This window comes from Macrosteles quadrilineatus, unplaced genomic scaffold (genome assembly GCF_028750875.1).
Source record: "Macrosteles quadrilineatus isolate MER2022 unplaced genomic scaffold, UCM_ALF_1.0 Scaffold_2__2_contigs__length_208266976, whole genome shotgun sequence".
NCBI classification, from domain to species: Eukaryota; Metazoa; Arthropoda; class Insecta; order Hemiptera; family Cicadellidae; genus Macrosteles; species Macrosteles quadrilineatus.
The window spans coordinates 180,652,097-180,705,185 of NW_026542595.1; the positions used below are offsets into that span (position 1 = coordinate 180,652,097).

At 34.2% G+C, this 53,089-nt stretch overlaps 2 protein-coding genes across 5 annotated transcripts; one reads left to right on the forward strand and one right to left on the reverse strand.

Annotated features, from left to right (window-relative positions):
* Window positions 1-1,001: 1,001 nt before the first annotated feature.
* On the forward strand, window positions 1,002-25,113 carry LOC128987533 (embryonic polarity protein dorsal-like). 4 transcript variants are annotated; one of them, XM_054408427.1, is made up of 12 exons: window positions 1,002-1,302; window positions 3,785-3,848; window positions 5,576-5,760; window positions 7,145-7,270; window positions 8,971-9,088; window positions 10,120-10,266; window positions 10,982-11,080; window positions 11,929-12,062; window positions 13,016-13,112; window positions 15,856-15,942; window positions 21,237-21,287; window positions 22,141-25,113. In XM_054408427.1, exons 2-12 carry the CDS (start codon window positions 3,788-3,790, stop codon window positions 22,659-22,661), a joined length of 1,626 nt encoding a protein of 541 aa, XP_054264402.1. In that variant the 5' UTR covers window positions 1,002-1,302; window positions 3,785-3,787; the 3' UTR covers window positions 22,662-25,113. The 4 variants fall into 4 exon arrangements, 3 of the variants coding, with proteins under 3 accessions (XP_054264402.1, XP_054264400.1, XP_054264401.1); XR_008490248.1 differs by lacking the exon at window positions 22,141-25,113 and having other exon boundaries at window positions 13,016-14,402; window positions 21,237-21,253; XM_054408425.1 differs by lacking the exons at window positions 15,856-15,942; window positions 21,237-21,287; window positions 22,141-25,113 and having other exon boundaries at window positions 13,016-15,749.
* Window positions 25,114-25,964: 851 nt separating this feature from the next.
* On the reverse strand, window positions 25,965-52,316 carry LOC128985180 (ATP-binding cassette subfamily G member 4-like). The gene is made up of 13 exons (XM_054404563.1): window positions 52,168-52,316; window positions 51,046-51,254; window positions 37,465-37,582; window positions 36,535-36,721; window positions 35,788-35,933; window positions 35,218-35,456; window positions 34,841-34,948; window positions 34,460-34,581; window positions 34,174-34,342; window positions 33,818-33,918; window positions 32,504-32,659; window positions 31,753-31,907; window positions 25,965-30,742 (listed from the first exon to the last, which is right to left on the reverse strand). The coding sequence occupies exons 1-13, from the start codon at window positions 52,314-52,316 to the stop codon at window positions 30,550-30,552; spliced, it is 2,052 nt and encodes a 683-aa protein (XP_054260538.1). The 3' UTR covers window positions 25,965-30,549.
* Window positions 52,317-53,089: the final 773 nt, after the last annotated feature.

The window sequence follows — 53,089 nt, forward strand, 5'->3', positions numbered from 1 at the left end:
TCACGGGGAAGAGTAACAAACAGCCAACACTGCAGGAAACAAGCGAAGTTGGAGTTGGTCGGTGGAATGGAATGGCGGATCTAGATTACTGTATTTTTTTTTAGTAGCCCTGTGCCCTGTGTCAATGTCGAATGTTTGTTTTCGTTTTGATTTTGTTTGCCGGTGATTTCTGTGATGTCTGTGATGTTCTTTGGTTAGTAAGTAACTTGGTGTAACCTTTTCACCAAGGCATGATGGCCATGTTTGAAAAATACTATTGAGTTTGAAAATTGGACACTTAAATAATATTTTTGAAACGATTGTATACCAATATTAATCTTGTTTTGTACCACATAGACAGTTTTTAATCACGACTACCTTTAATTCCAGGCCGGAGGCCGCGGCCTTCGAAGTGGAAACGTTGCAAGTTGCAAGTATATTGTTGTAAAGGTGTTTGTTTGGAGAACGCTAAGCTATAATGATATTTATGTATTTTTTTAAGAATACGAAAGCTTGGTTACTGAGCTATGAAAATATTGACTCCACATTGAATGTACAGAAATAGATTTTCAATTTATATTGTTTTGGTTTTCGATTCTATATTATGTTTTATTTCCATGTTAACTTATGGGACGTCTTGCGCTAAACAATACCTACTACAGTACTTGCAACGTTGCCAATTCTACCAGGCCGCGGCCTGCCTGGAGTTAAAGATGGCCGTGGTTTTAATGCTACAAAAATGTTTTTTATATAGTACCTATTACTTTATAAATAATATGGGTTATTGAAGAATAATATCACCAGTTACCATATTTTAGGTGGCTATACATGATATCCATTGGTATTGCTGCAAAAATAATAAATTATCTAGATTTGATATAGAGGGATAATTGGAGGGATTATTAGAACACGGACTAGGGATAACTAGGGATTTTTTGACGTTGGCCCAGGGATATTTTTTTCTTGCGGATGGAAACACTGCCGCAGATGTATTTCAGTTCTTTGAAAGTGTGGTCATCTGTTCTCAAAATATCTTTCAAGCACATTAGCCTGCTGAAATGCAAAACATCGTGTCGGAATTACTGTGAAAGTCTTCTTGTTAGTTGGTGAATGTTTTTTTCTAAAATACTGTTTTTATTCGTAAAGTGACTGTGTGTTTACGAACGAAAGTTATCATAACTATCATTGTTAAGTTTTCTTCAAAGTTTGTTAAGTTGTGTTAAAGTGCCAAGGAGTAAAAGAAAGACCTTGACAATTGATAGTTTATTTCTGAAATGAAGTTTTTCTCTAAACACCTAGTGTCGATGCTGTGATTTTTAGTTTGTGAGTAATTTCCTTATACCATATTTAGTTTTTCAAGTTGTGTATCTCAACTTTGTTGTTACAGTATTTAATGCCTAGTTTAATAAAGGTGTAGAACCTATTTTCTATAAGTTAGGCCTACCCTAGCTCTTGTATAACTTAGGACTAGGCCTAGGTTATACCTTTGACTATTAATACAACAACTTCTGTATCCAATAGTCAATGGTTATACCTACAGTAGGCCTACCTTAAATCGATAAGCACACAAAATCCGAAACTAACTTAAGTTAAGTGCTAACTCAAAGAGAAGTAGGCCGACCTGATTTATTTTTAGTTTAGGCTAGGCCTATTTATTATCTTTGTAGCCTATTTAGGCCTATTGGTTTTTGGTTTTGTAGGCTATCCTCATAAGCTTTGATTAATGACCTCTGGCCTATCCCTAAATTTGAGAAGGACCAAGTTAAAAAAAAAACGAGAGAATTAAAAAATATGTTCTAAGTTTTTCTAAATTACCGTGTTGGGTAAGACTTAGCCTACCCTTTATAAACTAGGCTATCTGGGTACTGTTCCGCAGAGAACATAATAATATATATTAACTTAATATATTATTGGATTAACAACGGATAATCAGAATAATGAATAATGTAAGTTAATAGGCCTATTGGATGTTTAACTTATTCAACAACTATTACAACTATTACATTATTAACTTATACAACCAATTCAATACATTACAAATATCGATTACAAAATATACAAAGTAAACATTGAATTGATTTTATGATTTAACTAGAGGACCCATGCTGCTCCGCAGCGTTGAAATAAATATTATATTTCAGAAATAATCAAATTTATAATTTTTGATTGAGTAATACAGTAGCCTAGGTATCTTGAACCTAACTGATAACATGATCAATGGCTAAAATGAAAGCCTATAATTTACTGATTATTTTGAGTCTAAAACATATTAAAAACACATAAACAATACCAACAACAATAAGGTACGGTACCGTACCATATTGATTTTTAATCATAGAAAAACCTTATAAAAATGTCTTTTTTTGATTGTTTACCTTGCGTTTGCTTTCAAACTCATCCGATTTGAATAACTAATAGGCTAGCTTAAATTAAAGCTAGTATTTTACTGAAGTCATAAGTCTTTAGGTACGTATTTGCCATTAAATACAATAAGTAAGCTACAATAGGTTCGTCATTTAAAATAAGTACATCCAAAATCAAGTCAATTTCGTTTCCCTTTCCCTTTAGTAGTTTGGTTTGTAAAAATACCATTTCATTACCGGTACCTACTGTTCACGATCAGAACTTCCGTAGATTCAACCTACTTACTTGTGAATGGTTAGGCCTATAAATTACCTACCAACAATATGGTTGTTTCCTTCCAACTTGTTGGTTTATTGATTATGCAACGTACCGGTAATTCAATCGAACTCCCAATATATTAAGTCCGTGTACAGAAATATGCATTTGTCATTTTTATTTCCATGTATTAGCCTAAAGCTTTGACTATTCCTAAAGCCACATTTACCATTTTAAGTCTGAAGAAACCAATCATATGTTGTGAAGAAACATTGATAGATTCTTACTAATTCCAGTTTTTATTCACGACAATAATGTTTCAAAACATCACCTACTTAGGGGCTCAGCCAGTTTGTTGATAATAGAGGGGTTTTCAATAAGGTGTATAAGCTTATTGACTTTAAGTAAGCTTAGTGACTAGGCCTCTTTTATGCACGACGTTTTCTGTTGTGCGTTCTGTCAGGGAGTTTCTATACATGGGATCATATAGGACCCTTTTATGCTTGACAAATTCTCTGTCGCGTTTCGGCGTTCAGTCTGGGGCATTTTTTACATAGGATCAAATGGAACCCTTTTATGCCACGGCTTTTTCCGTCGGGCGTAATGCAGCGCTCCCAACCTACCCCGTGCTCTGTCATTCACAGTATCAAAACTTGCCTAGTCATTATAAATAGGCCTAGGTGATCATCATAATATATCAAGGAAGAAATGCAACTTAAAAAAAAATCTTGCATGGTGAGCATAATTAAGTTTAGGCCTACATTTTTGTTAAAATTCTCGGTATAATACAATCATTTCACAGCCCACCATATATCATTTTGCAGAAGCCCCATCCAGCCTATGACTTTGATTCACCGGGTGTACAGCCCACCTCCTTCCTCGTCGTATATTTTTCTTCATATACAAATAAGTCAAAACCAATATACAAGGGTCCATCTTAGGTGACTGATAATGGTGAAATGAAGAAAGTTGGTAGCACCCCCTGCCGTGGGTATCATAAAAATCCAGCGGATTCCGCTTGGTGAAAAACCTGCATAAAAGGGGCCTAAATTCCGCCCGCAGATTTTGCCCGTCCGAATACGTCGTGCATAAAAGAGGCATTAAACATATGTGATGCACTACAATACATTCCATCTTGTTTGTGCTTGTTGGGAGCTTTGTGTGTGAGGTTGTGGGATGTTTCCAGGCAATGGCTGCATCCATTATGGAGTTGCCAGACAACTCATCGGGTATCAATATTAGTGATGTCAGTAAGTATCACATCCACTGACTACTTGCTTATTTTTCACAGCTTTTAAAATGGAAATCTTAGTGGTCAGTGAAAAAATACAATTTCCATTTGTTGCGGTGGATAAGAATTAGATTGGCTCCTTACATTGGATTACAATTACAACTTTTTTAATTAATGGTTTTCCTATGGTTTGCAAAGCTATTTGGTACCGTACTTGATTTTGAAGTGTTTACTTTTGGTGAGGGTTTTGGTTTTGGCCTTTTTCTATCCTACTTTCTAGATTCCTTAATGTTCTTTGCATGTTTACATTTGCACTATTCACTCATTGATATTGTGTACATAGTTCCGAATTATCAATTCTATACTTTTAAAGCTTAAATGTCATTAAATTCTACAACTAAGTTAGATTGGCTTGGCGGAAATAAATTACGTAAAAAACTATGAATTGACAGGACAGATTCAAATAGTTTTTCCTCAAATAAAACTTCCCTAATGTGTTGTCCAATAAGGCTTTAAGTCTTTTGTCTTACTAAGTAAACATAGCTGCGGTTGAATTAGTTGCAAGGTACTTATGTAAATATTAGGCTACGAAGGTGGCAAGCCTGCCTCTAGTGCTTGCCTAGAAATCAAATGGTTTGACCCTGAAAACGTTTGGCTAAAGGTAAAACGTAATAGTGATGGGCGATACGATACGTATCCGAAAAAAATATCGTATCGCCGTATTGAATCGGGCCTCTGTATCGCGATACGCGAATCGTATCGTCAAAAATATCGAAAAACAAATCATTAGTTTACTCTGAAAACAGTCTTAGTATTACAGATACATTAATCCATTCCCACACTACTCCACACTGCTTGCCTTTACTACTTCCTTCACAACTCCCTACGTCTTGGACCTGTATCCCTTTCCTTCCCATAGCATTTTAAAATTGCAGATACATTAATGTAATGTAATTGCCACAGACAGTTGACAGTTCTCACACTCTGCACTGCACTGCTAGGCTTGATAGAACGCTAGTGGAAATGGACTGGAGACTGGACTGGGAGGGGACTGGTATATTATCAAGTAAAAACCAAAAATATAGACGTCACAAAGTCCCATTTCAAACTACACATCCACAGACAGACTTTGCAGTTTGCTCAGCCTACGCAAAAAAAATCTTAAAAATATCGTTTTGACATGAATCGTATCGCTCTATGTTCCGATATAAATACAAATATCGTTTTAGGCGATACGATACGTATCGTTTTTTTAATATCGTATCGTCCCTCGCGTATCGCGATATTCCGATACGATACGATACGTATCGCACATCACTAAAACGTAAATGATCCTGGCTAAATGTAAACAATCAGCTGATTTTAAGAGTAACAAATAGATCATTGTGAGAAGCTAAACAATGCAACTCACCTATCCCACACTGTTTATTCTGCATTCACATTTGAGTTCAAACACAACCGTTGTTTGGTATTTCATTGGTGACATAAAAGATGTGTTATTTGTCACTTTTTTGCAAACATCTTTGTCAAAATGGTTGAGAGTGTCCCTTTTACGCTGTCAAACAATTTATACACGGTGGTGAAGGTTGCCATGTAAGAAAGTGTCAGCTCATTTTTCAGGTTATTGCCTTTTGGCGATCTTTTCCAAAAGATACTGTTGTTGTTCCGGTTTTTGTATCTTATCCTTGCATTTAAAATCATTAATAATTTTTTTTTTTTATTGTTATGTCTATATTTCTGTTTTAGTTGAAGTTATAGAGACTGATTGCAACAGCATGGATTCGACCAGACGAGAGGGTCCTTACATCAAGATTGTTGAACAACCTGCGTCCAAAGCACTTAGATTTCGTTACGAGTGTGAAGGAAGATCGGCTGGAAGTATTCCAGGTGTAAATAGCTCTACAGAGAACAAGACTTATCCTACAATACAGGTAACATCGGTTACCTACGATATACTTTGTGTAGCACCTGTTAGCATAAATAGCTCATGCAATTATGAGTACACATTGCAGTAAAGATTTTGTTATCTGTCACATTTACTGAAAATTCTTTCATTGATGATATTATTAGTCCCTTTATAATGGTTCTGACCAGTGTGATGTAAAGAGCTGGTTTGTACTCACAATGGTACAAAAACTGTTCTCCAATCTCCTAAATGGGCTTTTATGCCCTAACTTCTCCCTGGGTTCTAGTCTCAATCCATTTTCACTTTACTTCAGGTTAGACCCCAGAGGGTCTCAGAATTTTATCACTTAGATAAAATCCATTGGCGATTGACGGCATTTGAACCTGGGTCCTTAGGTACCAAAGTACCACCCTCGACCTCTAGACCAGCTCGTTCCTCATCCTAAATAGAGGAAGCCATGCACTCCTGTTAAAAAATGCAAGATTTTTGCAAAAGCAAATATCTCAGAAGTTTTATTGTAACCACTCATACAATTCGTTTATAGTCTTGTCCAACTCAAAATTTAGGGAAGTAAAACTAAAGTACAGTAAATTGAATGTCAGCTGTCTTGTAAAATTAGTATAATAATGTCTCCAAGAAGACATTCACTGTTTCCCTTGCACAAACACCTAAAAAAGGTGGTCTAGGTGGGTATTTATCTTATTTTCTCAGGTCATAAATCCCATTGGGTTTGATGTTGGTGTGGATTTCATTATCTAGTTGCTTCCTGAGTTGTAGATTTTGCTCTTCCAATAGCGATTGTTTATCCAATAATTTTTTTTTATGATAGTCAATTGACTTTCTTTAGTGCATTTATTCTTTTTCACTGCGTGGAATGATTAAAAGCAAAAGTGAAACTAGGTTGTTTTTACTTTAGATATAGTTAAGGGATGGTTAAACGCTGGTGTCTATGAAATCGTGTCTATGACATCGTGTCTGTGACTTCTTTCTTGTCTCAGATATGTCGCACATGAAACCAACCCATGTTAACAAAAATCAGAGCTTACACTCTGCTTGCGCCACATGTCCGGATCATCATCTGTGTATCGGACATGTGTCGTGCGAGAGTGTTGGGTGAGACATGTCGTACAACATCACGCTTGAAGTCACTGGAACACATCCCCTGAGCAAAGAGTTTATTCAGCCATTTACAAAGCCTATGGATGAATCAAAATGTCTTTTGCACTTGTACAATCTTACTACAATTGTTGCCACTGTAAATAAATCAATAAAAGCACATTTTGTGTAGTTTAATCGACCATAGTGTTAAGTTTAATTGTGAAATATTCTTGAAACATGTGTCATCTATTCATAATTTGGTTTTAAACCACATTATCAGCACTGTGATAACTCAATGTTTTCTTTCACAGATTAAAAATTACAAAGGGAAAGTAGTGGTTGTGGTTTCGTGTGTGACCAAAGATGCACCCTATAAACCCCACCCCCACAACCTTGTTGGCCGAGAAGGTTGCAAAAGGGGAGTCTGTACACTTGAGGTAAGAAGTAAAACTTTATTTTTTTTCTCATTCCAGTTTTGTTTTTTTGTTTTTATTTTTTGTGGATCGTTTTTTAGTTTGGTTATTACTAGGTACGATAAAATTGTAGTACCCTAACAGAATGTATTAAGTCTGCATTTCTAATGTGGGATTTAGTTTTTAACTGAGACTCTGGTTACTTATTTGGTTTCAAATTTAAGTTTGGTGCTTCAAATTTTAGTTGGTTTTTAATTAAGTTTTTCAAGTGGTATTTTGTTATTAAGTCTATTAGAATATGTTTTAAGGCAGGATTATACAGTTTATTATAACTGTGTTTACATAGAGTACTTTACTTTTACTTTTTGCTTTCTTATGAAATGGCGACCATACAATGTAGGTATTTTAAGCCAAGTATGAATGGAGATGAGTGTAGGATGAGTGGCGCGATCTTGTAGTCTTGTTAGTGACTAAGGTCGACATTCCTTAGACACAGCTGTTAATTAATAGCCCAAACAGCTAATGGCAACTAAGGGACCTACAGTTTATAGTGGAATCCGAACCACATTTTTTCCTTGGTATATACGAATTGGTCTAATTATCAGGATAGTACTGCGGATAGTCGTAATACTCACTAGTGCGGACGTTAATCCACACCAGGGAGTATCCCATCCACAGTGCATACCTATAAATATCCACAATCCGTGACCTCCTAGTAGCTGGATTACAGGACGACGCCACCCGTCCCCCCAATGCAAAAATCTTGAAACTATTTTTTAAACCATAAACTTGGATTGTGTTGTGAATTTTGCAGCGAAAACTTGTAAATAACAAAGGGTCTATTCTGGTTTGATTCCCAACTTTCCTGAATCATCAAGTTCACGTTAAAATCTTGGTGATTTCCCACTATAGTGGTAGTACTTTTTAGAATTTTTGTGTCAACATGCTTACTCTTTACATTCGGTAAAATGTTAAATATATATGCCTAATTTACATAACTATTTATTTCACTTCTAAAATTTGTTGTTTAATAGTCCAATAAACCATCCTTGTAAATGTAAAAATCCTTTTGTTGTAATGCATTGTGTATGTTTAAAATCAGAGTCTAATCAGATTGGGCTATGAGGTGTCAACAGGATGCATTGCCATCGTCTGTTACGTTACAACACTTTGTGATGCCACCATGATCCCCCTTGTGCTATGGATTGTACCCTTTAAACAATTTGTTTCTATTATAAAACAATGGCTTAAGGAAAATGTTTTTTATTCCATAGACGATTATCTGGCCTGTGATATTAGTTCCCTATGTTTTTAGAACATCAATGTTAATATTAATATATTTAAATATTTAATTGTTATTATATTTAAAGATTTTATTGTTATTATATTTACAGATTTTATTTTTGATCATTGACATGTAAATTGTTAATTTATTTATTTTAGAGTTAATTATGTTTAACTGTTATTTTTTAAAGAGTGATTGCTACTCACTTGGTGCATTCTTGCTGTTAGGCCTACTCTAACAGGAAATTAACTGTATGTATTATTAGAAAAAAAAAGAAAAAACTTTGACGATGTCTATTGTAATACTTGTATTGCTTAATGACAAATAAAGATCTTGAATCTTGAATCTTGAATCTTGCTTGGGCCTCATGGCTGTATTTTTTTTTTTTTTTTTTTAGTTTGGGAACCTTGTTACAAATTTATAAAAAAAATATTTTCAGATTCACAATGACACAATGACCCAAAGTTTCGACCATCTTGGAATCCAATGTGTGAAAAAGAAAGATATTGAAGACGCCCTCAGGATAAGAGAAGAGATAAGAGTTGACCCTTTTAAAAGTAAGTTACTTCCAACTATTATTGTCTTGTCTTACTGTTTGCAATACAACTGCTGCTACTGTTTGCAGCTGTACAACTACTGTTTGCTGCTGAATACAATGATTGCCCCTTAGCTATAGATCAATTGTAGCAATTTAAAAAACTTTAAGATTTATAAATAACTAAAGCTTGTTACCATTGATATATTTGCTAGATTTAAAAGTACCTACAGTAAGTTGGTAATACCAGTAAGATGTTAATTGTGCTTTACTAGACTTCTAGGAACTATGCATCTTTATCATGGGTCAGCCTCAAAAGTCGCCACAACTACTGATTAATTAATCATAACTGTTTTTTTGTGTACTGCACTGGCTCTATGTTTTCTCACTCAATTTGGACATTTTGAGTTTTGACGGTCAAAATAAGAAACCCTATATTCACCCCACAAACCCCGGTTCCCATGGTCCAATCATGTTGGTTCGCAAACTCATTCAAGCTTATCCTGGCTTACACCTTCAAACCAAATTTTATCAAAAGCGGAGAAAAATTACTCAAGTTATCGCGTTCACTGATGTGTTTATATATGGTACTTGTATAAAAAATTTGGAAGATTAGTGTTTTTGGCCTGTAAGGACATCAAAATGAAAAAGTATATTGATCCCGGCTCCAGGTCTTATAGTGCCACCTACGGTAATAACTACTTCCCTAAAGGGAAATTTGCTAAAAGTGTATCTTTCTCATAATTGCAAATCTTAAGTATACCTATAATTTTATTTCCTAATAATTAAGGTATGTACCTACCGGTTAACTTGGCGAAGATTTGTTGGTGCGGCCAAAAATCACCTCCAATATAAATGGCCCTGGGAGTAAGTAAATAATTAAAGTATGTACACTTAAGGTTGTAGGACTGAAATAAGGCCTCCAAGAGTTGACAAAGAAATCGTGTTTTACTATTTGTACTAGAATTATGGATTGTAATATTAATGAGAATTACAATGCTGAGCTGAATTATCAGTGTTTTGCTTGTTTCAAATGTTGTGTTTTTTTTGCAGCTGGTTTCTCACACAGGACACAGGCGGGCTCGATAGACTTGAATGCTGTCAGATTATGTTTTCAGGCCTTCTTAGAGGACAGACCAAATTCTGGAACATTTACAATTCCATTGGTGCCTGTTGTTTCAGAAATCATCTATGACAAAAGTTAGTGTTGATCTGCAATTGTTTAAAACATATGATACTATGTAATCCATATGTATATTTTAATTGAACGTTCCCGTAAGCTATAAAAGGTATAAAATTACCTGAGTACTGCCAGAGTGATCCAGAGACAAAACAACTCAAAATATGAAGTTCCCGTAAGATGTTTTTAAATTAGAGTTAGTCTTAGCTATACGGGTTGGATGTATTCTAGCAAAGTCCTGTGCAAACTGCAAAGCAAATAAAGGAAGGACTATTTGTAGACTGCCATCACGGAAGAACAATATATTTCACTAGTACCCTTCTAAAAGATATAAAGCTTTTTACTTTGTTATTGATTCTTTTTGTGGATAAAAAATTATGCAAAATTCTTAGATTTATTTACTAATACACTTTTTCTATACATTTTGTTGTGGCATTTTTAAGCCCTATAATCCAGGATATCCATTACATTCTGTTTTGTAGCTTCATCACTACAAAATGGTCAAGTCTGTATCTTCCTCTTTTGTCATGTGGTTGCTACAAACAGGTTACTTCTTGACCAAATTCAGCCAGTGTGTGAATGTTTTAAGTAGGATTTCTAAAAATTTAAAGACGCTGCTTGTAACTTGTCAAAAGTAACTTTAGATGTAGTAAGGTACTAATATACTGGTTTGGTATTGATCAAAGTTTGCCAGTTTTATATTAGAATGGTCTGATGGTGTACTTGTGTTTTCAGAAGCACTTTGTGATCTAGCCATCTGCAGGCTGAGCCATAGCTCTGCCACAGTGGCGGGGGGTCTGGAGATGATATTGCTCTGCGAAAAAGTTCTCAAAGGTAAAATTATTATTTTATGTCTACTATTATAGGTCCTCTTACCCCTGGAGGTTTTACCTTGGAGGCAAAACACGTTTTTACCAAAGTTGGGTTGTATTTGTAATTTCTTTTTATTATTCTTTTTCTTTTTCAGTTTGCTTTTATTGCTGTAACAGAGCTGTTACTGATCTAAAAGAAAGATAGAAATACTTGTAGTTCTTTATTTCACCCATCTGATTATAAAGTGTAATTTCAGTTTAGCATAAACATACAGTGTTTTTGGAATATTTGAATCAGTAATACTACTCAGTACCAATTACTAACAAAATGTCTTTGAGAGTATGATAATTGGAAGATCTTGTACAGAATTCAAAAAGCCTCACTATATGGGAAGAGATCGGTTCAATCAGGTTTAGTGTCTTCCAAGTGAAAAATCCTTTGTCGATTGTGTTTTACTCCATCCAAAAGTTTTGTTAAAGCTGTGATGGCTCAAGATATGTCTTTAATTTGCTTTATTTTTTAGATTGACACAAATGAGCTTTGATTGCCAAATGATTCATGTTTGCTAAATGCTAGGAAAATTTCAAAAATATATGCTGCTTGACAACTTTTTAAATATTTAAATTTTTCCAGAAGTCTTTTCATGTCTGTCCAGGACATGGAATTGGAAAATGAACAGGACATTACTATTCTTGGGACACTTAAGAGCTAAGATTGTGGAATTATTTAAAATTTAATTTTTTTATGATATAAAAAAATTGGGTCTGACTAGTTAATAAATCCTTGACACAAATAATCAACACAGCCAATTAAAATAAGAAAATTGCAGATGCAAATTAATTTAACTGATTATGGGGTTGTGTTTTCAGAGGACATTGCAGTGAGGTTGTACGAGGAGAAGAACGGAGAAATAGTGTGGGCGGCCAACTGTGAGTTCACCCCGGCCCAGGTACATAAACAGGTGGCCATCACGTTCAAGACCCCACGCTACCACACTATGCAGGTCCGTCTAAACAGATTCTATTAATTTTAGTCTAGCTTATAGCTGTAAATTTTAGCCTACCTTTTCTTGGGGTTTACTTTTCAAACTACGAGTATTTGCTGGGAGCAAGAGGATGGAGTGCACAATAAGGTTTCAAGTTCAAGTATGATAAAATAATACTACTACTAATAACTTATACAGGGTGGCGCAGATGGATCGGGTGATTTTAAAATACTTGTCAAACTGTCAACTTTAAAGGTATTGGATTGAAATAAAGTGCAAAACGTGTAGTTACAATGGAAGTTTATTGACAAAAAAATGTTAAGTTAGTTTTTAAAAATTACACCCATCAAATCCTTCCTTCTCGAGTGACGCATTCTTGGAGTTGGTCCTTGAGGTTCCGCATTGCTCGCTCAAGCACATCATCAGGAATTGATGTGATTTCGTTGTGAATTGCAGCCTTCAACTCCTGAAGCAAGGGTCTACATGAACAAACCCCGGACCATTCAGGAGATGAAGGCTGCAATTCACAACGAAATCACATCAATTCCTGGTGATGTGCATGAGCGAGCAATGCGGAACCTCAAGGACCGACTCCAAGAATGCGTCGCTCGAGAAGGAAGGCATTTGATGGGTGTAATTATTAAAAACTAACTTAACAAATTTTTTTCAATAAACTTCCATTGTAACTACACGTTTTGCACTTAATTTCAATCCAATAACTTTAAAATTAACAGTTTGACAAGTATTTTAAAACCACCCGATCCATCTGCGCCACCCTGTACTTTCCTTGAATTTGTAAAAAAAAAACCAATAAAATAAATTGAGTCTTACATTTTTTAGTTTCTCTTCTCATTTTTATTGATTATCAAACCCTGCTCTTGTTAGTAAACATCCACCTCTGTTACACAGTTTCATAATCAATGTGATTTTAAAAATAAAAATGAGTATTAAAACAGTGTTGTTATTTGCAGGTGGACAAGCCAGTTCAGGTGTTTATCCAACTACAGCGACCTTCCGACCACGAGACCAGCGAACCCTTGCCCTTCCAGCTGACTCCACTAGACTCAGGTAGGCCTGCGTTCTGGTCCCTCCGTCGCTACCGCGCCGACTATCGCACCTTCTCTCACATCCTGTCTGCTGATACTAAGTTGCTGACAAAGGTTGACAATGTTGACAACCTCATCCCTGACACTGAAGAGGCACAAGACACCAACAACAACAGTCATCCAACTGTACTCGACCAAACCAAACCTCAGCCTTCATTAACAATTGTTGACCAATCATCTCCTAAGCCGATGGAGGTCCAACCCCAACCTCCATATACGGAAGTAGACACTGTTGTCGATAGTTGTCCGATCGAGCTAAACAACGAGGTTAAAAGATTTGAGGATGTCGCAAGCTTAGTGGACAATGTTGAGCAGAGTTTTGACGACCTGATCAACGAAGTTGACGACTTTGACGAAATAATGAGTTCAGAACTGAACCAAGAAATTCCAACCGTAAATGATGGAATTTACAGCAGTTTCCAAATGGCAATGAAGAATCCATTTGAGTTTGTCGACATGAATACATCAGGATACGAGGATGTACTTCCTCCTCCCCCCAGGCCTTTAGAGCCGAAACCTCTCATTAGGGATCAGATATTCACGGAAATGCAAAACGACGATATTCTCCCTCCTCTTCCCCCGAAGAGAATCAGGAAATCTCCTCCGAACAAAAACCTACCTCCTGTTCCAGAAGGGAAAAAGTTGAATATATTTCAAAAACTATTCTCTTCCAAAAGGAAAGATAAATCACGGAAAAATAGTGTTAGCTCGATGGGCAGCAGAAGGTCGTTGGTGGATGACAAGTCTGTTATTGAGCCTGATGAAGTTACGTTGACTGAAGCTGAACATTACGCTTTGTACACAGCATTAGCTCCTCATGCTACTGCCTCTGAGTTTGACGAAGCCTCGTTCTACTACAGCCCTGTCGAAGGCTTGTCCCAAACTGTCAAATGAAGCCTATACAAATGTTTTGTACGGATAGCAATATAATCAGGAATATGAAATATTTTCCTAAATGCTATACATTTACGAGTATATCAAAAGCTTAGCTGATAAGTTTTTGTATTTAATATTTTAAGAAACGAGTATTTTCGTAGTCTAGTCAAAGATGCTTAACTATTTACTCTTTTATATCGATGTGACTAATCTATAAATTATGTTGGAATTGTACACTTGTTGGATATGCCAGTGAAGGATATTTGGCACTAAAGATAAATATTTCAAATGCAGAATGCATTGCTATGACTGTTGTTAAGTTTGCGTAGAGTTTATGCGAGTTTGAGAGAAAGTCCTGCTGTGATAACCTCTTTCAGTGAGTACAGATTGTGGTTTGACGTTGTGTTGTAGAAAGCTAACAATAACTAATGACTTTTGAGTTTTTTTACCTTATCAATAAGCTATTAAAAAGCTTCTTATGTGTATGTGGTACTATTTTAACTAACATTTTGGAAATAACCTTTTTTTATGCTATGTGATTTATTTAAAGCATGTATGCATTCTTTTTTTGGACACCAGACACAATCTCATTCTCAAAACGTGCAATAAATGGCCTGCTTTTATTTGTGTTCGGAGCTTTAAGATATAAAAACTACTTTGATCATTACCACCCACCATTATATCCCTATTGCTGACCAAATATTTGGCTTAATCAATAAAGAAATCTAGGCAAACGGGCGATTAAAAAGATTTATAGTTTTAATCTATTCGGCAGCAACGTTTTACTCAACACTTTGTACTACACACTTGCCCCCCCTGCACCTAACAGCTAAATACAATAGCATCAGACTATATTTGCTATGTTTGCTGTGGTTATTTTGATTTCAGTTACATTTTTATATTTAGTTTTGTTAATGTGATTAATTTAACCCTACACCCCACTCCCTTCCACTTCTAGTTTTCCAATTGCTGGATAAAGTATTTTTATTCATTTTCAAGCAATTTGGGGGTTTTCTCACAAAATACAAACGGTAAACGTAATACTGGGCTTGTCAATTTTTGGGAGCAAAGTTTTAATTTTCTATTCTTCAATTTTCTGGCCTAAATTAAGTTTTTTACCTTGGTAGATCCACCGACATTCTTTGCGGACTCAATATTTGAAAGCAGTTTCTTGTCAACTTCATATCAGGATTTTAAAAACATATTTTTCTCTCTTTGCACAACAGGTGTTCAGATTTTAAGGCCATGTAGCTGACTGAAAAATATTATTTGAGAAGGGAGAATTCAGCAAGCTTACCAAATAAAATATAATTCAGGATGAATAAATACCCAAGATTACACTTACATAACCTAGTAAGCAAAAGGGTGTTGGTTAGATCCTCAGAAAAGTTAGTAGATTTTTGATGGCTAAAAACCGGACAAAACTGTCCTTAATCTTCCGGCTTTCAAAAACTTTTCCTGTATAATAAAGCAGATGGTCTTGGCCACTATAAGAGCTTTTATTTTTCAATTATCTGTCACATGTAGCCGAAATATCCGACCTGGTGAGTTACTGAGGGCCTGATTTGTGAGATATTTTCAAAGTAGGTATTTATTTTCTTATTTAAGGTAGCTGAACTATCTCTTTTTCAAAACGGATAAGGTTTAACATCTTATATAATATTTCTCTTGTGTCTTGACTGGAAACCCAAATGACAATCCTTAGTTAAATAAATAAACTTGAAAAATGTATACTTTATCATCAAACAGCAATTTTCCCCTTCAATCCCTCTTCTCCCGAGTTTGTTTTGATTTGCGCTCACACCTGATTGCATGGCTTGTGTTGTTAGGTTCTGTGTCAGGGGAGCAGCTAAACCGCAAGAAGCCACGGTTGAACGATGTCGATCGTTTGCTGATTGCAGACAAGGACCCATTACGTGAGTACCGACCATTCTGGGTGCCTGGGGGTTGGGCCGCTTGGTAACGCTTGGTTAACCTGACAAGCAAAAATGTTAACGCCTTTTAAATAAGTGCAGAGTTTGTCATTGACGTTTTGTCATCAAAGTTTTCCCTCTATGTACACCATAATCAGAGAAACTGGGGGTTGTATAATAAGCCCTTGGTATGATAATAAGTGAAAACATTTTCTGTGAAGTTATTTACATAAAAAAAATTCAATGGCAAGGAAAGTATTGAAAGGTAATTTAGATGACGGTAACAAAGACTGATTTTGCTCCTCTAAAATTTATTTCATTTTTTGTTCAGCCAGAATTTTTGTTAGTGCAATAATAATGTACTGTATAAGAATGTGAAAGAAGCTCACATCTTTAATCAGAGTTCTTAAAAGATCAAACTCAATTTATATTGAACTCCTTAATAAGACTGTTTATTAAAATTTTACTATTTCGTCCAAGTAGGGTTCTATTTTGGAACTTTTTCGATAACACCACATTGAATGATATGATTTAACTGCCTAAAAACTTTCCTAATAAGAAAACTGTATGTGCCGTATATGTATTATTTATACATGTTGTTATTATAAATCTAAATGCATTGGTAACTTTAGATTTTATTATTGCTTACGTGGTTATCAAATTTAATACAGCTATGTAGGGCTATCTCATTTTTAATTGGTAAACGTAAGATATTCGTTTAAGCAATGCCCAAGATTCGGTGTTCAACCAGCATTAACCAAGTATTTAAAATAGTCTTTATGAGTGTTAAAACCAAAGTCATGTTCAAAGAATGCTTACCGATTTGAAATATTGACAAAGTTGCAAAGCCTCAGTCTAATTACTTATTAGCCTAAAATATTTGTGATATAAAATTACCGTAAAAATTTCACCTATATCATTAATTCGGTTTTTTAAAGATAACAATTCATTCACTGGCTAACTTTGAGCATAACCGAGGTTTAAAGAGGCTGCAAACGCCTGTACTTAGTTGTATAGAATACAGTGTTAAAGTTAATTAAGTAACTTAACACAAAATCTAGCTGTACTGTCAAGAGTTAATTAACACTGTTTAGTACTTTTTAAGTTTAAAAGATTGTATAAAAAATTTATAGATGGATTAGTTTGAAAGTCCTGTGTGAAAAGTCGTTATGCACATATGGGAAGTAAAAAAAATCGTCGTTATGCATCCCACCATGCTAAAAAGTTTGTAAACAGGCGATGGCCTGGCACTTGCATTCAATGGGAAGAGGTCCCTTACAACACTACTAACTGTGTCTCTTTTCCACACTAAATCCTTACTAAAAGGCATCATGCACGGTAACTAATTCATCTGTATTTATGATTATCTAATGTTTATTTAGTCTGAACATTTCATAACCATGTCTTACCTTCATGTTTGAGACTTGCTTAAGAAGTAAGAAGCTACAATTGTATGGAAAAACACTATGTAAGAAAATGTGTGGCATTTATTAGCAAACATTTAAAAAAAAGTTTAAGCACAAAGAGGTGATATTTTGAAATCTACAAATTTGTAGCGAGCGTATCAGTTTGAATTTTGTATCACTATCAAGTTTGTTAAAAGTAGATATGTAATTAAATTGGTAGATATCAAAATTCTTTTAGGGACAAGTCAGAGAGAAGTTTTGATTTGATATTTTTAACTTGGGATCTCAATTCTGTAGCTTATAACAAGATAGTACAATGTATCATGGATCGGTTATTATTGGATTGTGGTATAATAAAAGCGTCAGGGCTGGTCGTGATTCGATTGCCGAAGTTTGTAACGGTTAAAGATTTCAGTTTCCGTACTTAGTGCAATAAAAGAAGAGGCTAGAAGTTGTTGTTGATTTTGTTAAGGAGTAACTTTTGTTTGGATTGTTTACTTACGATAGTTAACTGTTTTCAATAGTTTACAGTTTTGTTTGAGACAAGATTTATGTTTTCTAGTCAGGTAATGTCAATGTTCCTGTGGTTAAAGGTCATTATGTTTTGTATATTTTATATGTTAGTTATAGTCAAAACAATTGTACTTTTATAATGATCAATATGAGAGCTGTACAATTTGGTTGAAGCTATTTGATTAAACTTTATGAATCAATTGCAGTTGTTTTATTAGTCACAGGTTGAGTAAATACGGTAAATATCTTAAAAGATAGGTTTTAAGACTTAGGTCACTTTCTTTTACCATAGATTATATAAGGGAAGTTTAATTGAAGACATGATAAAAATGAAATCCATAGCGTTACACTCATTAAAATGAAATATTTAACCCACCTCCTGGGTGGTTAATTTTGATACTAATATTTTCGTAAAAATATACGGTACTTTGGTTTTATCCAGAGGCCACTTATTTTAGAGGGATATTTTTTACCGGGGAACAAAAACAAATACATAATTGGAAAAAACATACTTTAATTGACTTACTGCCAAAATTTGACATGATTACGATCAGCAGCCTTTCGATCGGCGAGGATTGAGTTGAATGCGTCGCCACCGCTACCTGCCACATGTACTCCGCCAAGTAGGTATACAGTGCGCTGCGGCGGTTATGTTAGGTTGGGTTATCATAAATATGTTTGTAGGACTTTCCTCGTTTCGTTATGAATCGAACGATACTAGATGAGTCATGATTCAGAACACTGACACATACAGGCGGTGATGCGCGTGCTCTGGTCAACGTTCTTACTTTGGCTTACTTGGAGGGGATTTGGTGGGCGAAAGTATGACTAATTTTGTATCTTTCAATTCATAATGAAACAAGGAAAGTCCTACAAACATATTAATGATAACCCAACCTAAAATAATCGCCGCAGCGCACTGTATAAGGGTGGCCTTCGGATAATACCAAAGTACCAAATATACTTGAGTTTTTAAGTTGTATATTTTTTACACTCAAACAGGTAAAACAACATAAAAGAAGAAAACATTTGTATATGCAACAGATATGTTTGCTAGCCAATTAGATTTCGAGCAAACTTAGCTGGAAATGTGTCTACTTAATTGAGTATACAAGTTATGGTTCAATATCAAATTTGACTAAGAAATGATTAGGCCCTAGTCATTCCGATGTTGAAGTTTTTGTTTTATAGAACTATACATTCCATCACCGTGTAACTTTTAAAGGTCTTGCTAGCCTCAGAGTCGAAATGAACATAGTTCAATTCAGCAACATATAGAATGTGCTGAACGTAAATTACTGATTCCTGTAGAATTCTCCAACTTTTGTTGACAAACAAAACTGAAATGTTAACTTATTGTTGACCATAGCAACTTTTATGCCACATAAACTATCTATGAGTAGGCCATACTTCAGTGTAAAATTATCCTCTAGTCAAAGATGTCAGACTAACAACACTTTTGCAACTATCTTCAGTAATTTTGAATATTGTCTGCAACGTTCTCATTCCAACAGCACATGTACACTACTTCATGTAACAGTAGTGGCTAAAAATGTTAACTGATTAAATCACTTTGACTGATGAAAATGTTATTGTAAAGGAGGTATAATTTTGAGAGTTTGAAGATTTTCCCCCTGAAAATAATTATTTGTAAGACAACCCGTAATTTAATGGTCTGTCAGAATATTTAATGATTATAAAATGTTAATGATATTTTTCCAAAGCTCTTCCTTCATTGGAAATATTTTATGAGAAGATGACTGGATTGCTACAGTGTTCTTTTAGGTATGTTTAATAACAATGTCCAGTAGTTATTTGATATTTATTTTGTTTATACTGTTTTGTTACTTAATTTTTACTTAGTGTTTGTTTTTCAAATATAACATAGTTTTTTAATAAGCAAACATTGACCTTGATAATTTTGTTGTAGCATTTATTTAAAAGTAATAATTGATTAACTGTATTTAAAACAGTTGGCTGATTTTGAAACTCTTAATTTGTTTAGACTTTTTACAAATGACTTCATATTGTTTATTGGTAATAAAATATATATTTTAATAAAGCAACTCATAAATAAAATTATGATTAATGGTAATTGAGCTTTCAATTTTTGTTTAAACCTTGCAAAAAGATATACGAAAAATAAAATTTACTTTACTTGCTAAAAAAGTCTGCTAAATTGTATTTTGTCTTTATTTTCTGTTTTTATCATGTTTTGTTATTGCATGGTGACTCCAAAGGGACAAGTATGTTGTTTTTTTTATAATTTTGTTTTTGCTACACTTTATTTTAAATTTTTTACATTAAAATCTTGATTAAAGGTGCATTGTATAGTATATATGCCTCATAATTTGAACAGTCTTTTAGTTGTTTACTTTGCAAAAACATTAGTGTAGTAATTTTGTCCATACAACTAGTTTTACATCCTACAAAATGTTCTTGTATTTAGCACTAGCAATGTTTTATAAAGGAATCCGTTATGGTAGTTGAAAGTAGCCTATGACTTCCTAGTTGATTTAGGAGTATTAAAAACATACAACTAAGTACAACCTTACATGTTCCTTATAAGGACTGTAACATAACTCATGCTTGCTTGGTGTAATTAACCGTAATATGTAGATGCTTGGATAGTGCTTGCCTTTAATTTTATTTAGCTTCACTAATCCTTAAAGAAAGCCTTGCCATTATGACTATTTTTGCAGTGTTATTTTATTTTAGCCAAGCCTGAAAATTTGTTTTGGATTTTAAAGACTAAAATATAAACACACATAAGTAAAATTATGTTAGTCGCTCACCAATCTCAAACTTGTATTGATTCTATTTTGATGACCAATATTATGCTATGGAAATGTATGAAAGACATTTATCAACAAAGCAGTCAGCGTTATCTCTATGTCACAGGAACGTTTATCGCGAGTAGTTTGTTTCATGGACGAAACGTTAGGCACGCCAGTTCATTGATGAATATTCTTTATTCTTAGTATTGTCTCCCATAGTCCCAAAGTCTATTTTGGGTTAAGGTATTATTGTTTTACATTTTTTTGTATTGGTACATTTCTATTGCAAAATGTTTGAGATTGTTGGGAAACTAACAGGATATACCTCAACAATGAATTAAATGTAAAATCATCAGTTTCATTTTGAAAACAAACACGTTAGAACAAAATGTCATTGCCGAAGGCAGGAAACTGTGTTAAACCATTTTTATTGGTTATTTACATTACAGAATTATTCTGAAATTCAACTCTTTAAAAAGAGAATTGTTTGCCTTTTTCCAGCTATTTAACGGAGGTATTTATGCATTTTACTTTATTATTTGCATCCTGGTATGATGTGTAACTTTGGCAGGCCTGTGCATTAAACAGCTGTTTTGTGTAGGTGCAAGCCCTCGATTGTCCCCGGGGCCCACTGTCAAAAGAGAACCTGCAGGTAAGCCAGCTTTTTTCAGATTTTTTACTTAAGTCCATTGTTAGTTATTACTTTACTGCGAGGGCAATTTTTTTAATTTTTATTGTTCGTATTTTTTGTAATTGGTATACTTTCAGTATTTGATCTTGATACATCATTGTCATTACTTTTCATTACTAAAAAAGTTCATGTTTGTATGGCTTGGTATTTACATTAAAAAAATTAAAGTTATCTCTTTATAGAAGTATTTTTGTTAGGTTTACATGGATGAAAATTGTCACCCACAATTTATTTATACTAAAGAATAGTTTCCTTTTTGGAATGTGATTGGTTAATTATTTTTGCCTGATTACTGAGCTCTATTACTGTAATGTGGATTTAACTGTGAATAAAAATTATTTACCTACATTAATAAAAAGATTTTACCGTTTATTAATTGTGTGTTTATATTTACTTGAGTCACAGGAACCACTGATTTAAATTTTAATGTAAATATTTATTTAGGGTTAAAAAAGAAAATTTAATTTAAAATCCTCCATAATTATAATAATTAACAATGAAGTACATGTATATAGCTCATCTATATATTTAATTGGCCATCATATAAATTAGGTATAGGTCCAAACAAAAATAAATTGTTCAGTATTTTTATTCACTAACAATTTACTTAGTAGTAAATTTTTCTGAAATTTAAGAAATCTCTTTTATTATTAAAGAAAAACTACGATTGTTACTAACAATTCTTTAGGGCAAAAACATCACAATGTTCTATCACTTCATCCTGTTTAACCAATTAAATAATTTATTCCAGCGATAACAAAAAGCTTTATTAAATTTATTTACCAGTTTTACTAATTGTTCTAACATTTTGCAGATACTAGTCCGAACCCGTACTCAGTCTACAGTCCTGGAGCAGTCAGGGTGGCAAGTGTTTACCACCCTGACCTGGAATACAACCCCATGTTTTACCAAGCACTACCTTCAACCTCGATGGGTTACCAGGCGAGGACTGTCACAGTACCTTCACTCTCCGCTTTGAAACCCGTGGCCGTCAGTCCGGGGGCGAGACTGAGCCCCGCAAGTAGTCCCCAGGCCTTAGGTAGGGTGTCACCCCTACCTGTCGCCAATGCCGTAGCAGTACCTTCGGACATATACATGCGGGAGCCGCTGCAGAACGGTTCGCTGCTGGACATCTCCTCGTTTGTAGCAGAACCCATGGAGCATATCACTGTAGACTCTAAAGACTTCTCAGGCTGTGATATAAACCTGTCTGAAAACCTTTCTAACAACCTTCATCTCAGTGATGCCAACATTGTAAACCCTCTGCAGGAGAACATGACAGACAGTTTCACCAAGCTTGCCAACACGGCGTACTCAGAGTTTGAAGGAAAGTAATACAGTTATGGTAAACATCACAAAAGTAACAAAGAAAAGTTTTGTTGCAGATATTGTAAATTTGTTTAAGAATTATTTTTTTACAGCTCTTCCTGATCACTTTTGTTCTGCCTGTTTACCCTTTACAGAATGTTTTCCAACATTGGATATTTTATATACGTTCTTAATAGGACTTTTGTAATAGTTTTATGAAGAAATGTATTAACATGGAAAATTGTATAACATTAGAATCATTAACGGGGTAAACTGCTGTTATTTTTTTGTTAAAAAAAAAACATTTTGTGCCTACAAAATGTAAGAAAGGTAAGTTAAGTTATTTTTTACTTAAAATTTACATTTAAAGACCCTTAATGGTGCTTTTTCATTCAAACTCAAACCAAACCAATTTCAGCGTCAGGTTTTATCTTACAAATTCTTATTTTTTTTTAATGACGTAGATTAAAAAAAGTCTCGACAGTTTTTAAATGTATATATGTGAAGGAGTGTATTATAATAATTCTGTAAATTTTGTACTAAACATAGTGATTTATCTCTTTTCTTCAATTCATTACAGATATATAGTTTGATTTAATTTAAAAATTGTGGAGTTAACGTCCTCTATTCATATTTTTAGATGATCTCTAAAAGGAACAAACCTTTATTATTTAAGTTAGAATAATTCAGCCTATGTACAACACAGGGTAGTGATTTTCTTTGTACCTAACACATAGTGAAAGGGAAAAGCTATTTGGTAAAAATTATATCACATCACTTAAGTTAGGAAACAAGCTCAAAAATCAGAACAAGGTAGCCTACTAGTCACAAACTTCAACCACTGAACTGTGTCTATCACTCAGCTCTTAACTTAATTTCATCCATTATCTGATAATTACCAGCACTATGTTTATCGTAGAAAAAGAATTTTTATTAAAGAAGATATATTGTAAAATGACAAAAATCATGCTGCAACCAACATTTGTTCCCAGTCCGTATTGTATGTTTGTAACATTTCCTGAGCTGTGATATAATTGTGCTATGTAACTTTGGTTGTTTTATGTTTTAAAGACCTCTAAATAGTTAAGGCTACTTGTGTTGACATGTTACCTTCGATAAGTATGCATTTAATGTGAGTTTTAAAATCAACGCTCAAACCAAGGGTTGTGTTGATTAAATGATTTTTTATCAAATTATGAAATTATTTATCTTTTTATCTATTTAGTTGTAAGTGTTAAAGTATACAAAGTGTGATTTATTAATTTATCTTACTTGATATTATTGATTTTTTTTATAAATGCTTTTTACTATTTGCTAAAATGCAATTAAAATGTTCTGTATGATAATGAATTTAAAGGGTCATTTGTTTGAAAAAATGTTTCGCTTAACGTAAGTTCAGACTTTGTCAATATACTTTATTTTTATTTTATGTAACTTCTACTGGCATATTTGATTTTTAATCCAAGTTCCTTTCACCTTTTTGTGAAGAAAACGTGTACTTTGTACATCCATTTAATTATAAATACAATCATCGAATCATCCATGTAATGATGTATATAATATGTTTAAAAAATTAATGACGGTAGAAATTTTATTAATATGCTCTGTGTTTTTAAAGAGATTCAAAATTAATGTTACGGTATTGACACACTATAATAGACTTTGCAGTAAATTTACCTATAAAGGGGGAAGAGCTACTCAAATACTATTTGTCATAGAGAAAAAAGATTTTTTAAAATTCTCTTCTGGTGGAGACCATGACAATAATAAGGCTCTCAAAACATAAGTTTGTTGAAATAATTTAAGCCATACAGTAGTCACATAAAGCCTGTTTCTTTATTCAAACTACTAGTAACAATAACAGAGGAACACACATATCATAAATGAGTAAACACTCTTTGTTATTTACATTTTGTTGATGAGATGTAATTATTTTCAAAGATTAACCATGAGGTCAAAGTTCGCATTAAATGAGAGTATATTCATTCTTTCTGTAACCCTTACTTGTTATGTACAACTGCAAGTTTGATCAAACACCCTGCATTGCAAAATATTTATCCAAACAAAATCCATGGCAATTTTGGATTATGAAATTTGTGTATTGAAAAGGCTAACATGATGCATAACTTGTTGTAAATAAGGTAATCATCATGTTTAATCGTGTATAAATGCAGAACTATATTATTTAATTGTACATAGAAAAGTTCTATTTACAAAGAACGTTTGAGACTCAATAAATTAAGTGTAAAAATAATTTTAGTATAAACTCAAAATATTCAATGTACAATAGTAAACTTTTTTACTTTTAAATATAAGTAGATTATGTTGGAAGATGTATATGCACTACAGTAAAATAAGCAAGCTTTTAATACATTTATAAATGTTGTGCAATAAAATGTTATATTTGTTCTGTTGATTATTCAAAGTTTCTGTTAATTATATGACATCTTTATTAAATACATACCATTGAAAATGTTAACTAACGTTGTTTTAATATATTCCTATAACCAAATCAACCTGAAAAGAGTTTATTTGAGAGAAAATAATTATTGTTAAATTGGTTGGTTCATAATATTATTATTCGTCCTGGATTGAAAATTGAGATTTGAAAAGTTTCGTGATGAGTATATTTTTAAGATCCTAATGAACAGTAGAGAAGTCATAAATGCTCACCATAGTCTTGGGGATAAACATGGTCATCCATGAATATATTGCATTTTAGATAGGTAGTTTAGCATTTTCGTAACTAGTTGGCGTCCGTTGCAACACACGCAACATTTTTACTATGCAATAGCAGGTATACCAATTTTAAAATTCTGCACCGTTTAGTCAACAACTGGCCAACTGAGGGCAAAATATTTAAAACAGTGTGGATATTAAGAAATTGTGGTTTTTTCACATGGCGCTCCCAGCTGTGTGCGCTAGAACATATGGTAATCGCAGCACAGCGGTGGTCTATTTAATTCTTTTTGTCTATGATATGTAGTTAAAACAGCATGCAAAATTCTTTACCTCCTTTTAAATATGAGTAATCATAAGGTTAACATGAGAAACTCAGGAGTCACTGGGGCGGAGCCTGAAAGGATTTTTGAGATAAGAATATGTTAATCGGGAATGTGATCTATCATCATACAAAATTTCAACCCAATCCAAACAGTAGTTAATGCGTGATTGAACTTCAAACAAACACACAAACTTTCACATTTATAATATTAGTGTGATAATGTATAAGTTCCATTATTATGAGAATAAATTTGCTGTGTAGAATAATAATTCTGTTGAATATATCAATGGGTAAAAAAGATACAGAGTTTCAATGGTATCAAATAAACTTTAATACATAAATAATTTGTTGAACTTTTAAACAAAGCAGACTAGACATAACGATGGTATGGCAAAAATAAAATCACAAATGAATGTCTTTTATACATAGTTATCTTAAGTAAAAACTAAATCAGTAACTAAACTCTACATAACAAACTACTAATTCAAATATAACAAAATAAATTTGGCCATTAATTCAAATACTCTACATTAGAGTGTTCATGTTCCTGAAGCTAGAAACATCTAAAATATATTCTATTCCTCAAATCTGGGAATAACTGATTTACTAAGTCTTCAAAAAGGTTGGTGAACCCTGCTTGGTACTCAATGTAACTTGTGGATAATTTTGTTAGTTTCCGTAACTTTTAATTAGGTTGACAAACATACCGGAGAACCCATATGTACAGGTTAAGTTTGCAAGGCGCGTTTGGCAAGATTTCTCTGGGTAACTCTGTCCAAAAATTTGGACAACCATTTAGACGATTATTATAGGTTACCGGTTTTTACAAGATAACCAAGTTTTTAAGTTTTAAACTCAGGGGCGGCTCCAGGAATAATTTTTTGGGTAGGCCTGACAACGATAATCAAGAAAGGGTTTGATCGGGGGACGGGAGGTTTGAACGGGGGACGGGAGGTTTGAACGGCTTTCCCACAAAAAGAGGGGAATTTTAAAATTTAAATGCAAAAGAATTTGTTTGAATGCTCTCCCTTTACAAATGATTAAATTTCTTTATTTATTTATAATTTTGAAATATCTACCAAAATTTTGGGTAGGCACTGGCCTACCCTCTGAAGCCGCCCCTGTTTAAACTTGATGAAAAACGCAAATAAGTTCTGAAATATTAATCGTATACAATAAAATTACAATAATAAAATAATGTACTAGGTAACTTTCAATAAATTGATTTTTGTAAAACATTAAAAACAGTGTATGTGTATGGTGTATACTAATAATAAACAAACCTTTCTTTGGTGAAATAAAGTGCTGTTAAAAATTTTAGTGTAGTGACTTATAAAACAAAATAAAAGATATACAAACCTTAACTAATATTAACACAAAGCTAAACTAACATACACAAGCATTGTAATGATCAGTCAATGATCGGTGATGTACAAAAACATGTAAACTTAAAAGATATAGGAAAATTATTTTTACAAGTGATATTGAGTCTGTGATGTTGCTACAGGATTTTTCTATAAGTGACGTATCAAAGATGTATAAAACTATAGCTAAAATATACAACCATACAAAATATGCGTAAAATACAGGATGGTTTAAAATTGATATCATGGTTTCAACACTATATAAAACCTATTATCAAACTTACAGTATGAATAAAATGTTACTAAGGAAAGATCAGCACAACAGTTTTGAAAGGATGGCGCTGTGGGTTGTCTTCCTTAAAAATCAAGCGTCTACAAAAAGAGATAAGGAGTTTCTTTCGATTCCTGGCAAGGCAAAGGGCAGTTGTCAGTCACTTCTTCTATGGGGGGCCAATTTTTAATTGGGACCACAAGGTGTCAATTTGGAAAGGGTTACACCCTATATCGGTGTAGGTGGTCTCGTTTAACCATAATAAAGGTGCCAAAAAGAAAAATTACCATTTAAATTCCCAAAAAGGCAGTCTTGTTTTTAGGGGGTCAAATCCTGACTAAAGGGCACTCCCTCTCTAGCTGTGTTGCCCCTAAAAGATGCACTAACAAAAATTTACCATTTCATTTGAATCTCAAGAGATTTGTTGTCCAAACCCTTAGATTCAATAACAAGAAACACTTCAAACCACATTAATAAAATCACAGAACGTGTATAATACTTTTTGGGAGAGTTGATTTTCCCTCACATTGGTTTTTTGCTAGCATAGACTCACCACATAACGGTGGGATGAATCTAGAATGATAGTGGATGAAGCAACGAATACAGGCTACTGAAGCTAGATAAGATTTGTTCTATCTTGCTTGGCGAAGACTGTATCGCAATGGAGACTTTAATTTATGGACAACCCTGGTATACTTGGAGTTTATAAAGAATCAAATAGACATGCTGCCACACTAGCTGAAAAATAATTGATGTAGACACTGCAGATTCTGTAGTGTATCTCTGAAATAATTATTCAAGAGTAACTCAATAAACAATACTCAGTACATAATTATTTGCTTATTGTCTTAAATTTAGACCCTATGAGACAATATAATAACAAATAGAACACTTAAAAGCCTTTAGGCAAAATTGTTTGTGTTGATTTTTCATTCAATCTTTTAGTGATAAAGTGTTGAAATTCTGTTATTCATTTTTAAACACCGTTTACTGTATTTGAGGGTTTAAGTCTTACTTTTACAGTGAATCACGGTTTGGGTAATAGCTTCTTCCTCATAAGGAAATTTGTTAACAATTTATGTTGCAGTCTTGCACGTTTCTTGTACAGAGCCTTTGGTAACTAGATTAACAATGTTTATCTATAAAAGGCTACAGTTAGCTACTTCTACATAGGTAAATTTTCTAAAATATATTCGTATTCAAGTCTTATAAAAATTTGCCCACCCTTTGGAAACTAGACAAATGAGTTTTACCTAATATAAAAATTGGTATAACTGGCTGATCCAAGACAAAATTTCTAAAATTATCAACCATACATACAAATGTACAGTATTCAAAGATAACCTAACAATCGTGGATGACTGATAGATAAGGTTAGTCACTGAAAAAAGTCAGTCTCATAAAATTCACATTCATAATAAATGATTTTGCTACCTGATGGTGCATTACTAGTGCGCTCAATAGTTTAAAATTATTGCAATTGCTATGATATAACAATATAGTAGGTACATCATTAGCATACAATTACAAATTATAACATTTGGTATCTTGGTAATAGGAAACAATGTTTTACAACAAAAACAAGTAAATTCTTTTCACAGTAACAGCCACATTGAGGGATGAAGTTACTTTTGTGAAGAACAAAAGGGAACACAAGCAGCAGTAGATACTGCCTCAAAAAACTTAAAAATAAAAATGGATCAGAAAGAAGATCTGTAAATCATAATGGATTAGTAGTGGTCTGTAGATATATTGTATGGTGGTTTTAATTATTTGATTGTTCTTGTAAAACTTCATACACCTTTATACTTTGTCATGACAGTTTTTAGAGAAGTAGTTTTGAAAGGTACTCAACAAGTTATATTTTGGTTGATAAAATTCAGTTTTTGGATAGAAAAAACTGACTATAAAATTTTACAGGATCTATACTAAAAAAACCAGGCAGACTTTGAAATACCGGACAATATAGCACTTGTGAGGGCAACTCTATGATGTCAAAAGATACCAAGAGGCCTAATTGTCTACAAAGTTCTGTGTCTTAGCCGATAAAATTAAGTAGCCTAAATTATATAGAAATATACATTCCATTTCCATGTCTAAGTTGCCGCCAGTTTAAACAAATCAAAATGGTCTTAGATTAATTGAGTCACTGACAGATTGTGCTGATATAAATAATTACTGATAACTGTAGGATATGCAGAGTTTTTAACCAAGTCAAGTGATAAGACAATTTAATATAAGCTCTGTGGCATATTTTATGTCATTTAACTATCTCAGTAAAGTAGTTGCTTATTCAACTATATCCTTTTTTGAATAAAAATTGGCAACAGCTGGCTCATTTAGATAGGATCAGGATGTCTACTTCAGTATTCAATAAATAGTCAATGGTTGTATCACAATCACAGTTACACTATACAGTTTTAGGCTATGGCAAAGTTTAGAGTCAAACCTTAATAAATCATTAGCGAGTTTTTGCATCCCTGTAAAAATCACGTTTAAGTTTAACGCTATCAAAATAGAGCTGATGTGTTGTATTTTCTAATGCTTAGATGTTAGGATTGTTTAATATGGTTGCGAATTGATTTTGTAGCTATGGAGGACTAATTTGTTGTAGTTATATCATAGTAATAAGTTGTAGTTAACTTTATCAGGTTCAGGAGCTACAACTGATCAAGGTTCTATGGGTTTTTACATACAACTTCTTTTAATAACGATATTTCATCATTTAGGGTGAATCTCAAACTGGTTTTCTATATTGAAGAAAATCTAAGCAAAAATTGAATAACGCTTTAAAAATAAACTGAGCATAAACGTCCAACTTAGGTTATGTTTAATTATTTACACTTATCAGCTGGTTTTTAACGATACGATAAAACACTACCTTAAATCCCGTGAAATATCGGGCCTGCTATACGTTATTGAGCTCGGTAAACGCTAATCACTAAAAAATAACGTTTAACACTTAGCGTATTTAGTTAACGTATGTTGCAAAAACTCTCTATTATCATAGAATTGCTTCACAACCCATCATTTGATTTTCGGTTTTATAACAAGAGACACAAACTTTGCAGTATTTTGGAGCCTATTATGAACAAATAGCAGTTAGTGAACAATTAAAATGTTTGACAACAAACTGCTTTGTTCAAACATTGCTTAGACAAAGACAATTTTAAAGGATAAACTTGGAACACAGTTTGGCATATACCTTGTATGATTCAGTAACTAAATAACACCTGAGAAAGGTCAAATATCACCAGAGTTGGTGTAAAGCCTGTATCATCTGTAGCAGTGAGTGAGACGGTATCGCAGAATGTAGTAAGTTACAACTTTGACTATGAGGTAGAGAGATGCTATAACTGAAAGACAGACCCAGTAGTTGGCTTCATGCATGGACAGTTGCTTCAAAAACTTCTCTGGAGCTCGGAAATGGCAATAGTCTACTGAACAGGGAATTTTGTCCCTGTCGTAACTGAAACATTGAGATAAAAGTTTACGTTGGACGAGGCTCAGAAACTATTATACTGTATAGCATTAAAGAAAATTAAGAGACATTTTCCAAAAAGGAATATTATGCGATCATTCCTCATCATTGAAGACTAATTCAACATTGAATTTGAAATAGAATATACATATATGAATCATTACAATTAAGGCAGTGAGTGAAACATCTTATAATTTATAAATAATGTTTGTTTAAGAGTGTAGTGGGTTTTAAAATTTATTTCTCACATCATTGAAGACTAGTTCGATAGGTATTTTATTTTTAATAGTTAACTTTTACATCTGCCATATTGGCATGAACGTAATTTTCTGTAACATGAGTGCGGGGTGTTGTTGGCTACTACTTTTATTTCTAAGTAATTTTTTAGAGAAACGCAGTTTCATCATTTCATAAATTTTTATTACGTAATATACGTTTCTTCATAAAACTTTTGTGTAAAAATGCAAGAAACATTATTTGAAGTGGTATTTCAAAACAATTCAGAGATTATATGTGGATGTCAAAGAGGTTTCCTTTTTTTATACTGCTGCCAAAGAACAGCTGACAAAGTTATTGTCAGAATAGTGCTTAGGATATTTAAATCCGTCCTTGACAGTGAAGCTTTGTTACTGACAGAGACAATTTTTTCCTTTAGCCAGGACCACTATAAATGTATTTAATACTTTACCAAACCAATCCAAAATTTAATGTGCAGCATTGTTTAGAGCTTATTAAAGATTACAGTATTATATGATGAATTTTTTTTAAGTTTCTTGTATAAGTTATCAATAATTTTACCGTACTGCAGCTAATTTTACAATCACTATCAAGTTATTTCTATAAACTTTCTTGTTGACAAAGAGACCAGAAACCAACTTCTTATTATGTAGTGTGACGAAAAGACTAAGTAATGTATAAGAAACATTACAATGAAGGCAGTGAGTGCATCATCTTACAATTTCTAAGTAATGTTTAAGAGTGTAGGCCAACAAACGTACCCGTATATAGCTTGCATGAGCCCCTCTATAGCATACTTGAGGTAACTGATGTGAAACAACCACTGCAAGTAGTGAGGAGCGTCTGGCAAGAGCAGGAAAAACCCTGAGAATATCAGCCAAGGCAAAATTGCCAACGGTCCGAAGATCACACCCAGCTGAAACAAAAAGTAAATAGTTTTTCAAAACCAACAAGTTATCTACAGTTACCGTTCGTAAAAAGTCACAGAATTGTTAAAAAGGGAAGTAGTAAATCTTCTACAAAAACAAACACTACCTAAGAAATATGCCCAATGAGATTTCATGGTAAAATATATTTCAATTGTATTGAATTTCAAAGTTTTACTACTATTTTTTGCAGAAATATAATATGAATATACAACTGGGCAGTTTATTAATCAAAATCTTGTGGTTAGCTTTCAAATATATGTTTCATTTCAATAGGTTTATTCAATGAAATGAGTGGTTTGATATAATGGAAGATTTTTTTCCTTTATTCTAAATTCTTTACAAGGACCATTAGGTGATATAAGTTACAATTGATTTTGAGTAAAGTAAAATCCTGACATTGACTACAGGATGAGGAAAGGAAATGTGTTTGAATAGAACCATTTGCTGGGATTGTTATTGCTTACCTGCCATTATTTTTTTCAAAAACATGTGTGAAATGGACTATGGAGTTCATTTTGGTTCCATGAGAAATGGCAGGAATAGTCCAATCCGAATTTAAAAAAATCAAACTGTAAGAACTCACCTTGACTGACAGCGTGGCTCCCACCAACACACCGACAGCTTGAGAGAACAGGGTGACAGTGATGAACATGAGCAGTAACATGTTGAACCTGAACATCTCCAGGGGTTGTTCAGACATCACATACACTATGATACAGTATATGGACGTACACACCACCTTGAGAACACACCATTAATAGTAATAAGTTGGTTGCAATTTTTTTCGGTTTGATTTTTAATTTATCAGACAGTTAGTTTCGGTTTCAAATACAGTAGATAGAACGACCACACACTTATATTTTAGCCTTAGTCACACTAGTTATAGGTTGTTTTGTGTAATTTGCTGTTGGTAATGATAGATTTTATGATTTTTTTATAGAAAAGTTTTTATTTTAATGATAGTATTTTTCTTTATTATTAGGACTTGGTGTTGGATTTATTTAAGATATGTTTGAAATAGTGTGAACACCTAGAGCAAAAGTGATCTGCAAGCTTAAGTGATTTCCAGTTCTTCATATTGGTGAATGGCGGTCGACTTTAACTTTTTTGACCATATTTCATCAATCGTGTGAAATACAGAGGTTGTGTTTGAACAAAAGTTAAAGAACACAAAGAAATACATCTTTTTAGTAGTGACAATATTCACCCTATCTCTAACGGTTATTGAAGAGAATTGAAATTATTATTTAATTTAAATTCCCATGTTATTCTTATGGAGAATAAGTAAACTGTTGTAGTTTGCTCGTTTGTGGGTATATTTCAATTGGCAAATTTATTTATTTTGTACTAAGCTTAATATTTTACTAAAAACACAATTTATTACCCTCCATCATGTAGCAGCAAACCTAGGTATTCACTAAACCTAATGTTATTTAAATAGATTTAATTTAAAATCCAATCAGGCAAATGGCAAGTAGCTTAGTCTGCATGTTTGCTGCTCAAGTATATTTTATAGATGTTTTTAGATAAAATTTTTCAAATTTACTTATTTATGCTTCCCGCCAATGCTCTTGCTACGTCCCTGCTGAAATGGCAAGCATACTAAGGTAGATATTTTAAGCCAAGTGTGAACGAAGTTGAGTATAGGATGAGTGGCGTGATCTTGTAGTTTTGTTAGTGACTAAAAGCCGACATGTTTCTTAGACACAGCTGGTTATTAATAGCCCATACAGCCAGTGGCAACTAATGGACACTAGATAACATAGGCAGGTACATTTTCATTGATATTGGGGTCTACATCTGCCAAATTTGAAATTCCAATATAAAATTATGTATTATTTCAACCAGGATCTCATCTAAGTATAATAGAATAAACTCAAATATTTTTAGCACTCACCTGTATTGGTATATCAGTCACAGTCAATGCTATATAGTAGGATTTGAGGGAGTACCAACGGTTGAAGTGTTCTCGAACTATAATCGGCATTTCCAAAGGAACTGTAAACCAATCATTTAATTTAGTTAATGTGTAATAAAATCTGCTGTTTAGTAATACAAAGCGTCCATCTAGCAATCATTCAGTGGTCAGTGTAGAAGATTGGTACTTCTAATATTAACTGAAATTGCTGAGCCTAATTCCTTCTAAATAGACACTACAAGAAAAAAAATAAACTATACACCCAACAGTTTTACTTGACTATAATACTAGCTTAGCTAATGGTAATAAATTACAAATACATAAAATACACTTACAAGAAATGATCATGGTTGAGAGGGCAGTATACATGAGGAACATCAGAGAGAAAAATAACAACCGGAAGTTGTCAAAGACAAAGGCAGCGTCATTTCCGATGCCTAAGTAGAAGAAACCCAGCAGAGATCCAACAGCAAGATGGATACCGATGCGGAAATTTGTGTAGAACTAAAACACAAATCAACATCTTGTATCATTCCCATAAATACCAAAGGAGTTTAGGCTTCAATTAAAATATGGTGTAGATATGACTAAAATACTGAATTTCACACTGCTATGATTTACCTTGTCCCGAGAGATTATTTTGAGCATTCTCAGCACAAGAACTGAAAAGTGGCTGAAGCAAGAGCCTGAGTAGGAACTGATCTTCACCTCTCCTTTATCTTGCTGGCAGTCCAAGCTGTGACCTGTAAATGTAAAAACAATAGAGGACAATTTAAAAAAAAAAAAAAAAAACATTGATGTATTTGTTTATCCACGCTTAACTAACTTTGCCCCAAATATGTGTGATTTAGAAGAATATACATACATAGTGGTATAAGTTTCTAAAGGTTCAGGCTTTTGTTGGTTTTTACAAGAGTCCTAAAGCCTACAGACAAACATACTTATGGCAATGGTGATAAAGCATACAAAAAAACAAACAAGAGTAGCAAATTTAAAACATACCACTGGTCTGCAAAGCTGTCCTCCTCCAGTCCTTACTTTTACCGTTGTTGATTTTGTCTACTAATTTGTCCATGTAAGGGCCATACTCCCCCACTGACACATCCAGAACTGAAAACAAACATATACCCTTAAAACATTTACTTATACGTAAAAAATGAGCAGGGAAGGACTTCACAGAGCTTGACTTCAAAAGGTTGTTAATACTTGTGCGTTTGAATTTATGTAGGTGAAAAAGTTTACCTTTTATAGAATTTTAGTTTAAACACATAGTCCAGTGGCTGAGTGAGATACAGACTTCTAAAATATCTACAACAAAATCCTTTGCATATTAAATCTGGTTTCTGGTCTAGCATGTCAAACATACATTACCAACTCACCGTGGTCAGCTAGATTGTGATACTCTGGACATGCGAGACCGAGGTCATCAAGGAATGCCGTCAGTCCCTTGGTGCCACCCTGGTAGACACAGCAGCCCCCGGCTATCACATACACGTGGTCTAACAGGTCAAACATGGACGCTGACGGCTGATGTAGCGTACACACGATGTTGTAGCCACTTGCTGTCAGCTGTTTTAGATACTGAAGACACTTCTTGGCAGTGAAGTAGTCTAGCCCACTGCAACACCAATTTTACTAACTCATATCTACTCTTACGTAATGTGGCTAAGTAATGTTTTAAAATAAACAGATTTTTTCAAATGTTAGTCAATAATAAATATACAGTTATGTAGATTTTGCATAGTGTGAAATCAGGGATTTTTATAGCATAATGGGATACTAGGAACTCTAATAGCATGTTACAGCAATATACAATTTAATAAGTTAAGTGTACAACTGAATACACAGAAAAAAGTCATATTATTAAGCAAGCACTATTTCTGTAATTAATTTACTTAAGTTTCCTTTTAGTGGGTTCAAGACTAAAGGCCAATGAGAAAGTCTCTCACCTCGTGGGTTCATCAAAGAACATCAACGGAGGGTTGTTGACGAGTTCCAAAGCAATAGCTAGCCTCTTCTTCTCTCCGCCTGACAGAGTTCTCGTGAGGGAGTCTGACTTGTGAGACAGATGCAACGTTATCAAGATATCCTCAACCTGGCCAACAAATGGATGAGTTATACTTGCCAGGGTAGGAAGTTTGTAAAACAATCGATCAGAGAAGACATTATATCAAAATGCCAATATTACTAGCAACATGGAAATGAGAATCCGAGGAGGAAAGCTATAATTACTGACCTTTTTCTGTCATGAGGAAGTTGTCATATAAATCCTTGAGCTTAAGAAGGGTTACCAACTATCATTATTGATGGTACTTGCACGATTGTAAATAGATATTTTGCAGAGTGCCACAGGATAGCACAACATAAGATGAATTGGCAAGGGTACCATAAAATAATAGGTTCAGATAGATTGTAGATTGTGTCAATCAGGATGGTGTGTATTAAAAGATTAGAGAAAGGCTCCCAAAAACACTGAGAGTCACACCACTAGATGCTAGATGTATTAAAATAATCCAACAGCATTCAACAGTTGAAACAACAGTCAGCAATCTGACACATACTTTCTCCCATTAGCTTGTCTACAAGGGCAAGCAGTGGGAGTAACTATGTTATTTTATAAAACTCAAAGAGTAACAAAAAGTCTTAAACACAATGCCCACAATACATAATAAAAAATGAAAATTGAAATTGCTTACAATAGCAAGTTTTTCCTCGAGTGTGTAGTCATTGCCCAATTTCAGATGGGCCGAGGTGACCATCGCTTCTGTGACAGTTAGCAGCGGCTGTAGGTTGCAGTCCTGCATGATGTATGCCACTTGCTTGCGGGATTGGCGCAGATCTCTAGCGCAGCCATTGTGTTCAATTTGGCCCGTAAAATCTAGTCTGGGGACAAAAAATGCACAGACTAAGTAGAGTCAGTTGGAACTACAACAGTGATTAAATGAAGAATTACTCATAAGCTTATAACCTATAAACACTTTCGATTCTTTTACTTAAGCAGCGTTTTTTGAGGCCACTGCCTCAGAGTATTTCAATTTAAACGAGGCCTCAGAGTATTCCAATTAACACGAGGTAGGTCAACCGGCTTCCCGTGAATGCGACTTTGAAGCTAGGTACCAGTTGCTGTTAAACTCTGCAAAAAAATTGGACAAAACTTGTCTTTCTTTTAATCAATCTGTCTAACATTCTTCACAAAAAAATTAATAAAATTAGAATTATTCTTAAGTGACTAGGAAATCTACAAATTAATAGATACATAAGCAAAACAAAATGGGTATGAAAATTAGTTTTTAGATTAGTTTTTATAGTGTAGAATGTGACAATCGCGTTTGAACACATAATTAAAATATACAAGGAAAAATTTAAAAACAGAAATAAGCTCATTAATGAACAAGTAAATTTTGACTCCAGTTGCACTTATCGGTAGCCAATAGTATATAAGGGACACTATTGAGATTCTTGTCATTTGCCTATTGGGCCTGATTTTAGTCCAATCAAAATCGAGCACCACTTACCATCTTTTATATGTATTTACTGTCTAGTGAGTCAACATAATAAGTGTAAATACATTATTACAAATTTTATTAGACGTATAGCGGTGTATTTTTTTTCAATATATTACTTACGAATATCCAGACAAGATGTCCAATAGAGAACTTTTACCAGAACCTGACGGTCCAATGATTCCTGTAAGTTCATAAGCTCGAAAGTCTCCAGATATCGCCTTTAAGATTGTCTTTCGCTCTAAACAAATAAAAAATAAATTGTTACAGAATAAATTATCAAAATATCTGATATGTCTTTGAAACTAATCCATGCGCTTGTTTATAGGGTAAATGGCATAGTGTAAAATGCAATACATAGTTATATTTAGAGATGTCTGATAGCAATTGCTGTTTTGGTATTTAAAAAATATATATATTTAATAGTGTTTTAAGAATGGAAGATTGTTGTATCAGACAAATTTTATATTCTTAATAGTTTTTAAGGAGGGTTGAACAACACAAATCAAAAAGTGCCCTTTACCTAAACCGGGCATAAGATCTTGATATTGTATTTAGCTGATATAGCCCAGTCAAATTAATGTAATCAAAAAACAAAAAATGGTATAGTTTTGCAAATTGGCTTAAAATGTCAGTTAAGGCTTCTACTTTATCATACTAAAAGTCCCCTAACGTGAGACTTAAGCTTTAGCCGCCATCTTGGATTTTAGGTACAATTTTCTGTTTTTTCTAAATTTTCTCATAAAGTATTAATATTTTATATACCGCATGCAATTACAAAATTAAAGTACACAAAATTTGCTACAAAAGTTGTATTTACAGTTTTCTTGTAATCCCAACTGTTTTAGAGAAATATGTACTTAAATATGTAATTTTAATTATTTTTAGGTACAACTTTTTAGTTTTTCTAAAATATCTCAAAAACTAATAATATTTGACATAGCATATATAATTGCAAAGTTGAAGTACACAAATTTTACTACAGTACAAAAATTGTGTTTACATATGTTTAGTAACTGCGTCCGTTTTAGAAATATATGCACATTAATATGATAATTTAATTTGTTTATTATTTTACCCTGTATCTGGGCTATTAAATAGTATATAGAAACTTTCTGTTATAAGTTAAAAATTATAATCATTGCACACTTATACGGTATCCCTTAATTAAATATAATTTACCCTCTAATGCCATTTGTTGGTTCAAAACAGTTTTAGATTTAACGTTTGTCAACCTTTCTTTTTAATTTTACTATCCGTCATACCCGTGTTTCGCAACGGGAAGAGAACGCTAAAGAGAATAGCTATTAAGTTCCATAGATCTGCTGTATGTAGATTTTAGACGTTTAGTAATTCACTAAAAGTATTAACTTGCTAATCCGTTTCCTAAACATTATTTTTGGGTAAATAAACCATACAATCACAATAGATTATTAAAGTCAATAAGTCAATGAATTATGCACTTAACTAATAAAACGCCTTATTCGCACAAAATGTCTCATTCGCACACTATCAAAAATTATTTATTAAATAAAAAAATATATACATAGGTATATAGCTGTAAAATATCCAACTTTGAATTCTACGTTTTCATTTTGTGTCACAGCTTTTTGTTGTTGCTCGGTCTAAATGAGCTGTTGTCATAAATTTAAACAATTAATAGTGTTGAAACCTATTGGTAAACCTTCTAACTTTGTAATGTTATTGAGCATCACAGAATCAAATTGTTTAGTTTAAAAATCTGTTCAGATTGTTTAATTCCATTTAAATATGAGTACTCATAAGGTTAACATGGGAAACTCCAGAGCCACTGGTGTGGAGCCGTTTGGACGGATCTTTTTTCGCGATTTTGATATTCGAGCTTAAAGAAAGGACGAATAGCAATCCTGATGATTACGTCCGACACATTTGATACGTAGATTTACTTCGTCCCCCAACTTTTATGCCTATTCTTAGCTGTTTCCTGCACTTTATATTTCATATCCAAGTTCCGCACCATATAAACTTTGCGTCTCTTCTCCAAAAGCTTATTTTTCATCCTCAAAGTGTGACAACAATATAAGCACTTTGTTTGAAAATCAAATTATACCTGTGATGATCGCAGTGTTGTGCTCGAGGTTTCTTTATGAGGAAGTGTACTATCCTTGGTTTTGGCTGCAGCAATAGATGATGGGCTGATGATATATGTTTTAAGGCAGTATGTATGGACATATTATAATCTTTCCTTTCTTCGCTTGCTTTTACTAATCCTGCCAAACCTTTCGCACCAACTTTAATACAACTCTCGCCGCCCACTGTACATTGATCACAAATATCACATTTCAATGATTCACTTATTTCCATTTTTTTGAAAATAATCTATTATATTATTAAAGTTATACAATCAAATTTTATGTAAATGGTTAAGGCCATAAACCAAATAAAAATATAGGCATATGGCACATCACAATGAAGGTCAGAGTGTGTAAATTTGCCAAAAAGTATTGGTATGAACGAATTCTCTTAGGGCTCTGCCCCACAGGCTGATTTTCAATATGTTATATTATTTAAGTGATGCAATCTAATTTTATTATAAATGGTTGAGACCATTAATCAATTAAAAGTATAAGGTTATGACCCATCAAAATAAAGCTCAGAGTGTGTAGATTTGCCAAAAAATATTGGTATGTACGAACTCTCTTAGGGCTCTGCCCCACAGGCCGATTTTCAAGATTATTAATGGGATACAATTAAATTGTATGCAAATGGTTAACATCATTAACCAAATAAAGAGTCATCCAAGAGGTTGCACGGATTTTAAACAGGTCGTTGTAAAAGAGACCGGTACAACCGTACCCACCTCAAGCAACCTCAGGACGCAAGGTATGACGGTCCCGGTGCTTTTAACATTATGATGAGAATTTCTCGAACTTGGACCATTTATATGAAAATAAAGGCAAAATTAATTAGATGGAGGCTTCTGAATTGTACACCCGTGGAATTCGAGGGTAGAACCTCTTATTTGCATATAATTTCAGTGTAAATATACATCCTAAACAACACAAGAGACTAACTGACAGATGATAACTAACAGATGATTAAATGTAAAAATGTAAAAACCAACTAATGTGTAATTAATTGTCGTCAACAGGGTTGTTAACTTCATATAGCAAAAAGAAATACTTAGTACTCTATAAATAATAATAATAATAATAATAATAATGATGGTCAACCACCCCTAAAACTATTAATATACAATAATGTGTATAACTATTGTAAAAAATTGGCACCAGAGGGTGATTTATATCATAACATAAAGTTTATATAATATACTCTTTGATAGCCCACATGCAGGGCTAAATGACAAACAAATTAAATAATTATCATATTAATGTGCATATATTTCTCAAACGGAACACAGTTACTGAACAGTATTAAACACACGTTTTGTAGTAAAATTTGTGTACTTCAACTTTGCAATTATATATGCTATGTCAAATATTATTAGTTTATGAGATATTTTAGAAAAACTAAAAAGTTGTACCTAAAAATAATTAAAATTACATATTTAAGTACATATTTCTCTAAAACAGTTGGGATTACAAGAAAACTGTAAATACAACTTTTGTAGCAAATTTTGTGTACTTTAATTTTGTAATTGCATGCGGTGTATAAAATATTAATACTTTATGAGAAAATTTAGAAAAAACAGAAAATTGTACCTAAAATCCAAGATGGCGGCGAAAGCTCAAGTCTCACGTTAGGGGACTTTTAGTATGATAAAGTAGAAGCCTTAACTGACATTTTAACCCAATTTCCAAAACTATACCATTTTTTGTTTTTCTTTATGAATTTTAAAGCTAATTTGACTGGGCTAATACATAAGAATGAGAAATTATAACTAGGCTATGTTTAATCTATATTTATAAAAGAGGAAGTTTGTATATATATATCCTATACTCTAATACGAGCAATGTTTGCTTGTATGTATGTATGTATGTATGTATGCTTGCTTGCACCAAGATCTCGGAAACGGTTCCGACGATTTTCTTCAATTGTTGTAAATAGTTTATTTCTGGCCTAAATCCTATACTCTTAATACGAGCAATGTTTGCTTGTATGTATGTATGTATGTATGTATGTATGCTTGCTTGCACCAAGATCTCGGAAACGGTTCCGACGATTTTCTTCAATTGTTGTAAATAGTTTATTTCTGGCCTAAATCCTATACTCTAATACAAGCGATGTTTGCTTGTATGTATGTATGTATGTATGCTTGCTTGCACCAAGATCTCGGAAACGGTTCCGACGATTTTCTTCAATTGTTGTAAATAGTTTATTTCTGGCCTAAAAACGAGTTTACTGCAGTTAGAACTGCCAACAAAAATCTAATTACGTAGAAAAATGAAAATGAAAATCACATTTTTTTAACATTAGTTTTATGGGTTGCTAGGTAGGTTGTCTGAATTAAATAACAAGTAAAAAGTAAACAAAAGACTTGAAGTTGTAGCATGTGTTCATAATAAGCCAACTACCCACAGTATACTAGCAAATTACAAATACAGTACAAAAGGATAAACATAAACTATTAGCAAAAATTATACTGTAGATTACTCGATACACTGTAGTCAAGGGTAGCAGTGAGAAGTCTGGGATCTGTTTATGACAATTAGTTTAAGGTATCTGCAATCTGCAATCCTAAAATGCTATGGGAAGGGAAGGAAACAGGTCCGCGACGGAGGAAGTGGTAAAGGAAGTAGTAAAGACAATCATAAAATGCTATGGGAATAGAGGGATACAGGTCCGTGACGTAGGGAGTGATGAAGGAAGTAGTCAAGGCAAGTAGTCAGGAGTGTGGGAACTGTTTATGACGATTAGATTAAGGTATCTGCAATCCTAAAATGCTATGAGAAGGGAGGGAAACAGGTCCGTGATGTAGGAAGTGGTGAAGGAAATAGTCAAGGTGAGCTGTCTGGAGCGTTGGAACTGTTTATGATGATTAGATTAAGGTATTTTCAATCCTAAAATGCTACGGAAAGGGAGGAAAACAGGTCCGCGACGTAGGAAGTGGTGAAGGAAGTAGTCAAGGCGAGTAGTCCTGAGTGTGGAAACTGTTTATTACGATTAGATTAAGGTATCTGCAATCCTAAAATGCTATGGGAAGGGAGGGAAACAGGTCCGTGACGTAGGAAGTGGTGAAGGAAGTAGTCAAGGCAAACTGTCTGGAGCGTGGGAACTGTTTATGATGATTAGATTAAGGTATTTGCAATCCTAAAATGCTATAGAAAGGGAGGAAAAAAGGTCCGTGACGTAGGAAGTGGTGAAAGAAGTAGTCAAAGCGAGTAGTCGAGAGTTTCGGAACTGCTTATGACGATTAGATTAAGGTATCTGCAATCCTAAAATGCTATGGGAAGGGAGGGAAACAGGTCCGCGACGTAGGAAGTGGTGAGGGAAGTAGTCAAGGCAAGTAGTCCGGAGTGTGGGAACTGTTTATGACGATTAGATTAAGGTATCTGCAATCCTAAAATGCTATGGGAAGGAAGGAAAAAAGGTCCGCGACGTAGGAAGTGGTGAAGGAAGTAGTCAAGGCGAGCTGTCCGGAGTGTGGGAACTGTTTATGATGATAAGATTAAGGTATCTGCAATCCTAAAATGCTATGGGAAGGCAGGAAAAAAGGTCCGCGACGTAAGAAGTGGTGAAGGAAGTAGTCAAGGTGAGCTGTCCGGAGTGTGGGAACTGTTTATGACGATTAGATAAGGGTATTGACAATACTAAAATGCTATGAGAAGGGAGGGAAACAGGTCCGTGATGTAGGAAGTGGTGAAGGAAATAGTCAAGGTGAGCTGTCTGGAGCGTTGGAACTGTTTATGATGATTAGATTAAGGTATTTGCAATCCTAAAATGCTATAGAAAGGGAGGAAAAAAGGTCCGTGACGTAGGAAGTGGTGAAAGAAGTAGTCAAAGCGAGTAGTCTGGAGTTTCGGAACTGCTTATGACGATTAGATTAAGGTATCTGCAATCCTAAAATGCTGTGGGAAGGGAGGAAAACAGGTCCGCGACGTAGGAAGTGGTGAAGGAAGTAGTCAAGGCAAACTGTCTGGAGCGTGGGAACTGTTTATGATGATTAGATTAAGGTATTTGCAATCCTAAAATGCTATAGAAAGGGAGGAAAAAAGGTCCGTGACGTAGGAAGTGGTGAAAGAAGTAGTCAAAGCGAGTAGTCCAGAGTTTCGGAACTGCTTATGACTATTAGATTAAGGTATCTGCAATCCTAAAATGCTATGGGAAGGGAGGGAAACAGGTCCGCGACGTAGGAAGTGGTGAGGGAAGTAGTCAAGGCAAGTAGTCCGGAGTGTGGGAACTGTTTATGAATATTAGATTAAGGTATCTGCAATCCTAAAATGCTATGGGAAGGAAGGAAAAAAGGTCCGCGACATAGGGAGTGATGAAGGAAGTAGTCAAGGCAAGTAGTCCGGAGTGTGGGAACTGTTTATGATGATTAGATTAAGGTATCTGCAATCCTAAAATGCTATGAGAAGGGAGGGAAACAGGTCCGTGATGTAGGAAGTGGTGAAGGAAATAGTCAAGGTGAGCTGTCTGGAGCGTTGGAACTGTTTATGATGATTAGATTAAGGTATTTTCAATCCTAAAATTCTACGGAAAGGGAGGAAAACAGGTCCGCGACGTAGGAAGTGGTGAAGGAAGTAGTCAAGGCGAGTAGTCCTGAGTGTGGAAACTGTTTATTACGATTAGATTAAGGTATCTGCAATCCTAAAATGCTATGGGAAGGGAGGGAAACAGGTCCGTGACGTAGGAAGTGGTGAAGGAAGTAGTCAAGGCAAACTGTCTGGAGCGTGGGAACTGTTTATGATGATTAGATTAAGGTATTTGCAATCCTAAAATGCTATAGAAAGGGAGGAAAAAAGGTCCGTGACGTAGGAAGTGGTGAAAGAAGTAGTCAAAGCGAGTAGTCGAGAGTTTCGGAACTGCTTATGACGATTAGATTAAGGTATCTGCAATCCTAAAATGCTATGGGAAGGGAGGGAAACAGGTCCGCGACGTAGGAAGTGGTGAGGGAAGTAGTCAAGGCAAGTAGTCCGGAGTGTGGGAACTGTTTATGACGATTAGATTAAGGTATCTGCAATCCTAAAATGCTATGGGAAGGAAGGAAAAAAGGTCCGTGACGTAGGAAGTGGTGAAGGAAGTAGTCAAGGCGAGCTGTCCGGAGTGTGGGAACTGTTTATGACGATAAGATTAAGGTATCTGCAATCCTAAAATGCTATGGGAAGGCAGGAAAAAAGGTCCGCGACGTAGGAAGTGGTGAAGGAAGTAGTCAAGGTGAGCTGTCCGGAGTGTGGGAACTGTTTATGACGATAAGATTAAGGTATCTGCAATCCTAAAATGCTATGGGAAGGCAGGAAAAAAGGTCCGCGACGTAGGAAGTGGTGAAGGAAGTAGTCAAGGTGAGCTGTCCGGAGTGTGGGAACTGTTTATGACGATTAGATAAGGGTATGGACAATACTAAAATGCTATGAGAAGGGAGGGAAACAGGTCCGTGATGTAGGAAGTGGTGAAGGAAATAGTCAAGGTGAGCTGTCTGGAGCGTTGGAACTGTTTATGATGATTAGATTAAGGTATTTTCAATCCTAAAATGCTACGGAAAGGGAGGAAAACAGGTCCGCGACGTAGGAAGTGGTGAAGGAAGTAGTCAAGGCGAGTAGTCCTGAGTGTGGAAACTGTTTATTACGATTAGATTAAGGTATCTGCAATCCTAAAATGCTATGGGAAGGGAGGGAAACAGGTCCGTGACGTAGGAAGTGGTGAAGGAAGTAGTCAAGGCAAACTGTCTGGAGCGTGGGAACTGTTAATGATGATTAGATTAAGGTATCTGCAATCCTAAAATGCTATAGAAAGGGAGGAAAAAAGGTCCGTGACGTAGGAAATGGTGTAGGACGTAGTAAAGGCGAGCCGAGTGTAGTTTGGGAATGGATTTATGTATCTCCAATACAGTACTAAGACTGCTTTCAGAGAGGACTAATGATTTCCCCCGAGCAAAGCTCGGTCCCCAGGTACTGTATATATATTTGAACGTTATGGACTCCGAAATCGCACGACAGATTGTAATGAAACTTTTAGGCATTATTAAGCATTATTAAAGGAAGGTTTGTGTGAAATTTGGTGCAGATCCGTCAAAAGGGCTTCGCCCCAGTGGCTCTGGAGTTTCCCATGTTGAGTACTTATATTTAAATGGAATTAAAGAATCTTAACAACTGGTTCAACTAAACAATTTGAATCTGTGATGTTCAATAGCATTAAAAAGTTAATAGGCTTACCAACAGGGTGCAGCACTATTTTTTTAAATTCACGACAACAGCTAATTTGCAACTAAAAGGTGAGTGAGCGTATCGAACGAACTTCAACCTGGGGGCGAGTTAGCGTAGTGAAAGAATTAAACCTGAAGGCAAGTGAGCGCAGTGAATGAGCTCCAACCTAAAGATGAGTAAGCATAGCTAAGGAACTTCAACCAGGACGTGATTGAGCGATCCGAATGAGCTCATCTTGAAAATGAAGGAGCATTTGACATAAAACCACATTAGGACAGGACGACGTCTGTCGGGCCAGCTAGTCTATGATAAAAATGTTGTAAGAACTAATGAATTTTCATTTGTTTTCAATGTAGGGAAGACCGCTTTTTAAATTTAAGTAAAATTGTGCAGACAATAATTACTCAGGCAGATAATTGTACAGCTATTTAATATTGCATAACCACTGTATGTTGGCTTGTAATAAAAGCTTAGGCTTTCTATTAGTGGTTTTGGCATCATACTTTTTCAAACATTAACCATCGATTACAATTTACCAAAAACTATTTGAGTGACTCTCTAAATCTACCTACAAAAAAACTATTGATTTTTTTTATGTTCAACACACTTCAAATCAAATCAAAACATCTTTATTTTCCTTACATGTACTTTTAAGCTGTAAAAACAGTTTAGTTTTTTGTATATTATATTTCTACTTTAGTCAAACGGTTTTATTGACCACCGACCGGCACTAAAACTTTTTCTCGGCCTAAATTTGACCACCGCGCGGAGTTGGGCTATCCCCCCGTAAATAATTGATTGATTGATAATTGAAACTAAATAAGTTAACAAACAATTACTGATAAATACAAAACTTCAAAATTGTTTATTTCAATGGAAGGTGTTACACTGTTACAGTAAACTGAGTAAAACACTTGAAAGGCAGAAATAACCTTCATTCTATGACCTTGAAGTCATTGAGCAATTAATCATAGTTCATTGACATTAAGTAACAGTTACAGACTAGCATCAGAGTTTATTCCACTACAGAGTAGTAATGTTAACTAACTTATTTTTATTCGAAAACTAAACCAGCTATTCGTAATAAGCCGACGTTTTAACTAGTTTTTTAATAGAGATGATTCAGAAATGTTACTGTCAATAACAATGTTTAATTGTATATTCTGCATTATTGTTTTCTTTGGAATCAAATATTTTTGATTTTATTTTATAACAAGGACCTTAAGTTAAGTTAATGGAGACGTTTTTTGTTTACGATTTAACACTAAAATACTCCTCAACATGCAAAAACAAAAATGTATTTACAATTTACTGCTGAATGTCAAATAAGTCCAACGAGATATTTGAAGTAAATGTGGGGTTTAAGAACAAGCTTTGTGAAGTGTTTCACAAAGTTCACAGTTTCACAAGTTCACAAGTTTCACAGTTTGTAGTATCTCTAAGACTGAATAACAAAGTCAAACACTTTATGGTTTTTCATATTTAGCATAATGATTAGGAGGGATGCTACCCTACAATAAAATGTGTGAGTCATTGTTAGACAATTTTTGCAGGGGTCCAAACAAATGTAAATTTAAGCTGATTGCTGAACAGTGTAAAGTCTGAATATGAGTGATGTGAGTCATCAAGTCAACAACAAACCTTTCAACAAAAGTAATTGTTTGTAGCCTGTCAGTGTCAGCTATCTTATCTACTGTTGGCATTAGTCCATTAGATGACTTTGTGGAAGCCAATAACTATTGTTTGGAATCAGAATCTCATAACAAAACAGTGCTAAAGTAAAGGCCTAGTTTGCAATTTTAAGTAACCTCATAAGGAAATAATTTCAAGATAGAATAAAACTATAAAAATTTGTTTTAAAAGTTAGGGAAATCAAGAGATTTTTTTTAAAGTAGACACATTAACTTAAGATAAATGATAAGATAGTTAAGCTATTATCAGTTTAGGACTATCATCTGTTTACTTCTGGAAAGCTCAAGGTCACATGTTTCAAAGATAGAAAGGACAAAACAGATTATTTTCCTTTTAGCGAATTTCCCATACAGGGAATAAGCTATTACCGTAGGTCTCATGGTAAGACCTGGACCTGGACCGATTTACTTTTTCGCTTTGATGTCCCTAGAGGCCAAAAACACCATCCGTTCAAATTCATATTTATATATATATATGTCGGTTAGCACGATATAACTCGAGCAAAAACAAGCCGATTTTGATGAAATTTGGCACAAACGTGTAAACCTACATTTAAATTGCGTTTTAATCAGACTATGAGACCGGGGGGTTTATGGGGTAGACATTGATTTTTCCCTTTTTTAGCTTGAGGGAAATACAAAATTTTCCAAATTCTCTTCAAACCATTTTAAAGAGCTAAAAAAATCAGTATATTGAAGTGTTTTGTGCAGTTATCAGTTAAATAGAAAATCTTAAAAATTTAAATTCCTGTGTTATTATTATGGAGAATAAGTAACCTGTTGTAGTTTGCTTATAAATGGATATATGTTGATCAAACCTGGCCAATTTCTTTATTTTATACTAAGCTATTAATATTTTACAAAAAAACACAGTCAGTCAGTCAGTGTACCGGTCCGCACAATGATGTACAGTAATCACTTTTGTTTAGGCCGGCCAAAAAGTATAATTTTTCAATGTTACGTGTAAATATAAATGTTTCGTGTGTCAGTGTATGTGTATATGTGTACTTCAACTTTGACCAATGCTATAAACAGTAATTAACAAGACAGAAAATTTGACAATGGGGCTGTTGGCCCCGAAACTATAGTCATTTTAAAAGACGACTTGGATTGAGGACGTATACAAGGTATTTAACCTATTATTATTAAAAAAACACACTTTATTGCTCCATTCCGATATTGGGTAGCAGCAAACCTAGGTAACCTAGGTACTCGTCAAACCTAAGTTATTTAAATAGATTTAGGTGAGGATGAAATCAGGCAAATGGAAATTCCCTTAATCTGCAGGTTTGCTACGGCAGGGTATATTATATTTTAGTCAAAATTAAAATCTATCTTATAAAGCCAAACCAGTTTCAATTGAACATTTACACTCTGCAGATGAATCTCTCAAATGGCAACTCTACTCTGTTGAACTAAATGCATAAAATATAAACTACCCAAACATCAATACTTGGCCACTAACTTCAGCATGTTAATGTCTCTCAAGTAGTAATACAAGTAGTTGTATGAAGAGTTTGTAGCTTTATTCCACAGTTATCAAAGATAACAAGCCCTCAGGAGGATTTAAATTAGAATTAATGATTAACATTGGAAGGTTGAGAGATTGTAGAGAGGTTACAGGGTAACAGATAAAAACTAATACAGTAATAGATTTGTACTTGTTCAACGAATAAAACTTTAAACAAATTATACTATTTTAAGGTTTGTTTAAAAAAACCAGGCTTGAGTTCTATTATTTGCTTTGCCATTATAAATATTATTATTTAATTACTCTTGTTTCAAACAAACAGTATTGATGACCATACAATGTTGTTGCCTATAAATATTGATTTCTAATGCATGCAGATACCGTACTCATAAAAAGTGTTAAGAAATAAATTATTACGACTAACGAATTACGAGATTTGCATATTGCAGAAACCATAGAGAAGTAGTGTAAAGTCCTGTAACATTTATAATAATAATAATATCACTTTATTGTCATAAAACATTTCACATTTCCAGCAAAGCTGGTGAAACAGATGACATTGTCATTTCTTAGCTAACAAAAATAAAAAAATAAATCTAAGAATTAAAATTAAAATTAAACTAGTCACTTTTTAAAAAACTATCATTTAAATACTCTTCTATTGTATAGTACTTATCTATGAGTAACTAACTTATGAAACGAGCATGAACTTTCAAATCTGGTAAGTTTATGTTGTGCCAGAAATATAGGCCTACTTGTGATGAGCAAGTACGAGCTCGATAACAAATCACTGATAGAAATCTGCCATGAGTAGTTTAATTGAAATCCATTTTTGAATTGGTAACTGGAATTTATTTAGACTAGGCCTGCTTCATATGTATTAAATAAAATCATTTAATGTCACAAAACTTTAGTTAAGCCTGGTTTTTTACGGGTTTAGTAAGAGATAGGCAGTAAGTTGCTGAATTGACTACGCCAAAGTAACTTACAGTTACTTCTAACAGTTTTTTGTTCACACAGATTTGAAACTGCTTAAATGAGCACCGTTTGCGGGCTGGTTTAAAACAAAGCCATTATTTAGCTTACCTTGAAAGTCTACTTATATGGTACAATAGTAGGTACCACACCCGCTAAAAGTACTTAAAATCTATGCTACAAAGCTCCGACTTAGCTTAGATTTTTAATTAATTTCTGCTAAAACCATTCTCAGAATAGGGCACAAAATAATAATTAAGAGAGAAAATCTAATGGCCTAAGTTATTTTTTTTTCTTTATCAGATTTTGAGTATTAATAAATTAAGGGGAATACATTGTTGGATTATGTTTCATTATTACTAGGTCTATTTGTGCTGATTAAATACATCTTGTTTAGGCCCAACTATAATCCGCAGCCTAATGATTGTTCAAGCTAAATACAATATAGTTTTATTTAACCTGACAGCAACGTTGCAAAAATGTTACAGGTGCATCACACGCAGGACGAACTTACATAGGCCTAATTGTTTTCATAGCCCCCTAGAGACCTATTTGTTGTGATTTTCTGAGTTAAAAGAGAGGTTAAATAAGCTTATTTTAAGTTGAGACTGATTTATTTCTTTGATGGTTGGATCCACAATCAAACTTTGACATCCAACTCTAAGTATTGAAGGTACGGTAACGTAACTTATTATCAAACAATATAAGTACAGTATCGATTTAATCGAACCAAACTTAGCCTAACCAAAACTCTAAGGTTCGGTTAATCTATATCAATTCAATTGCAACAATTGTTACTTACTGAAATTGAGCCAGATATCATCTGTTTTACCGGATCCACTTAAATAAAACCATTTGTTTTTGTACTGTACTTTGAATCCTAATTTTCAAAGAGTAGATAACTTAGGCCTAAGTTTACCTAGCCTAGGCTATAAGTCGAGAAAAATTCTGAAAACGTATTGCACACATTTGGTTGATTCTTGACAAAAAAAGGATCTCCAAAAATCGTGTTTAAATGTTAAACTTACCTCGGGTACAGTTTCTTAACTGGGCTAATATGCTAATATCGATTGAAACTGTCGATTCGATTAGTAAACTTTCATGCGATTTTTTCACCATCAGCAAGTTTGGTTGGTTAGGTTAGGTTATGATAGTTAATTTTTATAATAGATATATTAAAAAATATCGATTATTAATCAATATTTTCAATTCGATAGTTTCAATCGATATTAGTATAGCTCAGTTAAGACTCTGTACCCCTTACCTCTTTTTATGGGAAATCCTCGATCACTAAGAGTCCATGAAGTAACAGTGTAATTAATGTCACTAAAATTAATACTAATATTGCTTGGTTTTCTTAATTTCAATAACAGTTTACTATCACAACTTGGTGTCTGATCTAATATTGATCCTGAAGAATCATTAAACTCCGATAAATCATTTAACTGAATAGGGGACGGATCAATGGCTTCTCTGGACATCTTAGAATATTTAATGAAAGAACACTATGAGAATTAAAAATAGCTTATTTCAATTTTAGATCTTAAAACACAATACAAATCCATCCTTATCACTCAACTAGCCTAAGACACGTTCAAAATCAAAACAAACATCTTTCAGACGACACTATCCTAATCAGGTAAACATACTAAACAAAGAGCAGCGATTGGAGACTGTGGAAGCAAAGAGTACGTTTGCGATTGGCTATTGCGCTCTGACTGGGAGCCATTTGGTAACAGATAACAGATGTTTTCAAGGCTGCAATGTTGCCAACAGTACCACACCTAACAACACTCTTGTGTTTTATCGTTTTATACCTTTAAACGGGACTATAAACACATAATACAAATCTGTTCAATTGAGGATCCTGGTTAGTGTGAGAATAAAAGTGAACAATACAGTACTTTGTTTGGGGCACCTCCACAGAGATTTTTACTTCTAAATTGTAATATTCACTCGCATTGAATGTCCCATAGCCCATTGCCTCTTTACAGCCCCGAAGAACTAGGCAACGAGCCACATTTTAGCCATTGCCACAGTGTAATAAGTAAGTACAGCCATAGACTAAAGAGTATGTTTTATCTATGGTAAAGCCCTAAGCTAAGGTAATGCCTAAGTAAGGTCCTGCGAAAAGTAAATAGTTTTTTGAATGTTTGAAACTGGGTCCAGCTCACTGAGCTATAATTCTAACTGGAGGTAGCACTGAATGTCAAAGATGCGTGTCGCCAGCCGCCATGTTTGCGTGAGGTGTGAGTTTATAAGGAGCCATGTTATTGGATAAAAAAACTCACTGCTATGAAACCTAGTTATAGAAGCCATGTTATTGTTATGATAAGAAAACTCGCTGCTACCAACCTAAAGCCCCCCACACACTACCAGACCAGACCTCCAGACCAGACCGTCTGGTCTGGCGTCTGGCACTTGTCTTATCGTGTGTGGGGCTGTCTGCAGACCGATTTTCTCGGACCAGACTGTCTGCGTGTCTGATGGTTGAACCCTCAGACCACAGACGGTCTGAGGTTCCCCCACCACCATTTTTGTCTGGTCTGTGAGTGTGTAGCGCTGTCTGTCAGACGGCTGACTGGCTGACCATCGTGACAGTCTTCATCCATTTGTTGGAGTTCTCACCACGGTCTCTCAATTACGAATGTTAGACCGTCTGGTCTGGGAGTGTGTAGAGCCGTCCAAGACGGTCTGGTTGCAGCCAGACGGTCTGGTCTGGAGGTCTGGTCTGGTAGTGTGTGGGGGGCTTAACAAAATCAGCGACACGCTTTTGACAGACTTCTGCCATGGCAGTGCTACCTCCAGTTATAATTTTAGCTCAGTGGTCCAGCTATTCCTGATCATATGGCTAATAGTCTAAAACAGCTGACATTACTCAGTAACATAGCTACATACACGGATCATCACACTTCATTCTACACTCATTCTTCGCTCATATTTGAGTCAAAATACGCACCTAAATGGTGTCCCCATCAAATTGATAATGATAATAATGTGACAGAGTTAAACGAGGGAGATCTATTCATGGTTTAACTTTTAGTTCATGACAAGTATTGGCTATTGAAATGGGCAAAATTAATATACTACTGCCTAGTCTAGTGTTAATGTGAATTCACCAGTTCGTAATGTTGATATTCCATAAATGACTGGACACAGGAACTATCTTGCTCGAAGAATTTTTAAGTACTGCTGTAGCTTACTGGTATTGACAATAATAGCCCGCACTGAGGGTGAGGAAGGAACCTACAACTTTTTTTTCGTGGTTGTAGCACATCTTTATAGGACCAGTCGTGACAGAGAGCAAT

What these genes read in the sequence shown, in the direction of transcription:
- LOC128985180 (XM_054404563.1), bottom strand. Translation starts at nt 52,316, where the DNA reads ATGGTGGTGGGGGAACCTCAGACCGTCTGTGGTCTGAGGGTTCAACCA. An exon ending in TGACTGATATACCAATACAG is followed by an intron (nt 32,660 to 33,817) that starts GTGAGTGCTAAA and finishes TGTGTTCTCAAG; the next exon opens with GTGGTGTGTACGTCCATATA. An exon ending in GAGCCACGCTGTCAGTCAAG is followed by an intron (nt 31,908 to 32,503) that starts GTGAGTTCTTAC and finishes TTTTTGTTTCAG; the next exon opens with CTGGGTGTGATCTTCGGACC.
- LOC128987533 (XM_054408425.1), top strand. Translation starts at nt 3,788, where the DNA reads ATGGCTGCATCCATTATGGAGTTGCCAGACAACTCATCGGGTATCAAT. An exon ending in AGACTTATCCTACAATACAG is followed by an intron (nt 5,761 to 7,144) that starts GTAACATCGGTT and finishes TTTCTTTCACAG; the next exon opens with ATTAAAAATTACAAAGGGAA. An exon ending in CACGCTACCACACTATGCAG is followed by an intron (nt 12,063 to 13,015) that starts GTCCGTCTAAAC and finishes TGTTATTTGCAG; the next exon opens with GTGGACAAGCCAGTTCAGGT.